Source organism: Urocampus carinirostris, chromosome 3 (assembly GCF_059441175.1).
Source record: "Urocampus carinirostris isolate Australia breed hairy pipefish chromosome 3, RoL_Ucar_1.0, whole genome shotgun sequence".
Lineage (NCBI taxonomy): Eukaryota > Metazoa > Chordata > Actinopteri > Syngnathiformes > Syngnathidae > Urocampus > Urocampus carinirostris.
This window is the reverse complement of record NC_142351.1, coordinates 61,653,644-61,724,752: the sequence shown is the minus strand read 5'-3', so window position 1 is coordinate 61,724,752 and position 71,109 is coordinate 61,653,644. Positions and strand designations below refer to the sequence as shown.

Genomic DNA, 71,109 nt, shown 5'->3' with positions numbered 1-71,109 from the left:
CGCGGGGGGGGGCTTGAGCCCATCCCAGCCATCTCCGGGCAGTGGGCAGGGGACACCCTGAACTGGTTGCCAGCCAATCGCAGGGCACACAGGGACAGACAACTCATTCGCTCATTCACACCTAGGGACAATTTGGACCGGCCAATTCACCTGAAACGCAGGTTTTTGGAACGTGGGAGGAAACCGGAGTGCCCGGAGGAAACCCACGCAAGCACGGGGAGAACATACAAACTCCGCACAGGAAGTCTGGAGCTGGATTTGAACCCACGACAGGTTCCCATGACATGGACTGTGCCGCACAAGCGCTAACCACTGTGCTGCTATATATATATATATATATATATATATATATATACACACGACTGGCTGGCAACCAGCTCAGGGTGTCCCAGCCCACTGCCCTAAGATGGCTAGGATGGGCTCCCCCACCCCCATACCCCACTGAGGATAGGTGGTGCAGATAATGGATGGATGTGTATTTCATGCAAAAAACAATGTACTATTTTCTCACATTTTGCGTGTTGTAGAAATTACTATATATCTTTCTGGTCGGGACCTCACAATATCAGCCTGTGGGCCACAAATGGCCCCTGTGCCATGGGATTTAGACCACTAATGTAGAATTAATAACTGATACCTTATTACCAAACATGCCTATACAACATAAACAATTATTTCAGCCATTTTTAAGCAATTTCCCCTAATTGCAGCAAAACCGGTGTTGCTTTGTATATGTAGCAGTGTATATTACAATTGATCCACCAAAAAATTTTAAATACAAGAAATCGTATAATTTGAGGCATGCTATTTTTACTTGCTGCGCAGAGGAGACTGCGCAGTGACTCCCTATCTTCATCCCCTGCGCGTGACGTCACCCGCGGGGTTTAATGAAGATGGCGACGACAGGGACGCTTCGGTTTGCACGCATCTTGGCCGTTTTCATCATCCTTCTTCTCGGCCCGTTTAGCAGCTGCGAGGAGAATCTTCCGCTTGTCTTGTGGACTCATCAATGGTGAGAAATATTTGTCAATTTTTGTCCAGCCGGCTTTTCTCCGACGGCGGGTGCGAGACGACGGCCGTGTAAGCCACCTGACACCTTTCAGCATCTTCATTTTCAAAATATAAAAAAAATAATATCAAAAAAGCTCTCAGAAGGATCTGGTCGGTTAACGGGTCTTCCTGTCAATTACTCTTTGAAAGCAGATTCTTAATTTAATTGTTTGGAATTGAATGACACCTTGAAGCTCAAGTGCACTTTTCTGCTGTAACCGTTGAGGGGCAGTGTTTTCTCACACGTTGGCTACAAAAAGGCATTGAACATTCAAATTAGGGCAATGAGCGCAAATAATATGGAAATGAGCAGTGTTGGGCGAGTTACTGAAACAAGAATTAGTCATTAGTTACTTCATTTACAGTATTCTGTTACAGTTACAAAAAAAACTTCGTAATGAAATTACATGTGTATTCTATAAAAATACAGATTACTTTGCAGATTAGAATTTTAATCAAAAGTATGTTTATGTTGCACACCTCAGGAGGCAATGATGTCTAATGTAAGTTGGTTTTCAATCTTTTTAAAATATATATTTTTAATTATTTTCCACGTTCGCATTACAGTAGTTTCTTTTATTACAATCGCCCATGTCTGTTCCCGCCTCTTTCTCTTTGCCATCTCATTCATTACACACACACACACACACACACACACACCTGTATGCTCACTCTCAGGTCCCACCAGGTACAAAACATGACTATGTGACCAAAAACTTTGCAAAACAATCAGAAAGGTTCAGTATAATTAACGTACAACTAACGAGACAACACAAACAAAAAAGTATGAACACACAAATGAAATGATCAATGCAATTTAATGCTTGGGAGCATGTGTCATCTTCCACACCATCATTACAAGCATCCATTCATTCACTTCATGCACTTTTTCCCATCTGTCTTACATTTACATATTCACAATGCGCCGATAGTCAAATTGTGTCAATCAATAACAATCGAGAGACGGAGAGATGACAAGGTATCTTAGAATATTTTGGAAATTTAGAAAGTGAACTCTTGGTGTGTTTTAAAACAATAGTGGGTACCTATTGTGTTTTTGCTGTGAACTTAACAGAGTATATCTGTTCAGCAATGTAAAAGTTTTATTTTTGCTCAGTACACTATACTATAATTTTTTGTTGAACTTTAAGCAACTACTTGAATCTTGGTTTTCCGTTTTCTCTTTTAAGGTTACATTGTTCATTTATCTTAAACAAAATGCAGTAATTTTATTTCTATTTAGTTTTTTTGTACATTTATCACCACATTTGGTTTTTGAGTTATCCAAAGTAATCTAAAGTAATCCAGTTGGATTAAATCGGTATAATGATATTCAGATTACGTTACTTATTTCATTTGTCTAACTTGTGACTGGTAACTGTATCGGATTACATTTTAAAACTGTCAGACTGCTACAAAGCAAAGACATGTCTGTATGATGTCGCCAGTCACTGAAACATTTCATGCCACATATCATTGGGAAGCTTAACCTCTTGATTGATATTCAAGATATGCTGACTATTTCAAAATTTCCTCATCACAGATGCGTCATGATCAGTCTGAAACGAGATACCCAAAAACTAATGCGGTACTGCTCACCAAGAAAGTGCTCTCGTAGTCAGCTGATTAAATTGCGATTCTTGTTGTCTGTTTCGCCTCATAATTGCCTCCTACAAGTAAACTCCTAAGATGATTTCCAATATGGCCGTTAGCCTCTGATCATTTCAATTTACTCTACCCTTGACCAATTGCAAACTTTTTTTCGCGGTCACCAGTCTACAATAGCCTATGAGGGCCTGTATTAAAAAAAAAAAAAAAGCGCGGACATGCTTCACTTTGGGTCCAAATTTATTCAGCCAGTAGTGACTGATTCAAATGATGATTGAAACAATGGCAAGAAAAGGAAATTCCCCCAATAAATATATGCATACGTATGACATGTATTCAAATCAGCCGAAAATAATTGTGCGTAATGCCACTCGGGGTCCTTTTTCGCTTGCGATTATCATGGGCATTTCTGCACAATCAGAAACGTGGAAAGCGAACTTAAACATTTACAACTCTTAAAATTTCACCCATAATGTCTTAAATATTAGCTGAAGACAAATGCACAGTTGAAGAGGTTTTAGAGATGTACTTCTAGAGCAGGGGTCAGGAACCTTTTTAACCCAAAGAGCCATTTAGGGAACTGTTTTAATTTTCATTTTTTTTTGTGAGAGAACCACACCATGTTTTAAAACAAAATTCAACCAAACCTTATTGTTCAGCACAGTTAATTTCACTGTGTAAAGTTTGGCTTGATAAAATCCACAAAATGATAATGAGGCACGTGATTGCAGGCGGGAATAAAAACTTTCTATTTCTTTGTGTTCCAACTTGGATTACTCAATGTAGTAGCACTTGTAGTAATTATTTCAGTTGGGGATAAAAAAATCACTGTTATCTTTCTAAAGCAGGGGTCGGCAACTGCTGGCACGCGAGGGGTTAACCAGTGGCACGCGAGTGCACGGCAAAATGATAACGTTTTTTTTTTCCGTGCGCATTTTTAGGTGAAATTCAGACATTTTCAGTTGTGCGCTGTGTTATTTAGAGGCTTTACGGTAGCGCCCTTCCTCTTCTGCTCCGTGTGTGAGCAGGGGAGGAAAGATCTGTGTTTTAATCTACCCACAGAAACACCGGCGCGCGATAAATGAACGAATCACAACAGGTCCTCCAGCAAAAAAATCGCGTTCTTTTTGGCCAGCGTGGACAGATGTCTAAGGCTTTGTGCAAAAAATGACCGTGCTGTTTGTGCATTATGCCTGGTTGGTTGGAAAACATTTAAAAAAGTGTGTTTGAGTAAAAGAGAACAATTTTGTATCTCCAACTTCATGAGAAAATCTTCTTTACTTCCTGGATAGCTTCGCTCAACTTCAGTAGTGTTTTGATTCATATGTGTAAATCAACATTTTCTAGGGGCTCAATGTAACATGCATCCAAACCCCCCAAAAAAACAACAGTATTTTGTGTAATTAAAAATATCACGGATTTAACAGCAAACATTTTTGTCTGCCTGTGGTTTTTCCTCAGGAACCCGCAAGCGAACCAGCCCTCCCCTGCAGCGGGTCATATCGTGGAGCAGGAGCAGTTGTCCTCTTACTTGGACAAGACCCTCAATGTCGGCCCCCGGAACGTGCTGCTGTTTCTTCAGGATAAGGTATGTGCAACAATATATTTTTGAAGAGATTTACTTTTCTTGGCATAAGTCTGTGTACTTCTTGCAGATGAGCATGGAGGATTTCACGATGTATGGCGGAGCTTTTGGAAATAAACAAGACAGCGTTTTCCCCAACCTGGAGGTAGGTGCACATAAAAGTCTCTGATTTTCTTCAAATTGGTTGGTGCGCCCTATTGTGTGATGCGCCCTGTGTGTGATGTAAAGCGGCGGACCAGCTCGGTGGCCTTAGGGTTGGGCACCTGTCCTGAGACTGGGCGGTCACAGGTTTGAGCCTATGCAGAGTCATACCTAAGGCCTACAACATTTTTGTAGGTTAGGGTGAAGTTTTTGTTAGGTTGTTAACATTAAATGGGAATTGTATGCGATCTCCTCTGAATGCGAGTGTCTTGCTTGTGCAGAAGAGGACACGCGACGTCACACGCAATGCATCCAATGTTTACGTAAGTACTCATGGATGCTAACGCCATAGTGTATTGCGCTACCGGAGGCTGAACAGAGTTGCCCCTCTAAATATTAATTAAATCCAAAACATCACGTTTTCGTACACCATTGTGTGTTGCTGTCTACACTACGCGGAAGAACATGGAAACCGAGCCCCCGCAATAAACTGAAGATTAATGAATCAATAGTGCTAAAGTGGAGGAATCTGAAAAACTAACTCCGACAAGTTTTATCAATGTGTTTCACTTTGTAATTAATACTTTCATAAACCCCCACCAAACTCAGTTTTTCTCCCGCTATATTTCTAAATTTGCACACATGTATGCTTTTCTATGTTGTCATAAGGTGGCCGCAGCAATGGGCACCCGAATCCTATTGTGCGGTGTGCCCTGTGTATGTGTTAATACAGAAATAGAACCAGCTACAGAGACTGCGGCTTTTAACATGATGCGCCCTATGTCCATGAGATTCCGGTACTTCAGAGTCTGATGAAAAAAACAAAAACAAAAAAAACGAGCTGCGTCGTGCTATTCAAACTATGCCTACAACATGTGCCAAACAAGACGGGCAGCATGACGATTAGTTCCATTGCAAAACATCTTCCTCTGCCTTTTGTGCTATTATGGGTCCCAGAGCCTTTTGTTGACCAATGGCTTTTAGAAAAACTTTTGCACTTACGTAATCTAGGTTCATCTAACTGTTTTAGTCAAGTCACATTTATTTGTATAGCCCTTAATCACAAAATGTCTTAAAGGACTGCAACGGCCACAATTACACCATCCCCTGATTTGAAACCAATATGCGGGCAATTAAAAACTCAAAAACGTCAGCATGAGGGAAATAAAAAAACCTTGAAAAGGGGCCACACAAGAGGTAATCCCCCTTCCAGGATGACCAGGGTGCAATAAATGTTGCACTGGGCAACAGTACACAAAATAAGGTCGACATCACCAAATTAAACCGCAATGTTATTGACGCACAGGCAGAAAAAGGGGCGGGCCGACTGTTAGCCAATCAGAATGCAGAACACAATGCACAATGAACATTTAGCATCTGGCCAAATTTGCGAAAGGTAAACCGCAACAATGCGAGGTATCACTACATTTAGAATTTTTTTAGGAAACTGAAAAAAAATGAGGGCGTGGTCATATAAGTGTCCGATCGCTTTCTGTTGAAGGGCGCTCTGAGGTCTTCATCCTCTTCGGTGGTGCTGCCGGCCGTGTCCTGGCCTGCGTCCAACGCAGTGATCGCTCATCTGCAGGAGCAGCTGCAAACATCTCCGCTCTACATGGACCCAGACACGCTGAGCCAGCTCACACTCAATGCCTCCTCGCCGGCCCTGCTCGTCTTCAGGCTACCTTACTACATCGGGTCGGTAAATTGTTAAAAACTGGGGTGTCAAAACAATTTTAGCTCGGGAGCCACATGGCAGAAAAAAACATTCTAACAGGGGCCCAACTATTTAAATGATTGCATAAAAAGTGTGCCTTAGCCATAGAGTTGGAGATCTTTTGGAGGCTCTCAGCAAAAATCGACCGCAGCTACATCCATGCATTTCGTTTTGGGTAGGCCAGGACAGCACGACAAAAAAAGTGACTTCACAACTGGCAAATTACTGAAAAGAAAAGTAATGAAAGTTGTCGTTGTAAATGAAGGAAAATGTCTGGACACTTCTGAGTAAATCAATTCCGCCGGGACCCTATTGAGGATAAGCGGTGCAGATAATGGATGGATGGATAATTCTGATATTGACTGTCTCCCACGCCTAGGAATCATAATAAGCAGTTATATATATAAAGTGTATATATATGTATCTCATCTCATCTCATTAGCTGCACCGCTTATCCTCAGTAGGGTCGCAGGGGTGCTGACGCCCATCCCAGCAATCATCGGGCAGTGGGCAGGGGACACCCTGAACTGGTTGCCAGCCAATCTATATATATAAAATTAAGACAACAAATATTGGTTGTTTTTACAATACTAGGAGAGATGAAATTGTATAAAATTCAAAAATATTTGATAATAAATGAATATACAGTATTTGTCCAAACATAGATAGTATTACCTAATTCACATCATTTGCATGTTTTTAAAAGAGAGTTCGAGTCATGCATTAAGGTGCAATCCTATTAGTCCCCTTCCCCTCTATTCTGCTTCTGATTCCAGCAATTCACGTTATGAGGAGACAAAGACTTAGGGCGAGGGGGAAGAGTAAGACAAAGCCTCCTTTCTAAAAATGTTCTTTTTTTTCTCTAGGTCCGATTTATTGTCTGCCAAAGAAGTACTCAGTGGGAACGGTGAGTCACTGATGCAGTTGAAGAACTCTTTTTTTCCTCATGCCAAATCAAGTCATGTCACATTTATTTATATAGCCCTTAATCACAAAAATGTCTCAAATGACTGCACAGGGTTACAATTACACAATTGCACAATTACCTGATCTTAAACCAGCATGCGGGCAAGGAACAACTCAAAAACCTCAGTGTGAGGAAAAAAGAGAAACCTTGAGAAAGGACCTCACATGTAGTAATCTCCCTTCCAGGATTGACCAGGGTGAATCACAATTAGTATTACTGTACACAGAATAGTAAACACTAGGTAAGATGTCTAAAATGTCCGGAAAGTGCATGACAGCAACGACGCCCCCAGCCTGTAAACTAGTCCAGAAAGTCTATGACGGCCACGACGCAGCTTCCCATCTCTGCCAGCTGGTAAATGCAGGGGTTGACATGCTTCAGGTCAGACGCTGGTCCGCTGACTCATCTCAAATCGTCCTTCTCCTTCGTATCACCACCAGGCAGGCAGTCGGAAAAAGACAGGACAATACAGAATATGAGGTGGGCATCAATCATAAGCTTTGGAATAGAAGTGTGTCTTAAGCCTCGATTTAAAAAATTCCATTAAGGTTGCAGATCTTATCTCCGGAGAGGTCAAATGACTTTTTCAAAGGTTTAAGGATTTATTATTATCATTGTCGACGTTCTCCGTACTCAAGGGTCAAAATAATGGTAATCAATAAAACACTTTGATATGTAACAACATTAACATTTTTATACAGTACGCAACACGTTTACTATCTCGCGGGTGTGTGTGAATACGTAGACGGTAAGTAACCTCTTTTTTCAGACGAGGTGATAGGCCAAGTTGTGAGCATCATGAAGAGCCAGATTGTTCCCTACACGGCCATCTACACCGCCCTGCGGCCCTCAAGGGTGAGTATGCAAACTCTGAAACGGGGGGACAATTTGCCTTTTTATTTAGAATTAGAAATAAGGTAAAATGAAAAACAAAAAAGAACCCAAGCTGAGTCGAAACCTGAAACACTGGCTCTTTTTTTTCTTTTTTTAGCCAGGCCAATTAATAATATGGTTAGAACTTTCTGTTATGTGTTTACAGGGGGCTCCATCGCACTCCATGGAGGTAGCGCTAGCGGGCGGTCGCTCGCTGTTGCAGGCTCGAGGCGGATACAGAGATCGGGAGCGAGAGCGCGAACGACAACGCAAAATGAGAGAAAAGGCCGGCGTTTATGCTCCAGTGGAGTTTAAGTTAAGGTTTCTAAATACAATGGTCCCTACATACAAGATTAATTCCTTCCTGGATTAAGTATATTTAGAAATTCTTGTATATTGGATGAATTTCCCCCCCCATATACCATTTAAAATGTAGCCACGTTAATTTCAAATAGCTATAAAACACATCTTCCTGACCACTCAAAACACATTCAAATAGTAAGGGAACATAAAAATATAGCAATTAGATGTATAAAGATAATATTAACGAAATAATGAGCATTTATAAAGGAGGAAGTCGGCGGTTGTTAACAGAAGTGTTGTGCAGGGGTGGAAGAGTGAGGGGCAGGGAGTTGGAGGAGCAATCAGGGAGAGAGGCTAACTGGGATGAGCTGATGCTGGCGGTAAGCGGTCTCGAGCACTCTGCCCTTTAGTTGTAGCTTTTATCAAATTTCGTATCTTTGGATTTTCTCATATATGTCGGCCAAGATTTTTGAATAGACATCTCTAATTTCTCGTAACTAGAGTAGCTCGTATATAGATGGGCTTTACACTATTGTGAGGGTTGCCAACCTTTTTGAGGCTCAGAGCTACTTTTTCGTTACTGATAAGCATTAGGAGCTACCAGTTGATCTGTATTTCGAAAATAGCAACTTATTACTATGTCGTTACTATGTTATTGATGTGGTATTAACCAGGGATCGACCAATTTTGGTTTTTCAAGGACGATACCAACTATTAGTATTAATTTGCTGAAGCGTAAGAAATATAGAAAAAATGCAAAAAAAAATAATAATAATAATGTTTGTCATTAATTCAAAGAAAACATTAATACCTGTCTAAAACCTTTCACAGTTAATAAATTCGAATGTAAACATACTGACATGACTAATTTTTTACTTAATAATGCAGGAATTAAAATTAGGCATAGCAGTCCCTCATATAAAGGTACATAGTCACTTAAGTACCTCACTGAAATGCTTTACAATATTTTTTATAAATAAAATACCATACAACACACATGACTTAAATTAACTTAAAAGTGCAACAGAATTTCAACGGGCTTCGCAAATTGAAAAGTGTGGACACCCATGTTTTAGAGCCAGATTGACAAACTAATATTGTGGTAAGACCTTATTACTTCTACAGTAGCATGCTTTTTAATGCTCTCTGCCAATAACAAACAGGCATGCTTGATTGATAAACTATTGTTATGATAAGAGCTAATTTATTAGTCCCCACCTAAAAGTGCCTCTCTTATACAAGTTAAGGTAAGTTTTACGCTATCTCTTAATCATACTCACAGTTTTCTATCATGGGCACAGGCAAGACCTAGCTGAGCTGCCGCTCTTTACACCTTCAGTGGCTCCGCCCCAGGGCGCTTATCTAATCAGAAGGTTTGGGGTGTGTAATAGCATGAGACTTAATAAAAGACTTGTTGAATGAAAAATGACAATACCAATATCCTTCTAATTCCCAAATATCAGTTTCTATAATCAGCCCAACCAATAATCGGTTGACCTCTATTATTACCAGGCTCAAATCAACAGAAATAGGGTTAATATAGTCATGAGAAGGAATGTTTTTTTTTTCTCTTCTGCGTGTTCGTTTAAATCCGGGTTTTGAGACAGATAAAAAAACACGCAGTAGCTGACCAGGTCCATCAAGGTGTTTATTACCGGATATCCTGGCCGCGGATGGGGTACAGAACAAGGATGTTGTCACGGACTAGGGCAGAAAACAGGAAAAAGAGCCCAATAGCGTAACGTACTCACAATTTATTGGGGAGAGGAGGAATGCGCACACACTCGATCCGGGGATCGATGGCCGCGGAAGTGGATTCAAATCCAAAAAAGAAAAGTTGTCAAAAAACAAACGGATCAGGCCGAAAACAAAAAAGGATCAAACGCAGGCAAATTTACGGACTAGGCATTTCTCAGAGTTAAACAGAACTTGCAGAAGTCTCACAGAAGTGTCACAGAAGTTTAACAAACGCTCAGACAAACCAACGGCTCAAAGGAGCGCGTTTAAGTACTGCCAAGAAGCAATCAGTCAACGCGTCTCATGGTCGGGGTCAATTGGGCGCTGTGGCAACTGCGCCAGAATCCGGCGCCACCCGGCTGGGACTGACTGGTCGCCATGGTAACCGTGACCGATTCAGTGCGCAGTCAAAATTCCTGACGATTACTTTTATACTAGGAAGGGGGTTCCAAAGGCCGAAACCTTAGAAAACAAAGCTAAGACAGTAAGATGACACTCGAATAATATGCAAGATTTTCTGTTTATTCTTTTATTCCTGTACTTCAAACATTTTGAAACTGGGAGCTACTTACTGATTTGCTTAAAGGCTACCAGCTTGATATGCTTTTAAAAAATAACAACTATTATGTTGTTATTAGTATTTAATTATGCGTACAGGAAGGTGAAAGCAGCTGCATCCTGATGTGGGCCAAAGGCCTGTCAGTCAGCATCCTCCGCAGTGGTCGCTGGGAGTCGCATGACCTCACGCCGTCCACCTTTGGGGAGGGCGTGGCCCCGCGGCTGCATGGTTCCACCTGTGACAAAACCAAAGCGAGGTAGCAAGGTTTTGGAGACTAATTTTTATAGGGTCGTTTTTCAATCATTCAGCAATTGGATTTGATTTCCACTACTTGTTACTTTTTCACATCTCAATTTTGTTTTGTTCTTTGCAGACTGAGTCTGAACTACGAGAATGTTCTTGGACATCGCAACTTTAAACTAATGTGAGTCTGTTTCACACACTCATTCTCACTAAACAGAGAGCCCATGCTACTTTGCACTTCAGTTATCGCTGGATCACTCCTTAGCGGGAAAAAAGTAAAATAAAAATAAAACATCCAATAAAACGACAAAAAACAACGGATTCTTCCCGCACCATTGAGGAACGTTTCGTGCAGCCAAGATTCAATCCGATTGGCCATTCAATTTAAAAAAGAAAAATAGAAACGACAAAAACAACAAATGCTTTCTGCACCAACGGGACCGCTCTCGAGAAATCACTCAGTACACTTACTGGCTCGACTGTGCACGAGTGTGTAGTAAGGGCCGGGGCCAGCCAAGATTCAAGCAGATTGGCCAGCACCTCTTTACTTGAGCTCTATGATGCCAATTGGCCAAATTATAAAGTATCATAGCGTCTTTCGCACTGTATTGTGACCGAACACCTGCTCCACATTCCCCTGCATCTTGCTAAGTTTGTGTCCCACGGATTCGAAGAGATGCATCTGCCAAACCCTTTGTTCTGTTTTTGCTCACTGTCTCACTCTCTCACACAATCGACCAGCAAGGCTTTGATCAAGGGGCCTTCTATCCCCCCAAATAAATATCAACTAATTTTAATATATACTGGGTTTCAGTTTGTTCTGTCGCTCGATTGCTCACCCAGACACCCCCGAAAAAACAGCAACTACTTTAAATCAAGTACCGGGTCGAGAGATCTCCGTATAATCGGCAAGAGCAATGATTTGACTTTATTTTTCTTATGTTGCGATTATTGCATTTCACTTCATATTTACTCACAAATATGGCACCCCTGATAGTTTTCAAGATTTTTTTTTTTTACAAATCGTTGGTTGTTTGGATCAACAATTTCAGGGAAATATATCAAAAAGCAGACCACAATGTGCCACTCTGGGTTTTAACTAGAATTCTGCCTCTGGACGTCATTTTCCTCTTTGAACACCTCTTTAGCTTCAATCGATGACACGTGCGACATCTAAAAGTTAAAATCCTTCTACAGCTTTTTGAGTGTTAGGCGAATGTGCTTACCACTGCACCATGTAGTCCTTCATAAATGAGTCCTGGCACCGGCTTTTTCCATTTGAAAGAAGCGTTTTGCATTGAATGAGTTGAATGGCTCGTGCTAATCATTGCAGCCTCTTCAAGCGCGTTTATGATGCGAGTGCAAGTATGTGTATGTTGACAGACTCGAGACCGCTCGGGGCATAAGCAGGATTGATACCAAGTTAAAAGGCTAGTTGGAATTAAGCACAGGCCTTTATGGATATCTACTCCTGAAAAAACAAGGTGCTTACTATTTTTGTCATTAAGTTATTTTTTTTCCCGTCATTTATGCTCAAAAAGTAATAATGCACGTTATAATGTACTTGAAGCGGGCCGCTTCCTGCTTTCAACATTTTTCAGGATTGTTGAAACTAGGTCATATTTCTCAAGGCAGTATAGTATGCAACATTGGCAAATAAAAACTTAAGTTAATACCTAATGGAGAAAATATTCAAGTTTCAACTTTTCAAGGACATCTCCAATGATGCACATCCACCTTGTATTGTTTTTTTAGTGTGCCAGGTTTGCAGTATCACACGGCTCACGTTCACTGATTCCTTGTGTCTAATTCTTAAGAGGAAAAAACTTCGGTTCTCTTTTTCATTTATTTTTAAATTCCGCCGTCTGTATCAATTGTGAGGTACCCTTACTACAGTAAATCCCCAGGATACGACATAAATCCGTTCTGGGGTGGGCATCGCAAAGTGAAATTACTTTATAGCGTGCGATAGAAACCCAAGGTAATATAGTGGGACCTCGCTACTTCGCGGTTCGACGTTCGCTGCTTCAGAGCTTCGCGGTCTGTAAAGGTTAAAAAATAAATTAAAAAAAAAATATATATATATAATTTGACGAAAATCGCATTGAAATTACAATACAGGTCTGACAATTCACAATTAGGTTTTTTTTCCCCAAATCTAGCAGCTCTAGCGGGAACGCCATATCCTGGGTGTCCACTGTACAGTCAAAGAAATATTTTTGGCCGTCATATAAGTGAAAATCCTCCCCAAAATTGATGTGTGTGTGTGTGTGTGTGTGTGTGTGTGCAGCTTTGCGTTGAGCCAGCGCCACTACAAAGTGTCGGCCCGTCGTTGGTTCACGCTGGACGCGGTGGAACTAGAGTACGATGGCACCAAGGCAACTTTCAACGGTAGCAGGACCGTTTATGCGCCCGCCGAGTACTCGTACCGATGCCAGTCCCTCAGCAGCTACGGATGGCCGCAGCTCGTCCCACGTTCGCCCAAAGACCCGGCCAATCAGTGGAGGGTCACCTTTGAAGACTTCCAAGTAAGAACATTTCATGACAAAGTCTAAACCGTGAAGGAACAGTTTGTAATATTTACAGGGATCAGAATGGAGATTTTCATTTTCAGCTGAAATAGCCAGCGTCCAGGAATAAACCAGGGCGGAGCCCCCCCCAACGCAACCCCCCCCCCCCACAAAAAAAAAAAAAAACCTGGGTTTTAGGCAATTTACTTGTCCAAAACCATGCTTATATTTATCATTTAAGTAACATTTTTAGAAGATTAAAATGATTTGCCCACATAACTGATTTTTTGGTAAATACTGCAAGATAAGTTCAAATGCAGTGCAGTCCCTGCAGCTTGTGCGACAATGCGGCCAATTTTTCTAACGGCCGCCAGGGTGCGCCAGAGCAATAAAGGAAAGAGTGAGACAGTCGGATTTTGAATTTGTTTGCTACGCAAGAAAAAAAGTGAAAAAGTCGGAATGCCTTTGGGGTTCAAAAACAGCGGAAATCCGCGGATCCGCGGAAAATTCTGATCCCTGTATTTAGCGTCTCCTTGAGGTAGAATAAAAATAATCATTCATTAAAAATCAATATTGATATGCAGTGGTACCTCTATTTAAGAATTTAATTCAATCTAGGCATAGCTTCGTAACCTGAAAACTTCGTAAATAGAAACGCATTATGAATGTAATGCGCAAATCTGTTCCAAAAATACAGTATAATGTTTTTTAATGAATCATAAAAGAGCATACATGGCAAAGATAGATTACAGCGCAATAAACATAAACAGAGGCACAATGCAAAAAAACAAAGAATAAAGGAAATTATAATAAAAATATTCATTCACTTTTTGGCCTCGCTTTTCTTGAAAAACTGATCCAATGACGTCTGCTTTTGACAATCCGTGGGAAATGCGCGATGCAGATATAGCAATAGCCTGATTTGTCAACACTTTCTCCGGGTGGATTCATTTGAACAGTTTATGAGACTTAATGAAATTTTTCCAAAATGTCTTTAAATCTGCCTGGGTTGCCTGGCAGATTTTGAACGATAGCCAGTTCTTTTACGTTCAAGAACACCTGGGAGCAACTTATAGCCGTGTGTACTGTATATTTGACTTCGTATCGTGAAACGTCAAGAGGCAATATTTTCCCATTTAGGTACTTTAAGACCTAAAACATTTGCATGTAGGACATTGGGAAGTAGAGGTACCACTGTACATAAAAAGCTAAAAAAAAAAAAGAACTTTCTTTCAAACGTGCATTTCTTAAAATACTTGTAGGTCAAGAAAGATTTATTAATTTTGCAGAACATAAGCCTCACCTAGAGCAGTGGTTCTAAACTTATCTGACTACAGGAATGACCATTGCACCCTAATTAAAAGCTGTGAACTGAATAAAAAAATGCCCACTTATCACATACAAGCCACCCTCTAAAACTGCTTTAAAGTAGCCAAGATATTGATAAAACGTGTACCTTAACAACGTTAATCATTTAACCATATAGATAAGAAAGATTAATATACTGGTAAAAGCCCAAAATACAACATTTTAAACTATTTACGGTACTTTCCAGCATCGCATAGATCACAGACACTCGTACAACGTTTTCGTATTTTACCATCGTTCCCTTCTTCGAGGCAATCGTTCTTGTGACTGTTTTTTTACTTTTTCTTCCCCTTCTCACTAACTTTCCTGGGATCCAATATTATGGGCAGAAAATGGAAATAAAACCAAGAAATTAACATTAAAATGAGACGTGGTCCCTCTCAAACACAATTGTGACAACATTGATTGACTGAACAGGAAGTAGAGATAGAGCAGTGCATCATTGCAAGTTACTGTTAAGTAGTGTAATTTATGTTCTTTCTTCTTTTGCATTATTTTGCCAAGTGCAAAGTGCCACAACCCACTGAAAACGGGTCCGCGACCCACTAGTTGAGAAACACTGACTTGGACGGAGCTGACATAATTGTCTGCTATCTTGTTGCATAGGGTACCCCAAAAAAGTTACTGTACATAAAGTTTAGTAACATTTATACGACATACAGTGCCCCAAGATCCTCCCCTACCACCTTCTATTTTTAGAATCTTTATAACAAAGGACTGATTAATAAACTGTAAGAGCCAATATTCAAAGTGCATCTGAATTTCAATATACACTTTAAATAATTGATTTTAATTCTTTTTGACTGACCATGAACTCACCAACAATTACTCAGGAGCACAATATTAAATGAAACTGAATTTATAGGTCTTGAAAGGGTATAATAAACCATACAAACCCAACACAGCACCTATTTTCTCACAGCAGGACAGACTATGTAGAATCGTCTAAAGAAAATAAAAAACTTTTATTTGCCATATAAACACCACAATTATTTAAACATCATTCTTAGTTCTTTCTCCACTTGCAGTAAACATAGTGTTCCTTATTATAAGTAGCAGTGCCACAATTTGTCTGACCTAAGATGCCATTTCCTAGTGTACCGCCACAATAGTGAAGGTGCAACTGCACTTTGTTTTGAAAGAAAAAAAAGTCACACACGCCCCTTCCCATCCCCCAGGGGGGTACACGCCACTATAGTGGTAACTCTACTTACGAATTTAATTTATTCCCGCTCTGACGTTGTATAATGAAACAGGTTTTCATATTGAAATGATTGGAAATGGAATTGGTCTGTTCCTATGTCAATCAAATGTGACCAAACCCCCATTAAATCAACTTGAACTGCCCTGGAGATACATTGTTTAGTCATTGTCCATAAGGATAAAGAAATGCAAAAGATAAAGTTACTGTACAGTACAAAGCTTTATTAACCAAGAAAAGTCCAAACAACAAGAACCAAATAAAAATAATGAAATGTAAAAAGTCAGCGTAAACGTAGTCTGCTTTTAACATCCGTGAGTAGCGTCACTGACTTCGGATACGGGAAAACTGATCATATGACGAGGATGATTTAAGTCAGGAGCAAACTTTGGATACGGAAACGTTCCTAAAATGGTTGGATCGTAAGTAGAGGTACCACTGTATTTGCATTACGCTAAAGTGTTTGACACCCCTGCACTACATAATACAGCAATATATATCGGTCAAATATTACACATTGCCTCTTTAAGTTGTTTGAGCATCCCTAAGTCGTGTCATCATGTTACAACAGATCCAAGGCTTCAATGTGAGCGGCAGCAAGTTTTCGTACGCTTCCGACTGCGCCGGCTTCTTCTCTCCCGGCATCTGGATGGGCTTGCTGACCAGTCTCCTCATGGTCCTCGTGCTCACCTACGGCCTGCACATGATCATGCAGCTCCATACAATGGACCGCTTCGACGACCCCAAGGGTCCCGCTATCTCCGTGCCACAGAACGAGTGAAGACTCTCCAACAGACCACCCCATCCTGTGATCATGGTCCAAGTCTTTCCATGCACTTCTCACTAGATGGCGCTGTTCACATATTTCTATCTACCCCAAAGTTTATGTCCTACCCACCTTCTGTCCTTGCAGAGGGGATCTTTGCTCTATCATCCGGCTTGCATCCCTTCTCATTGTTTCCTAAATTTGTCTCCACCCAAAAAACAAAGATGTGTACAAAGTCACTGAAACATATGTAATGTGAAATTATTTATTGGTTAAGACGTGTGTTTGGGTTTTATTTTTATTCAGTGATGGTACAGTAGACCCCCAGGATATGACAAACTGTGGGAATTTAAAGTTAGATTGTCGTCTAGCAGGGGATAGAAACCTATGGTAATGCGTAGATCAAAGGTCTCGAACCGATTTAAAGCTGTAAACTACTTTTTATTACTAATAAGCGTCAAGGGCTACCAGGTTAATATGCATTTCTAAAACAACACATTACTATGTTATTACCAGGCTGTTGTTACTAGAGGTAAAATGTGCATGGCCAACCATTAAACATCATGCCAGTTAGAATTCACATTTCCTAGAAAATCTTCGGTACCCGTCCGCGGGCAGAAACAAGTTTGAAATTTTTAAATTTGAATGGAAAGCAAAATCATTAGGTTTTTTATGTGTAGTAGGGAAAACACCGTAAAGTAAACATGTCAAGTGGTATCGCTAGATCCCGGGGATCCACTGTATCATGTGTGGGAAAGGAGTTGATTAGTTTGTCTTGTTGGGTGAAGTGAAGGTGCTGTAATGTTAAAAAATGTGAGTGGAAAATGATGATTCGTGTTTGCCTCAGTAGAAATTCAAAGAAATCATTCCCCAAAAGGTGAAGTTGTTTTTATTCTTAGATAAATTTCTATTTGCTTTGAAATATGACATTTGAGTATATGGAAATAGATAGATAGATAGATAGATACTTTATTCATCCCCGTAGGGAAATTCACACTTCCAGCAGTCTACCCCGTTGTTTATTTACAGATGCTCCATTATGGTATAGACACTCCCACGTTGTTTCATTGATTTCAGGCTGCAGATTAATATTAGTTGGGAGCATTGTCTCGTAACTACGTTTCTCGCACAACGGGATAATTTGCAACTAATTTTAAAATTAATCTATATTAAATGATTTTAAAAGGGCCTTTTTTTGGAGACAAATGCATATCTAATAAAACTTTTTTTAAGTTATTAATTTATTTTAATCTTCTTAAAACCCAATTTCTGCCCATATCTGAATGGGTTTACTCAGTCATATGCCTGGCATCGCTTGTCGATCATTTATGACTTTTGGCTCGTGGTCATTTTCATACGCATGCCAAAATATTTCCTTTGTTTTAAATCTTGAAGATATGTTTTTTTTCTTACTATTAATGTATTTATTTAATTATATCCGTCAACCAAAATGCTCTTTTGTGGTTGAAGCTGAATATTTTTTTGCTTGAAAGCCCTGTCTTACAAGATGCTAAAACGTGGAATGCACAATGGTTGGATCTCTTATGCTGAAGGGTCGTAGGGGCACTATTACCTGTGGTTTAAATACATCATGGTGGTGTCTTACCGTCTCCAGGCCAACATACAATACATTTCTACCAGGTCTCGATCTGGAGACTTCATATGTTAAATACACGTGTTAACCACTGTACTACACTCAAATCGTCATTTCCGGTTAGAAATTATAGTCTAAATAAAATAATCTCGGTGTACTGTAGTATACGCAGTGACCAACAAATTGAACAGGTTAAATCATATCAAATATTACATTTTGTTGACAAAATAAAGGTTTGAACGCATAAATGGCCAAAAACACCTGACGGGGTTCCAAAATGTGTTGCGATTTCCTCGAATGACAGTAGGGGACGTCAACACTCAACAATAAAGTAGACCAACGACAAAGGCGCCTGTGTAAAAATTACAAAATAAAAACCCGCATTTATCACCAGTACATTAAATAATCGAAACAATATCTTTGGTTGGAATCATGCTTCCCTTTTCTTAAAAAAACAAGATTAAATACAATTCAAACGCAAAAATTCAAGTAAATGCATGACGGGGTTTACAATTGGGTTGTAATTACCCCTAATTATTATGGAGGACGCTAATACTTAAAAATAGTCGAGAACAAGCGCGAGGCACCCTTTTAAAATACAAACCGTAAAAAACGGCAAAAGTAATGAAATAAAATGATTGAGTAATCTTTTTGGAATGGAATTGGGTTTCCATTTATTAAAAATGAATCTGGGATGGTCCCCAGCACCCCCGCGACCCTACTGAGGATAAGCGGTGCAGCTAATGGTTGGATGGATGGATGAATCAATATTCAATCATTCACTTGACGTCACTTCGTTAAAACAAAAACACTTGGGTTGTAATTTCCTTTAATAAGCATAGAGGGCGTAAAAACTCAACAATAGACGGGATGAACAGAAGAGCGTCCTTGTAAAATCAAACACACACAAAAACAAACAAACAAAACGAATGACTATAAACAGTGGGAATGCCATTACTCAGCAACGAGCTCAATACATACATCTATACATCATTGTAAATTCATAATAATAATAACAATCCATCCATCCATCCATCATCTGTACCACTTATCCTCAGTAGGGTTGCAGGGGTGCTGGAGCCCATCCCAACTATCTTCAGGCAGTGGGCAGGGGACACCCTGAACTGGATGCCAGCCAGTCGCAGGGCACACCGGGACAGACATTTTGCTCGCTCATTCACATCTAGGGACAATTTGGACCGGCCAATTAACCTAACATGCATGTTTTTGGAAACTGGAGTGCCCGGAGAAAACCCGAGCAAGCACGGGGAGAACATGCAAACTCCACACAGGAGGTTCGATCTCATGACCTCAGAACTGTGCCGCACACGCGCTAACCAATGCGCCACCGTGCTGCCGGAAAAAACACTAAACACTAAATACATGTAAATAAAATGTTATTGTGTTGTTTACAGATATGACTTTTAAACTTAAACTGTTCCTTTTTTGGCCTTATTGCCTAAAACATTGTCCTGCAAAAAACATTTGAGAGACCTCCATTGCCAAACATTATACTGTATTTACCCCCTCTTTGCATTGTCATTATCACCCATAAACATATTGAGGGTGGTGATAATGTTTTTGTTTGGGATCTAAGCATATGTCTGTCTGTCTGTCTGTCAACAAATGCCCAAAAAGCTAACTCAGGACCATTAGTTATGTAGACTCAGCAATTCTTTCCCAGAAAGACATTACACACTCCTAGGTCAGAATGACATTAAATATCGACACAATGTTTTAAGGTAATCATATAGGTTTACCCGGAGGTGAAAATTGTCAAAAAAAGCTTACTGGGCATAGTTTTTGGGGGGTGTTTTCAGCAGCTTTCCCAAAAAGACATTCCACTCTCTCTGACCGGATCAAATTTGGCCCGGATCACAATATTTTATAAGCAATCAGGTAGGTCACTCTACAAGTAAATGTCCCTATGTCACTCAAAAATGGTTTCACATTTCAACTTGTGTAATGCTCCAATAGCGCTCAACTATTGTAGTTAATATCTCATCTCATCTCATCTCATCTCATCTCATCATCATCACCGCTTATCCTCAGTAGGGTCGCAGGGGTGCTGGAGCCCATCCCAGCAATCATCGGGCAGTGGGCAGGGGACACCCTGAACTGGTTGCCAGCCAATCGCAGGGCACACGGGGACAGACAACTCACTCGCTCATTCACACCTAGGGACAATTTGGACCGGCCAGTTCACCTGAAATGCGTGATTTTGGAATGTGGGAGGAAACCGGAGTGCCCGGAGGAAACCCACGCAAGCACGGGGAGAACATACAAACTCCGCACAGGAAGTCTGGAGCTGGATTTGAAACCCACGCAGGAGGTTCCCAAGACATGAACTGTGCCGCACATGCTGCCTGTAGTTAATATATTAATTTTAATTTATTATAGCTCTTAATGTCTACAGCTAAGATAACACCAATTTATAAGAAAGAGTGCTGTATCTTTCTTAGACAAGGCATGGGTGACATTAAAAATTAAAAGCAAAAATTAGACAAATAATACATGATATAAGGACACTGATCTGCCAAAAAGTGAGCTCAGGTAATGAGAGAGCAGAAATGTAAATTGTAAAGTTGATTGAGGCCTCCTTAATGAGCCACTGTCACGACACTGTTTAAGAGTACAGTACACCTCAACTGGCAGACGCCAGGGGAGTGTCTTCAATCAAGTCATTAAAGTTTTTACATTTCGCGGGCCAATTACACTGGACAGGCGGCATACCAAGCAACTAAAGAGCGCTGATGTCAGCAATGACGGGTGTGGAGCAAACAATGAGCCAAAACCAAAGCAAGTCATTAAGTTTTCGAGGGGCAAAGTTGAGTTATTTTTTTCTGGTTTATGAAGTCAGCATGTGGTTGCCAAGCCCTATCCAAAGGTGGTGCACAAATCACTTGCTGGTCTCAAGCATCCCGTCAATGTCGAGATTCACGGGCTCAGGGAAAATGCATGTTGGAATTCTCGTGATATACCACACGAGTGTCATTTTAGTGACATGTTAGAGCAGAGGTTTGCCAAATGTTTTGAAGCTGAGAGATACCGTAATTTCCAGACTATATGCTGCATCTGACTATAAGCTGTACACAACACATGTTTTAAAGGAAAACAATATTTTGTACATATTGTACTGCCTATAGGCCACATATGTACACGTCAAAACTTGAAATATTTGCTAAAAAAGACTGTACAGTAATTCCTAATTTGGTGGAGTAGCGTTCCAAAAAGAACCCACGGTAGTCAAAATCCACAAAATAGAAACCCTTATTTGTTTATTCATTTATTTATTTATTAATTTAAAAAAAACATTGAAACCAAGTATCAAACCCTATTTAAAGGTTCTTGCATTAGTTTAACAAACAAAAATACTGTACTTTATAAACTTTGTTTTTCAAGTAAAATATAAAAGCCACAAGTGATGCAATGCCTATTGTTCGATGTAAACATGAACTGAACAAAAGAGGCCTGGAGGCCTACTCTAAATTACAGAACGAAAGAATAGAAAATAATTGTCTTTGTTGTCACTTTCAGTATATCGCCGTTGTGAAACATTGCATGCAACGAGATTAGACATGGTACTCCAGGGTAAACATGTAATAAAGACTTTGAAGATAAAAACAAATCAAAGACTATCAGGACAAATAGGCAAACGAAAAAAATAATTACAATGTAGTGCTTAGAAAACTAGCTTAAGTTATTTTAATAACTAATAATAATATTAAAACGGTTTTCTCCCAGTGATTAAGGCTCTAGTATCAGCATTGTTACACGCCACTGCCCGACAATGCTGGGGTCAGGCTCCTCCATGCAGAGCGGGATGACGCTTTACACCAAAAAGTAACGGCGACCAGATGCTGAAGATGCTGTATCTGAGTCAGATCAAGGAAGCTTCTCCTACCACTGGTAACCATGGAAACCAGTATTATCTGTTTCATGTGGTAGAGCAAACCCCTACCCAAGAAAAAAAACAGCCTAAAGAGAGATGCTTTAAAAAGCTTTTTCTTACACAAAACACACCAATTGAACTGGTGCCCTTACGACCCAGGTTTCCATGAACTTGATAACCTTTTTTTTTCTTTTACAAATAACTGTACTGTCAAATTGTAATTTTGAAAGTAATCTTGTCGCTATATTGCACAATCGATTCAGGAACCTATACACTTTTTAACTTCAGATGGTATTTTGTCGCCATCATTTGGACATTATTGGAAAACAAAATAGACCTTGTCAAATAATATTTAAAAAATAATCTTGCTGCTATACTGTATTGCACTAAAGGGCGAAAATTCTTTCAAGAGACAAAATTTTTACTTCAGATGACATTTTGTCACCATCATGTGGATGCTATCATAAACTGCTTTTCCCTTACTTTACACTTTCACAATTCACTTTTCTGAAGAATTTACACAGTGTTTCTAGCTTTAGAGGCCTGAGCACAAGATTGCCTGAGCATGACGTACGGTCATCAAGCTGTTTTACATATCGGTACAACTTAGAACGTAATATTATTTACGCACAGGAAAACACAGGCAAAAAGGGGCCGGGCAACTGTTTAGCCAGTAAGAAATGACACAATGAGAAATCATCACAGATGAGAAACACTGAATTCCTTGGGGAGGATAACACAAGGAAGATGGGGCCATGGTGCTATGAGAAATCATCACAGATGAGAAACACTGAACTCCTTGGGAGGATAAAACAAGGAGGAGGGGGCTATGATGCTATTAGAAACTATCACGGATAAGAAACATGCAAACTAGAAATCTTCAACTAGTCTAACAGGCACGAGAAGCTTATTTCAAGCAATCACCTAACAGCCATTAGCACTACAATAGTGCATATAAATAAACATCAATTTTTCTTCCAAAGGGCAAAAACAGGCTAAAGGCAGCAGCTGCGCAATAGCGCAATTCATCAGTCCATTTTACCCAATTCGGTCATTAAAGTATATAAAAATAGGAAAGATATCTTTTGTTTCATTGCCAACTTTAAAAAGCAGAAGCACTAGTTTTGGTTTGTTTTTTCCTTGAGCTTGCACTCGTCTTTGTTTGAAATTCCCAAGGGACAAAGTTAGTCAAATAATTTTTACTGTTGTAATGCTTAATACATTTTTATATAATGATTTAAAGTAATCATTTTAGATTATATTCAGCCTTGCAGCATAAACTATACTATTATATTATATATTTAGTCATCAATAAAAGCAGGCTTGTTCTCTTAGGGTCAAATAAAACATTTTCACACATCTTTTTTAAAGTAAAACTCCAATGACTGTATTTGAACAAATTGGTATTTGACCCAAATTTAGGGTAACTGTTATTGCTTCTGTATCTGGGGAAAAAATCGGACTCAAACACCCTAACAAAGCCAGACTTGTGGCCGAGTGAGGTAATTAGACATATTGGCTACTTGAAGCTGGTCGTATGGCATCGTCTCGAAAAAGATTGTTGATACGACAATGTATGTTGAGAGTTCAATGTGATTTAGTGCGTTTCATTGCATTTTTTGCTTTGGTAGTCGAACGCAAACTCGAATCTCCAACCCCGAAATGAGATAATCAGCCATCTTGGCTAATTGAGCCCAGTCTATTAGCACTATTTCGAGAGAGGTCTTCAGTCCTACAACTGGAGTTGAGAATTTACTGTCATTCAGTTCTTTTCTGTACCTTTTTTGCTTCGGTGTTTGCATCAAAAATCTTCAAAAAAAGACATCACCAGTCCGCCTACACCTGTTGGAAATTTATTGTGATTTGTTGATTTATGTCCCTTTTTGCCGACAAACGGTCCCAACTAAGTTAGTGATAAGTGTTTTTATGAGTTATTTTAAGCAGCCTGTAATTTATCCTTTAAAATGTGGCCACAGAAACAGATGTTTGATGACTAATCCTCATCTTCGCCAAATTTTCGCTCGAGGTTCGGAAGCCATCAGGGTGTGACATGAAAGCGTCGCGGTCCTACTCAACAGGTGAAAACAACTAAAAATATGCGCACGAACACGCCTCATCCCATGTTACGCTACTTTCCATTTGAATCTGAGAAACATCCCTTCTCATCCTTTTTATTAAATAAAAATAAAACTTGGACCTGAATTGTGAAAAAGATATTTTTTTCGAAACATAAATGATATATGTATATGTATGCATGTATAGTACAGATAGAAATTGAGGCGGTGGTTTTGTATTAACGTACAATTGTGCACTTTATGAATAAGGGAAAAAAACTTTCGAAAGAACCTCAACGAGCTACAAAAATCCAAGTGGATGCTGAATTGGACTCGGGTCGCTTTCTTTCTCAGCTTCATTGTATCCCCTGGGCGGACCGGAACCCGTCGGGCGCGTCACGTGATGGGAGGAACTCGTTCTGCATTCCGTAGCAACGTCAAGCCAGCTTATAAAAGGAGTGCCCGTTGTTCCGCTAGCACACACTCTTTGAGCATCCAGCCTCACAACTGCAAAGGTAACACCAGCCAGCTTGACAGCTTGCGTTGCAAGCTCAAAATCTCAGATACTTCTCTCAGCATACAAGACCAAGCCAGTGAACCTAAGTGAATTAAATGCATATTATTTTTCTCCTTTATCACCTAGATGGCAAGCCGCTCATTGCTTCTCCTGTGTGGGCTCAGCGCACTGTTGACCGGAGTCGTAAGTAAACCCTTTCAAAAATAGAAATCTATCTATTGAACACACTGTTAAAAATTCGGAAATACGTTTTGCTTTATTTGTGGTATTAACAACATCATCTTCTTTCTTTGCAGTTGTCCGTTGAGACCGTGTCAGGTTGGTAAAAACAAATTAAGCCCGATGATGTTTTTGATTCTTTTTCCAAATGGATTACTTTGTTTTGTAGTTCCTTGCTGCCCAGCCGGATGGACTCGGTTGAGGAACCGCTGCTTCATATACGTATCCTCCAGCACGACAAACTTTGGAGAGGCCGAGGTATGGAAGACTTTTAAACTGTTTTACATGCTGTTTAGTTTACTTTTGGTTTCAATCTGGATCAAGTGTGTAGCTAGAGACTAAAACTTGTCACTTCTGATTTCAGTTTTTGGTGTTTTTCCTTCCCTTTAGAGTGCCTGTAACGCATTGGGCGGTAATCTGGCGTCCATCCTAGATCCAGTGGAAAATGCCCTGGCTTTCCAGCTAGTACGGAACGGTAACAGCGGCGTCGTTAGAGACACCTGGATTGGACTCCACGACGGTATTGTGGTAAGGACTTCAAACGTGCAATCGTTTTTTTGCGGTCACCAGGCAGGAGGAAGTCTGAACTAGAGAAGGACATTTGTTGTCTTAGGCTCTGACTTATTCAAACAACGGGATTTGTCTTTGCAGGAGGGATCTTTTGTTCGCATCAACGGCGAGTCTTCTAAGTTCTTGGACTTCCGAGGCCCAATTCAGCCTGATAACTTTGGTGGCAACGAGGACTGCGTTGAGATTGATTCCGAAGGTACATATTTGTCGCCATTGTTCACTTTTGAGGCTTTTTAAAAGTTTGGCTTTTTGGAATTTGCAATGGCAAACGTCACATCATTGTTTTCGTGTGAATGTTTCTTACAGGAAGATGGAATGATGAAACCTGCACAGATGACCAGGGTTATATTTGCGACATCACCCTGTGGTAAACGGCATCAGCCCTTTCGAGTGTCACTCCTCCAACTCCAGGCAATACTTATTTTCTCCATCTTGATGATTCCTCTTGATCAAGATACATTTAAGATTTTAAATGGTGAACTGGACCGACTACAGCATATTTTCTTCTTCCTCTCTTTTTCCTCAAACCATTTTGGCATCTCTAATAAATGAAGGAATCTGTACGTGCAGCAAAAGCCTTTGTGTGTTTCTTGCTCTTATGTCCTCGAACAAGTCATTTTTGTCACGCAAAGCAAACGATAAGAACAATAGAATGGGCAGCGGCTTCATTCAACAAGAAATTTAAATTGCTTTTGGAACAGCATACTTTTCATCAACATCTAGGGCTTCCAATTTTTTAATGTCAATCTAAAATGAAAACAACATTTTAAATATAATGAGTTTAGAAGGCTACGTTTCTCGAAGTAATGCCTATACATAATACTAATTCAATACGTAATATTTGATTTGTTTGTGGTTTTTTATTTAGGCACAGCACAAAAAAACATAAAATGAGTACCAAAAGAAACAACTGTACAATACAATAATACAACGATATAATACAGAAACATGTGCCCAAAAGGAGCAGGCGAAGGCTGAAGCTACCCCTATTCCATATTTTCTCTTGCAGAGAAGACATATTCAAAATACAAACCTAAAATTGTACCGCTGGGGACTTCTTTAACATATAACACCCAAATAATCTCTTGACATACAGTATTTATAATTTTTAATGTTTTTATCTTAAAAACATATAGTTTGTATTTTTCAATTTCATGTACATTATGGACATTTTTGATGCCATACTGTAAATCGTTTGATCAATGGATACCTTTTTGGGGGACACAGTTGCTTTTCAGAATTGTACAACAATATTGGACCTTGAAGTTATGGATTCCCATTGGATGATGAGGGAACATTGTAGTGATGAGTATATGCAGACATATATTTGACCAAAAAACCTTCATATCGGGTGCAGATCAATATAAGCAAAGAACATTGTAGTAATGGGTAGTTGGAGACATTTATTGACTCAAAAAACTTTCATATATGTTAAGGTTCCAAAATAGCAAAGAACATTTTAGCAATAAGTATTTGCCCCAAAACACCTTCTTATATTGTACAGTTCATCAATGTTGCTTTATCTAAGTTATTGTATGGAGATTTGGAGAAATACATATATAGAAACACTTATTCGACTACGGGAGAAAGGCATGCGTGTTTATTTGAGTATTGGATGTTATGTGAGAGTATTAGTGGTAAAATTGCAGGCTTTAGATGTCTTAAATGTAGGGTTTTGTTTTTTGAATATGTCTTGTCTGGAAGATGCATTGTAATAGAGGTTGGTTGGTTGGATCCCTCAACCACTAGGGTCGTAAGGGCACAATTTCCCGTGGCGTGTCTTGGAAAGTACAGCCTGGTGGCACCCACTCGTCCCCAGGCCAACATATGTTTCCACCCGGTGTTGAACCGAGGACCTTTCGCGTATCAGGGTAATGTGCTAACCACTGCACTACGGATATATCTCAGAGTAGGCACTTAAAAGCTTCGGCTTGAGGCTACACGCGTTGGGCTCATGCCTGTTGGAGTGTGCAGGCTGACTGTGTGCAAATATTTTGTTTTTCTTTTTGTTTTTCATTTTTTGATGATGTTTTTGTGCTATGACCCAATACACAAGGGCAAAAACACGTGTCTTTTCAGTTCACATTAATTTTGCAAAATTAATTGACGTCGGTCAAGAAAACGAAAATTGACTGTTTTACTTGAAATAAAATCATATTGTCAATAAGAATTATTTTGTTTTTGATGAAATGAAATCACAAAATGTTACCCAAAGCAATGGTTTGTACATTTATATCTATCTTAGGGCAAAATAGTTCACTACGTTGTTGTCAATGACAATAAAGTCAATTCAATATATGATTAAAAATGGAAAATAGTATAATGGGGTAAAAACAACCAAAAATAACAAAACAGTTCAATTTTGTTTTCATCTGACCAGAGCACCTTGATCCACATGTTATTTGAGTCCCCTATGTGGCTTCTTGCAAACGCCAAATGTGCCTTTTTATTGTATTCTTTCAGAATAGGCTTTCTTCTTGCCACTCATCCATCACCAGGCAAAGCAAATGAAATATGTACAGTAGAATCCTGGAATACGATATCAATCCGTTCAGAAGTGAAATTGCCATATTGCGGGTGATTGAAACCTATGGTAATACGTAGCTAATGCGTTCTAAACCTCAGAAGCCCCACAAAAAAAAACATTAAAATATCAAAGTAGTATATAGTAAGTGCCACTTATGTGTCATATACGTGTACATGCCTAACTCATTCAATGTCATAATGTATAAATATGTTTTCAGAAGCATTGACCCTGAGTGCTAAAACGTATTATTATTTTTTTTTTAATCTATTAAAAAGGGTTTACCGCTGCTTATCGGTATCAAACGTCTAGGAATGGTTTTAGCATGATAAATCACACTTAGGCTTTGCTCAGATCTTTGTCAACATGTCTAGGAAGTCCAACTTCCTAGTCTTGCTCCCTGCATCTGGCGAATGGGTGTATTTGGCCCCATATTGCGAGGAGGCATAGTGAAGCAGTTTGGTGAAAGTCGAGAGAAATGAACAAATTGTAATAGGCAGTTACCTCTTCAACAGAGCTTATTTCTTTCAAAAACATTCAACAAAGTCCTATCGTCATTGTCTGGTCAGGGAGGGAAAATGTTTCGTGCACGTACGCACTCGGTCGCCCAAAGGAACGTGACGCCGTGGGGACCAAAATCATGTGAATCTCTTGTAAATTTCATGCACTGTAATGCATAGTTCATAGATCAATTTGGTGTTCTTGCAATAGAATGTTATTTTTAAAGCAAGATGTCTTTGTGTTTATGGAAAGCATCGGCGGTATCACAAATGCAGAAAAAATGCACAGAAGTGAAAGTTCTGCTTGAAATGCATTATTTCACAAATTAAGTTTTTCTCGTAAGTTTTCTTGGAAACAACTTTTTTTCAAAATACTCAGCAATTTTCAACTGTTGTTTACTAAAAGCTAGAAAAATCCTTTTTTCCAATGGAAGATGAGATTTCAAACTTCCTTGGGATATATCCTATGCCTACTTAGCCACAGGAATACATTTTCTGTAGGCCTTAAAAATGAGTCAAAATGGCAAAAATTGCGAAACATCTGGCATCAATGGGTTTAATAACATAATGAAAAAAATATGGAAAGTGATATGTGATGGGACTTGAACTGGTCAAGTAAGGGCCCGGTCACACAGCCGTTTGCGTCTGTATCGAGGCTGAATCACGGCCAGAAATTTCTGCCTGTGAAGCAGACGCTGTTGGACGCTTTGAGATCGCCATACGGGCGAGATACAGCAGAAAATTCTCACGCGGTTGGCCGCGCGAAAAAGTTTTGCGCTGCTCAAAACTTTAGACCACGTGTAACCGCGGGCGGCACACGTGGCACACACGAGGTAATGACGCGGTACAGACACGGAACGACGTGCTACGGCCGCGGCCAGGGCGTGGTTACACGTGGGTAGGACGCGAAATTTTAGCGGGTAATCGTGGGTGGAGCACGGTCATAGCACGTTTGTTCTGCGCCTGTATCGCGGTGTTATCACGTGAATTAGCGTGTGTAACGCGTGTGACGGTCAAACGCCTTTCTCCGCGTATATACAGCGCGATTTGCCGAGCACACGCCAGTTGTGCTCAAGACGTCAAGGGGTGAACATGGATCCCTGTCACCGTAGTGACCTCGTCTTAATCCATTTTCATTTCTTGACATTTCTTTTCATTTCATAACAAGATAATAAAATAAAAATGAAAAACTATTACAATAATAACATATTGGCTTCTTCTTCGGTGCCATAGCTTGAAATCTTGATCTTCACGGGACTGTGTCTTGAGCGGTTATGATTTCTACAGCCCGGCTCGGCAGCTTTTATACCCGTGGTCCACACGCGGAAATGACGCGATGAGGAAGCGGAACAGTCGGCGGCGTCTGTTTTGCGGGCATACCACCGATGAACAGCGGGTTGGCCAATTTTGCATTTTCCATCGCGGGCAACCACGGGCAAAAAAAAAAATCGCAAAATTTTACCCGCGATACAGACGCAAACGGCTGTGTGACCGGGCCCTTAAGTAGCAAATGCACATGTTATGGCCATATTCCATTGCGAGTGTAGTGATTCGTGTGCCTTCTTTATATTTCTTCAATTCCATGGTTATCAAGAATTTGCTTTTCCCTTTACCACCACTGCAATTCCTGGACTCATAGCTAATGAATATAGCACAAATTTGACTCTTTTGCTTATTACTTTAGCATTACGTTTTCTAGAACTGCTTTCAGATAGATAGATAGATAGATAGATAGATAGATAGATAGATAGATACTTTGTTCATCCCTGAAGGGAAATTCACATTTCCAGCAGCATCCCTGAGCTGAGAACAATCGAGAACAATCGAAAATAACACGGGAGCTGCTGGAGTGGCTGCCATTCGTGACGGCGCCGGAAGAAAAGATTCAATTTGAATCATGTACAAACAAACAAACAATTGAATCATGTACAAACAAACAAACAAACAAAATATTCATGTTTCAATAAGTGGAGTGTTAATAAAATGGGGGGAAAATAATTTCTGATACTGATATAACCAGGTAAAACTAATTTTAAGTTACCTGTCCAAATGAATGTTGTGCCATCTCACCTTTCCCACTCTCTCTCCTCTCACCTTTCCCACTCTCTCTCCTGCAGTTGACTTGCTGCTAGGAACAACTGAAGAGTACCAGTACTCATTGAAATACATGTGAAGGTTGATCAAAACTATTTGTATATCTGTAACTGCTCGGATAAAATTTCTGACAGGACGGATACCGTGCACCACGGAGACCAACCGAGCTAGCGTCCGAATATGAGCCCACGGTGGCCGATCACTTGATTTTGGAGCCGGGTTCAAAGTGGTTACCCTGTCGAGGGAACCTAGCGGGAGATAACGCCGCTTAGCTTAACCAAGTCCGATATAGCAGACCCCTGACTTGCAGATGGAGGTATTCTAGCCGTTGCCAGAAATTGTGCTCAATTGGCGGCTAATCCTGTGTCTCACTGCAACACCACTACGGGGCCCGAGGAGACTCCTAGCCTCCTATACTAGGTCCGGCGAAACAACAACCGAAGAGTTGGAGGGCGCTCGGGTGAGGCGGTCAGCGAACGGTGCCGTAAAAGTAGCGTGGAATTCTCAAGATGCCGAGCAGGGACAAAGAACTTGAGAAATCAGTCACTCGGCTTTATGATGGACAAAATGGATATAGTTACCAAACATGAGTTTAATGGCTGAAATAAAAAACAAAAGCACAGAGAAGTCAAGAGGATTAACGGCTAGAAGGACGTGTAGCAGAACTTGAACAGTGCACCAGGATCAATGACATTATTATCACCGGTCTGGAAATCAAACTTCGGACCTATGCCAAGGCTGTGGCAAACAAAAGTAATACAACGAATGCTGATCAAAAATCCGCTGAGCGACAGCTCATTGCTTCCATGAGTCATAAGGGGATATCTATTAATACTGAGGACATAGAAGCATACCATCCATTATCAAGAGGTGAGAACCAGCTACCATAGTGAGGTTTGTCAACAGGAAGAGACATCTTGAAATTCTTAAGCACAGAAAAAAACTAAAAGGGACAAATGTTTATTTAAATGAGAGCTTAAGCAAAAAAAAAAAAAAATCCGACATTGCGAAACAAGCTCGATTTTTGAGAAGAACAAATAAAATACAAGGGACTTGGACTTCAAATTGTAGAGTATACATAAAGTTAAACTGCATTCCAGAAGAAGCAAAAATCATTTGGATACGAGAAAAGCAGGAGCTGGACAGGTTTGCCTGAAGACCTGGTAAGAGCGGTAAATACATATGACACTGGACAATCTCAGACAATGATGGATTCAAATGATACAATCGCATCCTGGACTGACAACATGGATACCTTTATTACAGATCAGGATAAAAAAAATCTATCAAAATGTATTAAGCTATGATCAACCGGAACCGAGCATTATTGATCACACAGACTACAATGACCACAAATTTCTATCAACTACCTCAGACAATTGCAAATATTATACTGGAAATAAACGTAATACTTATGTTAAATCTGAAGGGAAATTCTCAATAATTCTCCTCAACAATAGAAGCATGTACACAAATTTTGATGACATTACAGAATGCTTACAGCACTTTGAGAAACCGTTTAGTGTGATTAAACGTGGTTCAATGAGGAAAAGGGAGTTGATTTTGAATTAAATGACTATAATTAGAACTATTTAAATAGAACAAACAAAATAGGAGGAGGAGTACCTATATATGTGAACAAAAGATTTAAATCTGAGATAATACAAAACATGTAATTTGTCATCAATGATTTACTTGAATGTCTACAACAGAAATTATAAATGAAAAAAGGAGAAACATTATAGTCAGTTGTGTATATTTATCACCGGGCTCAAATCTTGAAACCTTCACAAACTGGGCTGAAAAAAAAATCAACAATAAGCAACAAAACACTATTCATCCGTGGAGATTTCAACTTACATCTAATGAATCCAAACAAACATAAAAATAGTGATAAAAAAAATAATATAATGTACAGAATGACTTTATACCCAACTATATTAAAACCTAGTAGAATTACTTCACACAGTGCAACACTCATTGAGAATATATTTACAAATAATATTGAATTTACTAACATCAGCGGATTACTGATTTGTGATATTTCTGATCACCTACCAGTATTTACAGTGTATGATGAAAACGTTACTAGACAAGAATCAACTATGTAATATATTTACAAATGAGTTAGAACTTAAGAGATATATCACTCTATTAGGACTTAGTTAAACAAAACTGGAATGCTATACATGGTACACATGATGTAGATAGTGCGTTTGACATATTTTTGGAAATATTCACCAAAGAGTATAGCAAAAACTTTCCGATGAGACAAACTATTATTAAGAATAAATCTGTAAAGGATACATGGATAACTAAGGGTTTATACAATGCTTGTAAGAAGAAAAACACCTTATATACATAGAAAATGTATTAAACTAAGAACTGAGGAAGCCGAATCCCGATATAAAACGTATAAAAACAAATTGACAGGAATAATAAGAGCTAGCAAGACATTATATGATACCAATTTAGTACATAATCACAAAAGTAACATCAAAGGTATTTGGGAAATATTAAATAGTATTATAAAAGGAAAGAATGTAAGTAATGCATATCCAAACTAATTTTTTTTTAATAAGAACAGTGAAAATTATAATTTAAATCAAATTGTGGAGAATTTCAATCGGTTTTTTTGTAAATGTTGATCCAGAGCTAGCTAGCTGCAAATATCCCAGAGCTCAGTCGTAAGCAATTTGAGTCACTGATAAGAATTAACTCAAGTACCATGTTTTTGTCTCGGGTTCAGAGTTCAGAATCAGAGATCTTAGACGTGGTAAACAACTGTAAAAACAAAACGTCTATGGATTGTTTTGATATCGATATGGTACTAGTTAAGCAAATTCTACATAGCGTTGTGAAACCATTAACTTGCATATGTAATCTATCATTTCTAACAGTGACATTTCCAAATCAAATGAAAATAGTAAAAGTTATACCAATATACAAAAATCTTTACAAACTAGGGACCGGGATCTCTCTTAAGTCTCTAAAAGAAGTTTCTTAAGTCTCTAAAATATGAGAGAAACTTTACAATAATAGACTAAAAAAATGTATAGATAAACATAAATTGATTAATGAAAGTCAATATGGTTTTAGAGCAAACAGATCAGCAGCAATGGCTGTTATTGACGCAGTAGACACAAAAGAGGAGCTATTTGTGAAATGTAATTAATAAGGAAGATGAATGGGTGGGGAAAATAAGCGTCTGCTTCTTACTACCCCTTTTCGTACATGTTATGTTAACATTGTTTTTGTCGTTGAGTCATTGTTTTTGTCCTGTTTTTTTTTTTTAATGTTCAAAATAAAGTTTCATTCATTCATTTTGTATTGCACTAACTTGTGTGATTGAAAGCTCTGGACGCTGAGGCGAGACAGTGCTGAATTTTGCTTTTTGTCGATTGGCCAAGGTCATGGAATTTAGTGTGCCTTTTTTTGCATTTCTTGATAATCAAAAGCTTTGTTTCCATTATTTCCATTTTTTGCTTGTTACTTTAGCATTACTGCAATATATACAGTAAAAAAAACACAGTATTGTATCACCAACTCGCAAGTCTTTTCGAAGGATACAAGATTTTGAACTAAATGAAAAGAAGGAATTGTTGCAGGTAGTTCAGCCAATTGTATATCAGCATTTTCCCAATGCTGTGACACAAACCAATAACTGACCAGCATTTTATATGATTCCTGAGATTTAACTGTATAACATTATTCAATAAATTTATCCAGATTTATTTATTAAAAAATATAATTTAAAAAAGTCAATTGAACCATTGTATTTAAAGACAGAGATTATAAAAAAAAATCTGAAATGTTTGGCAAATATATTATTGAGTTATTCAATTGAGTTTACCTGACAACCTTGCCACTTAACTCAAAAAAATGGCTACATCCCTCGCAGCTAAATTTTGATGCATTGTGTTCAGTACAGGAACGTCGGAAATACTATTTTGCATATACATATGGCTAAGTAGCTAAGAAGGTAGATCGGTCTTCTTGAGACCAAAGTAGTCACAGGCTCGAGTACCAGCTCCCCGGGGTTAAATGTCAAAGTGCCCTTTGGCATGACACCGAACCCCTAATTTCTCCGATATGCATGGCTCGCATGGCTGACTGATATTAGTGGGTGTGAATAGGTAAGGTGTGAATTGTATTGAAAATCGCTTTGGAGATCCTCAGAGACTGGTAAAGCGCGATATAAATGCAGTCTATTCACTATTCATCATTGTGCTCAAAGAGAGTGATGACTCAAAACCTTTTCACAAATGGTGGTTAAGCAAAAATTTCTGAGCAAACCGGCCTTCTACCAAACAACCTGGATTTAACAAAAGCACTATAAATGTATTATTACATGATAAATAAAAACTTGTTAATATTAAAAGAATACCACGTTATGTTTATCAAAACTACAATTTTGAGTGTATTTGATAATCAACCATGGTTTGTTCTCCACCCAACGCTATTGTACTCCTGGATGAATAGTGCTAAGAATAAAAATGATTATGCATTCATTAAAGGGAAGTACATAGTGACAAAGGAGTTCTTTGATGCACGCTAAAATCATATTTATGAATCAAAGAACGACGATATAAACGCGGATGTATGCGGAGCAAAGCGAACCATCTCCCTGATAAAACTAACCATGAATTATTTTTGATCAGCTACGCCAATATTTAGAGCTAGTCAGAGAAGGTTTAACTTAAGACTGGCGATCTGTCAGGAATTAATCAATCGACTCACGCTCGTCATGCTCACATCAAGCACTGCCAAATTGGCACAAAATCAGGAAATGCCAGAAAATCTGCTCGAGCCCTTTATGAGAACGGAGTTTTTGTTTACGTAACTTACGAGATTTACTATTTCTGTATGTGCCAGGCAACATTTCAGTTTTTCGCTGGCTCAGGCCAAAATCTTCAAACCTCATCACTGACATTGAAGACCACAAAAAATATCACGTTTGTTCACCTTACCATAAATAAAACATGCACTGACGGCTAGTACAGTTTTTCCTACAATATTGTGATGTTTACTAATTCTTAAAAAGAGCCTCTGTGGTAACCTCAGTACTATTTCAAAATATTTCACTATTTTCTGTTAATTTGAACGTTGCAGAATTGCTATTCTCGCTGGGATTTTCAGAGAATTTACGATGTTTTTGGGGTGTCGGAATATCATACCTGTCAACCTCCACGGCTCCATGCCCTTACAAAATGTTGTATTTTCCCCTACAAAATACAAAATAATCTTACAGCATATTTTTTTTTCAAACGTGTTTATTTATGTAGTTTAAAATGTTATATTGTACATGTGTTATATCATATATATTGTTAATTAACATTTTGTTTTGAGATCCTGAGTTGCTCGACATGAATGAGGTTTAGTATAAAAAAGGTTCAAAAGTTAAGTAGCTTGGACGGTCACCGTAAAAGGAAAAAATACATGCAAATATAATTAAGTAGAATAATACATTTTCTTATTCAAATAATTAATTCATTTTCTGCATTAAATTATTGTTGGTAATATACTGATTAATGGGATAATCACAAACCTGTCTTTTTTCATTTTCTCTTTTTATACTTGCTTTGTTCTCAACTTCTTTATACAACATAATAATTCGTAGTATAATGCATCAAAGCAAGTATAATAAGTTGAGCCGAAAAAGCCGGTTCTCTAAAAAGAGACGGACTTCCTTTCACTACATAACTTCCACCTGAAATCCGGGACGGCAGATGCATGCGCACAGTAGCATCAAACCGCTCGCTTTGTTTGCAACGAAAAAAAAACAATACAGAGATAGAAGCTTCCGCGGCGAACTCGTTTGACTTGATTGATTTGCCGTTTCGTCACAGTCGGTGTATACCGGATGGTACACATCATTGACAAATTTGCGATTTTCCGTACAGATTTTCTTGTACATCGTACACGTCTTAAAATGCATAATAAACGTACTTTGTACGGCAAAAACGTACAGGTTGACAGGTATGGAATACTAGAAGAGAATTGTCTTTATTGCCATTGACATCAGCGTTGTAAAAACATTGTATGCAATGAGATTAGACATGGCACTCCAGGGTAAACATGTAATAAAGACTTTAAAGAGAAAAAAAACGACTATTAGGATAAAAAACAGAAAAAATATTTTCAAGGTAGTGCTTACAGACTGGCCTAAGTTAGAATAATAATGCAGTGTTTGTGGATATAAAGAATAGTGCATCATAACAATGGTGCAACAAAAATAAATACAATCACATTTAACAGCAACAACAAGAGAAAAATCCAAAATAAATTATAAGATGTTTTCACAGTTTTAAGAGCTCCTATAGGGTGGTGATGGCCCTGGGGAAGAAGCAGTGTCTGAGCCTGTTTGTCCTTGTTTTGATGGACCTGTAACGCCTACCAGAGGTGGTTGCCAGGGTGGGGAAAGTCTTTTATTATGTAGATGGCTCTGCGACGGTAACGCAACCCGGCAATGTCTTCTGGGCTGTGTTAAGAGGTCAGTCTCCAAGCACTGTCTTGTAAATATGTTTGCCCATTTATCCTGATCTTTTTATCTATTTTTTCACATTAAAGTATATTATGATGTGTTTATTCTGGAGTGATATGTGTTAAAACTGTTTTTTTTTTCCCAAATTTGTTCTTTTATGTTGCCACAATGGGTACAAACAACACGCTAACACCGTTAAAGAAACTCTTTGTAACCATCATGAAGTATCTGAACAAATTAGAAATTGTAGGGATACTGTAAACAAAATGTTTGAAAAACCCATTAATGGGCCGTGCATTTCACACCTACGCCTTCAATGATGGCCTTCAGTTGTGTGTCGTTCACAAAAGAACCAGCTGTATGAGCTAGCTCTTGGAAGTAAACAACAGGAACCAGCTCCCTACAAATCAAGGCCTGGTTTTCTTCGAGACGCTTTTTTTTCTTGCGATTGGTCAATATGCATTTTCTTTGTTAGGGATTCTATATTGTTGGCTTCATATTTGTCTAGTATGAAAAGGTTACATTTTTATTTGTATTTTATCTTTTTTTATACAAAAAACAATAAAGATATCTATAAATATTTAAAGTTATGTTTCAGGGATAATGTGTTTTACATAACAAATATAACATTTATTTTTGTATTTCATAGTTAAATTGTTGTTGCACTGAAAAGTCCATCAATCCCATTTTTGCACAGCTTATCCTTGGTAGGTTTGCATGGGCACTGGAGCCCATCACAGGAACCTTTTGACAGTTGGCAAGGGAAACCCTGAACTGGTTGCCAGCCAGTCGCAGGGCACACAGAGACAGACAACTCACTCACTCATTCACATCTAGGGACAATTTTGTCCGGCCAATTAATATGACATGCAGTGGGAGTAAATCAGAGTGCTCGAATAAAACCAATGCGAGCACAGGGAGAACATGCAAAACCTGCACAGGAAGGCTGGTAGCTGAATTTAAAACCATGACCTCAGAAATGTGCTGTGAATACGCTAACCACTCAGGTCAGTCAATATTTTAAATTGACATTTTGATGTGTGTATTTCAGAGATTCTGAGTTGCTTCACATTAAAGTTGCTTAGTATAAAATAGTGTTTTTAAACCTTTTTTGAGCCAGGGCATGTTTCTTACATTGGAAAAATTTGTGGCACACCACTAACAATTTTTTTTATAACATGACACTGAACAGTAAGTTTATGTCACCAACTCGAAATCTAATTGGCCATATCCACAGCCTTATCAAATAACTGATACTTTTGCTCATGGCCTTCAGAATTATTTGTGAAGGCCTCCCGGAAGATTTACACTGGCAACAAGTAATGGCTGAAATGTGATCGGTTAAAGTCTTAAATAATAAGGAAAACATCTAAAAGCAGTAAAACCAGGGGAGAATAGCGATGAAAGGAAGCTGACAAACCATTTGGAATTATTTAATATTCAGTATTCATGGACAAAATACACAGTAATCAATATTAGGCATATTACCTTAAAAAAGTAATTAGTTATAATTACTCACAACTTCCTCCAAAAACTAACTGAGTTAGTAATTTTAATTACTCCATAGTAAAAGTAACTAGTTACCGGGAAAAGTAACTATTTTTGTTACGTTAAAAAAAGTTACTATATGTCAAAGAATTTGAAAACATTCTGAGCAGTATTTGAATCAGTTGAGTAGAGAAGGATAGAAAAGTTGTTGTGTTATAGATCCTTGTAATATTTATTGCACTTCACAAGCAACAGATTTATCCTACACTTGAAGTGCAAAGAATATTAACAGTAAACGCATGTAAAACGCCTGGAAACATACATAAACACAATCAAAAACGTACGTAAACACGCACGAAAATGTAAGTAAAAACGTATGTAACGCAAACTTCTGACCGCCAGTAACAGTGGATTAGTCATATTAGACAGACAGACAGACAGACAGATAGACAGATAGATAGATAGATAGATAGATAGATAGATAGATAGATAGATAGATAGATAGATAGATAGATAGATAGATACTTTATTCATCCCTGTTGGGAAATTCACAGTTCCAGCAGTCTCCTTTGTTGTTTATTAACAGATGAGCAGGATGCCCTAGGGGTGCTTTGTTGTAGTTTAGCCACAGCGGTGTGGATGACGTCACACGCTAGTCCAAAAGTTTGACGTCCCTGCAGCAGATGGAAATCTTTGTGCCCAGGGATACACCACTTCCTCTCCGCTTCCCGCAGGCTTTCGTGTCTCTGTCTAACAGTGCTGAAGCCGGATAGCTCAGGGTAACTCCGGGTAGCGCCACGTTAGCGTCCGGGATGCTAGACGTGAGCCACGTTTCCGTAAAATACAGCAAACTGCACTCCCTGTGCACTTTGATTTTTTTCACCAGCACAGGCAGTTCGTCGGTCTTATTTGGTAGAGAGTTCACATTTACCATGATTACGGACAGTACCAAAGACTTATAACGCCGCTAGCCGCTTAGCTAGCTCCGGCTCTGTATCCCCGATAGGGCCCCCTCATCACACCGGCACGAGAATTCTTCAGGGCAAGGAGTTCCTCGAATAAACGCATTTTTTGTGCATTAAAACCCATAACAATAGGACCCTAACCCTATTACCCCGTTACTGAAAAAAATGACGCCATTATGTGGCGCTATTTATAATGGCTTTATTCCCAACACTGACAGTAATTAAATCACTTGATACAGATATTTCTTTGGCCGGCAGAGAAGGCTTTGCAGGTCCTGACGGCCCACCAATGGAAAAACCAAAGATGCCGTTCAGTCTGCTTCTCGCTTTTCACCCACGCACGCCTCGGGAGAGCTTCAACAGGTTCTATGAGGAGCGCAAATTGGTTGGCGTAGTTGAACAGGACAAGTAACATACCAAGCCACCGAGCATCATTGACGTTTCAGGTTCAGGTTGAAGCGCTGAGCTTTCGCAGATGTTCTTTGGAATTCATTTATGTTGGGTGTGCCTTCAATTACGAAGATTTAACGTAATTTGCTAGCTAGCTTCATCCAACTCGTTGGGCGAGTTGTCGTTTTTTCGTCAGGCCCTGGCTGCTCTTGGCAATGATTCATTAGGGCAGAACTTAATTGGACTTCACCTGACTCACCTCAAGACCAAGCCCATCCTTTGAAGGTGCAACACATCCGCTGAACCCCAAATGATTTTCTGAAAGCCTTCATTGTTCATGTTCTCAAACCACTCCAATCTTTATACACCCGTGCCAACGCCATTAACTTGTAATATTTTCCCCAAAAAATGGAACCTTCTGTCTTTTTTTCTAGGCTTTCAGGTTGATCATGTAGTTTATGTAGAACTATGGAATTGAATTGAATAACAACGTAGTAAACACTGTGCGACAAGATTAGACATGGCACTCCAGGGTAAACATGTAATATCGACTTGAAAGCAGAGGTCTCCAAGCCTTTCCAAGCTAAGAACTACTTTTTTATACTAGTTAGCACAAAAGGCACCCAGTTTGATATCCTAAAATAACAACTTGTCATGTTTTTACAATGTTATTACTGTGTTATTACTAGAAAGTAGGGTTATATAGACTCAGTCAACCACTAAATAACCTTTTTCCAAGAAAATTACAAAAAAGGAATAGTGCTTTGTGCCAATGGTGCAAAGAAAATAGTGCAATAACATTTGCAAATGACAAAATCCCCCCCGAAAATTTAGTTATTTATTTTCACAGTTTGGTGCACTCGCTTAGGCTAGCGATGGCCCTAGGGAAGAAGCTGTCCTGAAGCCAATTTGTCCTTGTATGAGGACCCGCAGCACTTACCAGAGGGTAACAGGTCAAAGAGGTGGTGGCCTGGGTGGAATGAGTCTTTATTAATGTTGATGGCAAGCCGGGAGAGTCTAATCTGGGCATTGGGCATCCAATGATCGTCGGGGCTGCGTTGATTAGTCTCTGTATGTTTTCAATCAACTCCTTGATTTTTATTTTATGCTTTTTATCGTATACTCTTCTCCACAGCTTCTTAAATTAAAGCCAGTGTCACGTTTTGGTCAAATTATATGAAGCACATCTTGGGTCAAACACGTTTGTACCCCTGAAATAAAAATCTCAATATAGTAATCGATATAGTTCGTTGTGATTCCAGGGGAAAGACATAGCTAAAATTCAATAGGCCATTTCATAAATTAGCTGTGATTTAATAATTTCAATAACAGAACTGGCATTAGCAAAAAGAGCGTTTTTATGATGTACTCCGAAAAATAGATTAAGAATATTCATTCAATTTGTACTCCTTAGAATGTTATTGCTAAGCACTTTCTAAGTCAAGTCAAGTCATGTTTATTTGTATAGCCCTTAATCACAATAAGTCTCGAAGGGCTGTAAACAATAGAAAAAAAAGAAAGAAAATGAACAAAAGAAGAAAAAGCTAAAGAAATAGAGAAATAAAAAATAAAGAGAAAGACTGAAAGGGATAAAGAAATTGACAGATAGAGAAAAAGAATTACAGAAGAGCAAAAGATAAAAAGACCAAGGGAGAGTAAGAACCAGAGAGAGGAAGCAAAAGAAAAAAGAAAGAAAAAAGTAAGAAAAGGTCAAGAAAAAGAAAAAGAAAGAAATAAAGAAAGATAGAAAGAAGGAAAGAAAGAAAGAAAAAAAGAGAAAGACAGAACGAGAGGGAAAGTAGGAAAGAACAAGCAAAATAAAGAGATACTGTTACATCTCTTATTGGCAGAGGGAGTTGCTAATTTTGAGAATTATTTTAGCTAATTTTACCCTTTTATTTCTAAGAATTATTTTTATTAACGAAGAAAACATTTTCTTAACCTTGGTATTTTTCTAAATATTTTTTTTCGGTAAAAGCAGTACAATAATACAAAAAATGAGCAATAAAATTATCTTCCAATAGTTTTCTTAACCGCCTCATCAGATAATTTTAAGCAATATTTTTCTTACTTGAAAAAAAGTCAAAAGTATCTTGGATAACTAGAAATAAAACAAAAAGTGAAACAGAAAAAAATAAAAATGATCTATATTCAAGAAAATAAAGACATTTGGTGTTTACTCCTTTAAACTTTGTCTTGAGACACCCACATTTTAATCAATGAACAACAAAAGTGAATTAACCGTTGATTTCACTTTTTCTTACCACTCATTTTGACAATAATTTTAGTAAACTACTAAAAATTGGGCAAAATAATACCAAAATGAACATTTTGTGTATCTTATTTTCCTAAAACTACATTGTAAAAATACAGAAAAAAATAAGAAAATCATAGGAAATAATTTGCTTATTTTAAGGAGTATTTTTCTTAGTTGAAAACAAGTAAAATGTTGTAGGTATTGAAAATAGAGACTGTAAAAGAGTGAAATGAAGCTGAGATCAATTGTTTCCATTTTGTTTTTATTCCTTTAGTAAACCAATAATGTTTTTTCTTGATATGGGAATTAACTTATGATTTAATAATACAAAACATGAACAATAAAAGGATTTTCAAATATTAAATCTAAATCTATTTTCCTATAAGTTATGAAAATAATTAAAAGATGATCAAATCTTACCAGATAATTTGCTGATTTTAAGCATTACTTTTCTCATTTAAAGATAAGTTAAAGATTGCAGAACATGAAATAAGATGTTAATAATGAGTAAAATGATCTGCTTTTAGGAAAATACATTACATTTATTCATTTGGTGTTTATTCCTTTGGTGAACTAAACATTGATTTACTTGATATAGATATGGATTGATGGAAATATAAGTAAAATAACACCAAAAATGAGCAATAAAGTGATCCAATGATTCCAATATTTTATCTATTTTCCTAGAACTAATTGTTAAAAAAAATATCCTTAAAAATAATCAATTCATTTGAGGATTTTAAGTTTTATTCTTTTCAGCGAATATGAAAAAAAAAGTGAAAAGGAATAGAATGATCTGCTTTTAAGAAACACATTGGGGAGATGTGGAAAGCCGCTGACCGGTAATCTTTTAACAATAAAAATCTGATTCCAGGTTGCCAATGGGAGAGAGAACAGTAGCCGAGATTCCAAATTGGAAGTTAATAATGTGGCAGTAGTCTCAAGCACAGTTTTTCTTGTTGGGAATTTGTCCTTCCATAGGGATTAACCAATAACTATTTTCCATGGCACTACAAAATATGCACTGTCCTTGAGAAATAGATGTTTTCCCATCACGTCTAAGTCACACTGCTGTCACTTATCATTCTCCTGATTCCAAAGGAGTCATTTAACTAATTAAGCAAGTGCTTGAGTGTATTGAAGCCGAACATTTCCTCTTATGTTGCGCTCATACCTCACCCTTGTGACCGTAGCCCATTAAATCTGAAGGAAGCTAACCGTTTCATCCGAAAACAAACAAACAAGGATACATAATTTTCATTGAGTTTCCATAAATGCAAACACTCGATAACCTCTCAAGATCAAGACAGACTTAAACAAAACATTCAGCGCAACAAAACACCTGAAAAAATGGCACCAAAACCTAAAACGTTGAGCGGAATCCGCCACATTAATTGGAGAACGGCCTTGTACTTTAAGAGTTGACGTTCTAAATATGGGTGGAGCGCAGACTTGCCCGACGCCTCACCTGACATTGTTGAGATTGACACGTCCAGCATTCCGAAGTTGCGTCAAAGCACGCTATAAAAGCTTCAGAGCTCTTCGCTGACAGCACATCGGCTCAGCATCAAGCATCAGAACTGCAGAGGTAAACAGCACACAGCTTGACACCAAATTACACCAAAAAAAAAAAAGTTCAAAGCTACGTCTGCAAATTCAAGTGGGACTATAAAATTTAGAGTGTGTTCTTTCTTTCTGTGGCTGGACAGATGGCAATCGCTCTTCGCACCGCGTTTCTCCTCTGCGGAGTCTTGGCTGGCGTCGTAAGTCCGAATCTTGTGCTCGCTTTCTCCACGTCTTAGCTCCATATCCAGTTTTAACTTGTTTTATTTTCTTCCTTTCCAACAGTGGGCCATCCCCGAAGGTTTGTCTTACTCCTGACTAGGATTTGACACCAGATTGTGTTGTTTTCTAAAAAGAACTTTTGTCTTGCAGTGACTTATTGTCCTAAGGGATGGACTCAGTTGGATGAGTACTGCTTTGTTTTCGTCCCACAGAGGAGAACCTTTGTCGATGCTGAGGTATGGGAGTTGGGATCCGAAATTTGATCACTTTTAAATCGCTTGGTTATAAATGTTAAACCTTGGCCGTTTCCTTCCATTAGCATGTGTGCATACTCAAAGGCGGGAATCTGGCCTCTGTCCTCGACGCAAAGGAAAATGCTTTGGTTACTGAGCTGATCCGGGCAGAGTTTGATGAAATCAGGGACACCTGGATTGGACTCCATGATGCCATCCAGGTGACACATTCACCATTTTAGTATGCCACTACAAATGCCCCCCCCCAAGATGCGTGATGATCACACTGTAACATGCAACACCATTCCAGGAGGGCAAATTCTTGTGGACTGACGGCTCAGCATTCGAGTTCAACGATTGGCTACCCACACAGCCGGACAACTTTGAAAACGAAGATTGCGTTGAGATCGACGACTCACGTAAGTCATTTTTATTTATCTTATTTTTAACCGGCAAGTGAATCCCACGCGCTGGCACAGCTGAAGTGTGCTTTTCTAATACGGTCTCTTCCTCTCTACAGCCCAAGGCTGGAACGACGACCAATGCACGGATTTGAATTACTCTGTTTGTGTCAAAGATGCCCACCGTCACTGATCTACCTAAGTGCCACCACATGAGTCCAGAAGAATGTTTTTTCTAACGTCTTGAGAATCTACTTACAACAATAGCAGATTCCCAATTGTCTCTTTATCTCTTTTATCTTTTTACGCGGTTCAGTTTCTCTTGATGGCAATCAAATTTGGAAGGTGGAAGGGTTATCTGCAATAAATGAAGGACTTGATCAATGCATTTGTTTGTTTGTTTGTTTGTGTGTGTGTGTTTTTTTTTTCTAGATGGCCAACCTAGTATATGTTCTTTAAATGAAAAGCACATATACGAATACTTCAAATGAAGCACACGAATCTTAAAGACAATTTAACTTATTCTAAAGCTGCAAGGCACTTTCTACAGATGTCATTCTGATAAAAAAATATTAAGAAAGAATTATTCAGAATATCGTTTTTTTCCCAAACCAAAACCAGTTTTTCAAAGCTGCAAAGGCAAAATTGCAATAAATATGTTTGAACCATGAAGCACATCTACTAAAAAAATATTTTTCTTAAACCTATAAAAAAAAAAATACAAATAAATACAGAAATAAAAACCCAGAGATTTAACAGATCTTACTCTTCCTACTATGTATGTATGGATGGATGAATGTAACATCCTACATGCCCACATTTCTTGTGTAAATATTGTGTAAATTATAACCCTTATCTTCTTTGTTCCTTTATATTGTGTAAATTACAACCTTATCTTCTTTGTTCCTTTACCTACTTTGTTTTCTTTTATCCTCACTGTTAAATGTGATACTGGAGTGTCACGTCCAATTTCGTTGTCACAATATGTTCAACCCATTTTGTAACAATGACAACTAAGGTATATTCTATTCTATTCTATTCTATTCTATTCTATTCTACATATGCCCCAACTCGGATATGGAAACAAATCCAGAAATGTTGCATAATAACATGCATTAAAAATCTCTTAAATATCGGCGTGTGCTTCGGAAAATGAGTAAATCTTGACTTGATTCGGAAAATACTTTGCGACATGCGGAAGGTTTTCTGAAATTGGGTAGGATTTATTTATTTGTTTTGTTTGCGTCTTTTATTACAGTTCAATGTTTCGTGATTTTTTTTTTTTGCTGGAATTTTAGAGGTGTTTGATATTTAAGAATGATGTCCCCCCCACGTCTCCTATTAATAAGGCAACTACATTTTTACACTGAAAAAATAAAAATAAAACATTTACGGATTTATTTATTTTTTGCTTTTTGAGTGTTATTACATTTTCAATTGTTTATATTTGTAACCCATTTCCCTCATAAAATGGGAAAAATACATGTTTATTGATTAGGCGGATAATGAAAGATAAAGATTTACTGTTCACTTAATAAGTAAAATTCTCCTTAAAATGGGCAAAATTGACTACAAACATCACCATAAAGACAATTAGGTTACTTCGGTAGTAGATCTATAAACCCAGCGTTGCAATTATGAGGATTTGTGATGGCGTTTCTCTTGACCTGGTAACGGATTGTGATTTGTATTTCGTATGAGTTTTCATTTTAAAATACTCTGCTTTCTTTGATACAATAGCCTAGCTCTCCATTAAATGTTTGTAAGTCAGTTTAATGTGAGTTAGAATTGTAGAATTGCTGGTCTACTAGTATTCCCAAGAGCCAAGAAGAGATCTGCTGGTTCGATAGCGTTCTCCATTCGGGCTCCGGTGCTGTGGAATGCTCTGTCACCTGAGATTCGATCTGCAACCTCAGTAGAACTGTTTAAATCTAGGCTTAAAACACACTTATATGATTTAGATTATGAATGACCTATATTTCATGTTGACAATATATGTGTATTGTTTGTTGTTGCAACATCGGTTGCAGCCTGGCCATCCTGGAAGGGGGATTACCTCATGTGCGGTCCCTTCTCAAGGTTTCTTCATTTTCCTTAAATTGAGGTTTTTGAATTTTTCCTTGCTCTCATGTTTTTTTTAGATCTGGGAATGGTGTGACAATAGTCTGTAGTTTGCAAGAATCTGTGGTCTGTGCAGCCCTTGTGATTAAGGGCTATACAAATGAACATGACATGACTTGATTAGACTTGTCTCTATTGACATTGATAGCAACGTAGTGATTTGTTTACATAGTTCGTTTTAAATGTTTGAATGTAAAAGCTATATTTAATATATATGCATATACATACATACACGGAGAGTACACCAAAATTTGTTTGTTTTAATATAATTAGCTTTAATAGTTCAAATAGTATTGTCTTCCATATCCAAGTCTAGTTCATATAGCCTTGTTAACATCTTTTGTCCTTTTTTGGGCTTGGGAAATCTGTCAGAATCTTAGTAAATAATGAAAACAAAACTAATATAAATATCAGATTTGACCTACCAAATCTCTTTCAGTTGGGTATATAACTCAAGTCATCATTTCAATCTCACCAAAACAACTCAGGGCCTTCTTTCCCTATCCTGGACCCCCTCACCGTCTGTATTTGCATTTTCTTTCAATTCCCTTCCATTTATCTCCTATGTTATCTATTCCATAAGCTCTTTACTGGTCACGACCTTGCTGAATGTAGACATGTACATCAGATTTGGCCTTGTGATTGTTTTACTCTTGGATCAAAGTAAAGTTAATTCCCAATTCTTTTTTTTAAAAATCACAAATTTCTATTTCTAGACTTTTGAAGTAATATCCACATTTTTGCATCCATCTCAGGTGGCGGCCATTTCGAAAGATTGATGATGGCCAATGGTGCTCTGCTTCAAGAAAGAGTTGAACTGTGATCGGTGTTAGCTGAACATCAATTTCATTATCCTTGAGGGATGACGATCAGCTCTAAAAATTGCCACCACAGAGAAGGACAAAAATGAGTATTTTGGGCCATTTTTGACATCTAAAAAGGATGTTTTTACACTTGTTCTGGCCTCTTCAATTTACAATTGGTAGAAACCATTTTGAGTTGCCTTTCATTTAATTTGGTTTTGCACCTATAGAAACGTGAGTTACTCATCACAGGATTAGTTCGTTTGAGCACCTCAAGAAGCAGCAACTATCAAAATAATAAGGATAAGGAATTTTGTCTCAGCGTATAAACAATGGAAATATAGGGGTTGGCTGATGTAAATATCCTTTAACCTGTTAATTTTTCAAAGCCTTGCCGGCGGGCCGTCTGACTCTATGAGGTCACCAGTCACTGGTCCTTTTGGAGTCTCCAAATGGCCCCTTCTGGAAAAACCTATACCCTTAGAAAAACGTGTGAAATACGAATGCTTAGTTTTTCATATGGTGATCAACTTTGACCTGGGAATAGGTAAGCCTTTATTCTATTGTCCCAACTGTTTTCCAGCTGAGATGTCAATGCTACACTTTTCCGCAGGAATGAGATTGGAAAAAAAAAAACAGGTGAGAATACAAACCTTCTATTTCTGTGTGTTCCAACTTAGATTATTCAATGCTAGTAGCACTTGCAGTGCTTTTATTTCAGTTGGGGACAAAACTTCAGAGAGACCAAAACTGTCCAAATTCGCTAAACGGTTCAAGAACAGTATTCGATTTACTTTGGGTACATCTTGGATCTGGATTTTAGGTGAATTTTACAGGATTATTAACAGGTTGAACACTTTCAAGACCAGCACTTCCCGTCTTTTGTTGAGCCAGGTCATGCAGACGAATCAGAATTGAAACGCAAAGTCATAGAATTGGCTGGTCTGGAACACTTGAAGTAAAGTAACAATAAGAAATATAAATTGTGGAGCCTAATTGGGCCCTTAATGAGCTTCACTCACAACAAGGAAGAGACTACGCCCCAACAGACACACCTGCTATGGGAGCATGATCAGTCGGTACATTTTCAGCTGAGGTTGAGTCAATTAGACAGGACAAGTGGCATACCTAGCAAATGAAGGTCTTTGACGTCACCGGAGATGCATCTTGGGTGTGACTCCAAAATGAAGCTCGTTACATTTCAAGGTGTGATGTTAGAGTATTTTAATAGCGCCCACCTACGATTGTCACTCCCTTGCGGGAATGTTTTAGGCGGCTCGCGACCTCAAACAGCACTTATGTGGTCAAAGTTGGCAGAAACTAGTCAGGAACATGCTCACTGGTCCCAGGAGCCTTTTTAGGGCGTGTCGGTTCTCCAACGCGATAATCAGCCCGAGCACGGCCAATTAATGCTATTACAGTAAAATGGCGTCAAATTTTAGCTCATGTTTGGGACTTAATTCAATTACTTAAATGTCACTGGTCACAGACATGCTGACCGGTCCTAGGGACCTCTTTTGGGCATGTCATTTCTCCAAGAATATAATTATTTTGAACCCATCCAATTAATTTCACCACAGCGTTAAATTTTAACTCATGGTTTGAACTCAACTTATTTACCAAAACGTTATGGGTCACGAACATGCTGATGGTTCCCAGAAATCACTTTTGGGCCCATCTTTTTTCCAAAACGATGCTCAGCCTTAGTCCAAAAAATGAATGATAACATAGCGACATGGCATCAAATTGCAGCGCATGGTTTGGACTCAACCTAATTGCCAAAACGTCATCGGTCAGGAACATGCTGATATGTCTCAGAAACCTCTGTCTGGCACGTTGTTATACAAAACAATATTACACCTGAGCCCGTCCAATTAACATTAACACAGCAACGCCGTGTCAGATTTTGGTGCGTGGTTTTGACTCAAATTATTTCCTCTAATGTCACTGGTCAAGAACATGCTGATGGTTTCAGTAACGCATTTTTGTTGTATTGGCTTGCCTTAAGGATAACAAGCCCGAGGCCGCCATGTAAATGTTTACAGAGCGGTGTGGCGTCAAACTTTAGACTCAACTCATCCATCAAAACAAAAAAGAACCTTTTCTCGTTCTCAACAACGCCGCCGTTCCTTTGTCTAAAGTTCCTGACTTTTGGGAGTGAGGAACTTTGGACAAGGGAATCTGCTAAGCCACCTACTCTGTCTCATACTTTTAAAAGACAACAGAGCCCACAATGTTGGGAATAAAATTTGATTATATAATGCATGGATAAATGTTTTTTCCAACAATATTCTGTGCATCCCTCCAAAGAGAACCATTCACAACAAAACAAACTATTCTGTTCTAAGTCAGTTTTTGAAGTCTCGAGGGCCGAGAACCCGTTGAACGCGTCACGTGAGTGGAGTGACACGCTCAACATTCTGAGTGTCGTCTCAACCCAGCGTATAAAAGGAGCGCCCCGTTCGCCACACTCGGAGTAGCTGTTCAACAAGCCTCACGACTACAAAGGTAACTCCAGGAAATTTAACAATTCCCTCGCAAGACTTAGCTGTCAATGTACAAAAACAAATTATCATAGTTAAGTACAATCAGAGCATATTTTTTGTCTTTCTCTGCGCAGATGGCACTTCGTACGTTGCTTCTCCTGTGTGGGCTCAGCGCACTGTTGGCTGGAGTCGTAAGTGAATACAATATTTGAGATTTAGAAAGGGAAAATTTTAGATTGTGTTAAGGTTGTCAGTTTGCTTGTGTCGTTCGTGATTGCCCTCTAACAGTGAGCTTGCTTTTCTTTCAACAGTTATCGGATGGGAAATTTGTCAGAGGTAACTTTGACTTTTGAATAATTCATGCCAGGAAAAGACTCTGTAACTTGATTTTCAAAAAAATTCCTTTGTAGTTCCTTCTTGTCCAAAGGGCTGGACTCGATTGAATAGCCGTTGCTTCAGAGTTGTGGGCTTCAACAGAACGTTTCAGGCCGCAGAAGTAAGAATCCAAATAACTGCGTGGATGATCTCAACCAATCTTCATGCTGAATTGCTTCATGCTCTATCCATATAGAATATTTGCATAGCTCTCGGTGGAAATCTAGCCTCCCTCCAGAACCAAATCGAGCATGTGGTGGTTCTGGCTTTGGTTGACTACGAGGCCGGACTCTCCCAAAGAGCCTGGATTGGTTACAACGACAGAACTACTGTAAGGCTTGAGTTTATGTAAAAATCCAAGCAAATATTGTTGAGACCTAACATAATCAAATGTGACTTCCAGGAGGGAACTTTCGTGTGGACCGATAGTTCAACTACTGGGTTTGATGCCTTCGAAGGAGCTGACCCAGTCACTCCCACTGATGACTGCGTCGTAACAAACGCCGGAACCAACAGTATGTTTTTACTTTATTGTTTTCTTTTACGTAAGGATGTGTTAACCGAGTGTGTTTTTTCAGCCAACTTCTGGGATGACGTGAACTGTTCCACACTTGTTCCATTTGTGTGTGAAACCGGCGTGATGTAAGACGTACAAACCAACACCACGTATTTCCCGACATCTTTTTCCATGGTCTTGATGTCTCATCGAACACTACACGACATCAGCGGTGTCTTTCTTTTTCTGGATTAATGTCTTCTACTTTTACACTTTTCGTTTGCGGTTGATTGCCAAAAGAGGAACCTGAATTTGAAACGCTGAACTTTTCTCAAATAAATGAAACAATCTATCCCTGCATCGACGTTTGTGTAATCTTTTTGTGTGTCATGACCAGTGTTGGGCACGTTGCTTCAAAAAGGAATTTGTAATAGTTACTCACTACTTCTTCCAAAAAGCAACTGAATTAGTAAGGGACCTATTTTGGTTACATTAAAAAGAAGCTGTATGCCAAAAAATTTGCAATTTTCTGAGAAGTGTTTCGAGTCAGTTGAATAGAGAAGAACAGGAGGTAGTTCTAACCTCACCAGCAACACGTTTATCCTTCACTTGAAGTGCAACAAAAATAAACAATAAATGATAGTATAAAATAACAATCACCAGCAAACAATATAAAGTAAGTTTAATACATTTAATCCAACCTAAATGGTCAGTTGTAGAGATGGGAATTTCGATTCTTTTTAGAGAACCAGCTTTTTCGGCATGGCTCATTATAAAGAGTCTGCTCTTTCGGCTCCCAAATGGCTTTTCAGGTTGTTTTTGACAATTAATCCATAATATTCATTCATTATCTGCACCGCTTATCCTCAGCAGGGTCGCGGGGTCCATATATTAGCATGTATTATTCATTATTGTGAATGACTTGAAAAGGGGAAAACTAAAGAAATATTAACACTCAAACTTTAACACTGAAAATCACAGGAAACATTAACATATTTATAAATCATCTGACAAAAAAATCAAATCCAAAACAATTTTAACCTTTTTCAAACTCAACAAAGTCAACAGCACAGAATCCCTGAAAAAAATGCATTTTGCAATTTATTATAAAAACAAAACAAAACATGGATTTATAGCACATTTTACACAACATACATCAATATGCAAAAACTCTTTGAATCGAAAAAGGGGACTTTTTTTACCTGGTTTTAATGTCAATTTGTTTTTGCTATTCACCCCTTCCTGTGGTGTGTCCCGAGCAAGTACAGCCTGTCGGCGCCCATCTCTCTTTAGGCAGCAAACTCTGATTATTCCAATTACAAAATATTTAATTTATTCTTCTTGAAAAATGGTATACCTAAAATAGGTATTCACCACATCTAGCAGACGTTAAATCGTTTCGCTCATCTTGGTAGTGTCATGATTACCTAAGTGGAGCCACCTGGGGTAATCATCTGGCGCGCTGGAGTGCGCCTTCTGATTGGGTTATGTTCGCTATTTAAGCATTCTACACCGAGACATGGGTGTCTGAGGATTACTCCTGTATTCGTAAGACACTCCCGATTACCTGCATTGTTGTTTACTTGATTCTGCCCGTCTGCCTTCGATCCGACTTGCTTCCGTCCACGCTACGATCTTCTCTTCAGTCCTGGTAAACTCGACCTGCCTTCGTCCCACGCTACGATTGATCACGTCTCCCGCTAACCCTTACGCTTCCCCAAATAAAGAATTGTACGAACGCTCTGGGGTCTCCTGCTCTGTTCTGGTCTTCCCTGACAGAATCCTCAGACCAGAATGGACCCCGCGTTCGTACAAGTGCCCCCTGACGACCATGAAAGTCAGAACCAGCAGCCCAATCCCCCTTTAGAAGGTGCAGTTCGGCAAGTAATTTCCGACGTGGCGGAATTGGCTAAGCAAGTGAGTCAGTTACGGCTCGAGTGGGATCTGTTAGGTCAGGACTGGTCCTATCTCTCCAAAGTAATAACCCATCAAGCCACTTCATCGGCGCCCAACACTGACCGGCCACCTTCGGCCTTTCCCAGTTCATTCAGCGCGGGATTCGCTGAGCCGCGAGTGGGCTCGCCAGAAAAGTTTGGGGGAGATCCCGCTCAGATCCGCCCATTCATAGTAAATTGTAGATTAATATTTGATCTCCAGCCCCGCAATTTTGCTACGGAAGCAGCTAAGGTAGCGTTTGCCATTAATCACCTCACGGGAAGAGCGCGTCTTTGGGGAACGGCCGCCTACGAGAGAGGTGCTACGGCGTGCAAGTCATTCAACCTCTTGGCTCAAGAGCTGATTAAGGTCTTTGACTCTGGTTCCTCATCGGTCGACGCGGCCCGCTCGATCATGAACATCCGCCAGGGGAGACGTTCCATTGCCGACTTTGCTGTCGACTTTCGTACGCTAGCAGCACAAAGTGAGTGGAATGAAGAGGCGCTGGTCGACGCCTACCTCCACAGTCTGTCCGGTTATCTCAAGGATGAATTAGTCTCCCACGCTCCTCCGGCAACACTTGACGAAGCTATTGACTTGACCGTCCGGATCGACCGTAGGGTTCAGGCGAGACGCCGAGAGAGGGAGGGTCCCAGCCAATCCGTCACCAGGCAAGTTCAAGAAGCTAATAATGTACCAAACCCCCGGGTTCTGTTCAGCCCCATCGTAGAAAGGATGGAGGTGGACCAGGTCCCGGTCATCCCCAACGAAGAAAGGATGGAGGTGGACCGGGTCTCTCTTTCCCCCGAGGAACGCTGGCGAAGATTTGTCAATCAATTATGTTTATACTGCGGTGGTAAGGGACATCGCGTGGCCACCTGTCCGGTAAAAGGCCAACGCTCGTCGGACGTAAGGGGCGTCCGATTGAACTCAGTCCTTGTATCTGCTCCCAAAGACGCTAGACCCGTTATCCAGGCTTCTCTCTTCCTCCCCGATTCTACGCAGACATTCCCAGCCCTGATTGACTCTGGCGCTGAGGTAAATATCCTTGATCTGTCCCTCGCACGCAAAATGGGAATACCTGTTAAACCCCTTCCTAATCCGATATCTGCTCGGGCTTTAGATGGTCACCTGTTAGGCACCGTGTCTCAAATAACTGAACCCATAGAATTACAGCTGTCTGGAAATCACCAAGAGAAGATCCGATTCCATTTACTCCACTCCCCGAGCCAACCCCTCATTTTGGGTCATCCATGGTTAGTCCAACACAACCCCCATTTCGACTGGCGCACTGGGTCAATACTGGAATGGGGCAGGGACTGTCACCAAACCTGTCTGCGAGCCGCTCCTTACCCAGGTCACTCCACTTCCATAAGAGCTTCACCCAATCTGTCCAAGGTCCCAGTTCGTTACAACCACCTACGGGAAGTCTTCAGTAAAGCTAAGGCCCCTTCCCTGTCACCCAATCGGCCTTATGACTGCGCAATGAGTCTCAGGCCTGCCTGTTCGACTCCCATGCCTGCCTGTTCGACTCCCATGCCTGCCTGTTCGACTCCCAAGCCTGCCTGCGACACTCCCATGCCTGCCTGCGACACTCCCAAGCCTGCCCGTCTGACTCCGACTCTCCGGCCTGCCACTCCGACTCCGCTGCCGGCCCTGATTCTGCCTGTTCTGATTCTGTCTTTTCTGCCTGTTTTGTTTGCCGGTTCGTATTCTGCTTGCCCTGTTTTTGCTGGTTCTGATTCTGCCTGTTCTGTCTCCGCCTCTCCTGTCTTGCCTGATCTGATTCTGCCTGTCCTGTCTGAATTGCCGGTCCTGATTCTTCCTGTTTGCCCTCCGGACCCACCCTCTGCCGCCCCTTCGGATGCTGAGGAGGGGGCTTCCTCCATTCGGAAGGATTCTGAGAGGTACTGTGCTGTTACATAGTTCCCCGATTACCTGTGTTTCCCTGTGACGTGTCTTGGGTTAAATTTATTATTTTTTTTTTCCTGGGGGCTTTCTGGAGCCATCCCTTGAGGGGGGGGGTTCTGTCATGATTACCTAAGTGGAGCCACCTGGGGTAATCATCTGGCGCGCTGGAGTGCGCCTTCTGATTGGGTTATGTTCGCTATTTAAGCATTCTACACCGACACATGGGTGTCTGAGGATTACTCCTGTATTCGTAAGACACTCCCGATTACCTGCATTGTTGTTTACTTGATTCTGCCCGTCTGCCTTCGATCCGACCTGCTTCCGTCCACGCTACGTTCTTCTCTTCAGTCCTGGTAAACTCGACCTGCCTTCGTCCCACGCTACGATTGATCAAGTCTCCCGCTAACCCTTACGCTTCCCCAAATAAAGAATTGTACGAACGCTCTGGGGTCTCCTGCTCTGTTCTGGTCTTCCCTGACAGGTAGTAAATATTTCTTAAAAAAAAGAAAAAAAAAAGTTTCCCCTTGCTAAATAGATGAATGTTCTTTTTATTGAGGAATATTTATCTTATTCTGTTAGAGAAAAATCAAAATACGGAAAAGAAAAAAACTTGTTGGGTTTTAACTACTGCAAATATTTATGCAAGTTTTGTTAGCCTTTTTAATGGTGTCTCACCTTGTGACAGCAATTAACTTTGAAACTTTTGTAACATGGAAAAGTCCATTACGTTTGAATTACTACACGTTTTTGCTACAAGTGACTAATTGATGGGGGGACATCTTTAGCTTGATTAGAAACTCCACACGTTTCCATAAGGTCCAGATTCTAGACAAAAAATACTGTCTTTCTAAATACGACCTGTCTCCAGCTACCAGTATGCTGATATAATGCCCCAGCAAAATATGCAAGATTTGGGAATTTTAATTTGAGTGAGCCAGGCATTAGAATAATAAGCACTGGAGATAAATTGTGGTGTTGCGACTTCGAACAAGGACATGATCCTTGCATTCTTTGTTAGCTTAGCGGGAGCACTAGTTTAGCGCACCTGCACTGGCTTTCGACCTGTTGCTTAGAACTTATTTCAGGTGTTTATCTTTGGAGTCTAATTCTGTGTTTCTCAACCTTCTTTGTCAAGGAACGTATCTGAGATTTACACCAAGATCATTGAGTGGCTCAATTTTCTTTACTGACATATTTAGGGTGAAAAGTGGGACTGTTCATCCTAACACAACGTTATGGAATTTGAGGAATTGAAGTATTACAGGCAACAGGGCCTTAAATGACAGAAATGAACTGTTTCCTTCAAAGTTGAGAATTTGTATGTGTGAACTTCTTTGTTTTCTGAGAAGCTATACACACATTTTCTCAAGACGCTGACGTCTAAATGTGAAGTAAAAGCCAATCATGCTGTAAGTGAGCGTCATTCATTGTCTTTATCCATCAGATAAGATCCAAAAGTAGCCTAATTATTTAGTAAATGACACGCCTTGGAACTTATGTAAGTTGGGTTGAAACTTTAGCGTAATGATTGCCAAACTAATTGAACGATTGCTGTTAAATAAAGGCCGAGACAAAAGATGGGAAAACTTTTCTGCATAATTTTCTGCTAGTCCTGTCTAATTATCCAATTAACTGTTAAGCATGCCTTTTTATAAAAATAAGATAAAGTCATTAAACAACAATTATTAATTCTTAGGATAATCTAAAAAGTGCCAGAGATTTTGTTTAAGTCTGTCACAAATTGCCCTCACCTATTGCTTCATTTGTTGAGGCAGTTAGTTTCTGTTCATTCAGAATCCTTCTCTTTTTTGACACACTAAGCTAAACCATGAGTGTCTAGAACAGGGGTCGGGAACCTTTCTGACCCACAAAGACGTGAAAGCAAAATATTTTGATTTCTTTTTTTGGGGGGAGAGAGCCACTCTATATGTCTTAAGACAAAATTCAATAAAACCGCACTCTCCAGACAAAAGCTTATTTTACCTGCGCATTTTATTTCACGTAACGTGTGATGACTTGATAGATATACAGTAATGCCAGAGCCTCCGTCCCACATTAAACTGCAGTCACCTAATATCGTTAAGGCTCAATTTGACCGTCATTGTTTTTCTCAAATAAAGAATTCTAAACATGGTGGAAACAGAGTTCATTTTAAAAATGATACACAATACTGCAAATGGAAGGGATAGCAACGTATTACCCTTTAGCACAGTGGGTAGGTTCGAGAGAGCTGAGCGTGCACCGACTGCATACCACTGCCCAGCCCCACTTCTCATCAATGACTTGTTGGCGTTTGGGGTATTTGCAGTTTGTTCTGTGGGTTTTCAAAACAAGTATCGCCACAGGGAACATAGGTTGTTTAATGAGCAACAATTTAAAATATTTATAGCGACGCACAGCTGAAACAATGTCTGTTGGTGTGACACCTTGACTGCAAACTGTCGTTGTGACTGTGCCCTTTATAAACTGGACAGAACCACTGATCATTGTTGCAACACCTCGGTATTGCACGTCCAGAACCAGCTTCACAAGTACCTAAGCCAAGCAATTTGGTAATATTGACTGGAGTAAAATTGTAGCTAGAAAAACTCATGAAAAGAGCCATATGTTCCTGACCCCTGATCTAGAAATGACGTTAGATAGATGTGCTCTTCATAGGTTCAAAGGGAGACTTTTTCCAAAACAGATTGGCTAGGTGGAGTTGTCATTTAATTTTATGACACGGACGAAGGTAGGAATGAACTGAGGAAAAAGAAGAACTGAAGAAGTAAGGTAGATTGGGACTGAAGAATGAAGGAAAGAAACATTGAAGGAAGGAAGGAAGGTGGGAAGGAAGGAAAGAAGGAGGGAAGGAAGGAAGGAAGGAAGGAAGGAAGGAAGGAAGAAGCAAAGGAAGGAAAATAAAGTAAAAAGGGAAGAAAGGAAACAATTACACTGCTGATCACTGTAAGACATCACAGATACTTGACAACGTTTTTTCGTGAATAATTAATCAAACAAGAAAACAAATAGAATGATTTTGAAACATTTCCTGATTGAAAAATGTTGTTTTAGAGTAAAGACAAAAGTGAAGAGGGAGAAATGCAATATTGCCGTAAACTTTGACTTCAATTGCACATCACTTAGACTAAAGGTTACCCAAAAAAAAACCTTGCAATTACCCTGTCAGCAACTGGTATGCACCTAGTCAAGTTTTCAATTACATACATCTTGCATGCTCCATTACATCTATGATCTAGCACTACTTTGGTGTGGGTGTCATGTGAACCAGTCTCACTTCTTCATTACTAACTCATTCCGGGCTATAACGTATAGATACGTTCTCAGAAGTTTTGGCCCCTAGTGCCAAAACGTAAAAATATGTTTTGTTTTGTTTTATCTAATATGAAAAATATCATAAAGGATTTGGCGCAGCCTATCATTAAAAATCAAGCCTCTTGGAATTATTTTAGCATAATAAATCACCATTAGATTGCAGGAGTGGCTTTGATCAGATCTTTAGCCACACTAAAGATCGAGGGAGCACCAATTACCTAGTCTTTCTTGCTTCCTGTATCCAGCGTACCTCTTGCCATGATCTTTGATTTTTGCATTTCGGAGATGGAATAAGAGCTTGCTCTGTCCACTCCACGCATCGGCCCGGTATTGCAGTACCTCCGGGAACGGTGCATTCACAATGATCGCAGCAAGGCTTTAGGGCTAGGACCTTAGCTTGGCCTTTTGGCTGAGAGTAAGTGTCCCGGCTCCTAGGCTTTGTAGCGTATTATGAACTGACCGATAACGGATAATGGATAATGAATAACGAAGATAGAACAATAACCCTTAAAACCCCCCCCATCCAGCGATTGAAATGTGTAGGCGGCCCTTTGTAGCGAGTAGGTAGTAAAGCAGTGTGTGAGAGAAGCAAATATATGGATAACGTTTCATGCAATGTTCAACTATTGTTTACCAAAGCAATGGTAAAATTAAGAAACATATTTTTTTAAATGAAAGATAATAGTTCAAGCTGTTTTTTGTAAATGTCCTATGACAATATAGCTATGGAACGTTTTTTTCTGTCGGCCTTTAAAAATGAGTCAAAATGGCTTAATGGCTCCTCCCATTTCAGAGAAACGTCTGGCATTGAATGAGTTAAGCCCCAATGGCCAATGGCTGCAGAACACCAATGACAAAAAAATGCAACTGCAGTTCTGTCTTTTGTGTTTTTATTTGTAGAACTCATCTCTCATCAGCTGCACCGCTTATCCTCAGTAGGGTCGCGGGGGTGCTGGAGCCCATCCCAGCAATCATCGGGCAGTGGGCAGGGGACACCCTGAACTGGTAGCCAGCCAATTGCAGGGCACACGGGGACAGACAACTCACTCGCTCATTTACACCTAGGGCCAATTTGGACCGGCCAATTTGTGTTACTATAGAAACACAAAAATACTACTGAAAGTGGGAGGAAATCGGAGTGCCCGGAGGAAACCCACACAAGCACGGGGAGAACATACAAACTCCGCACAGGAAGTCAGGAGCTGGATTTGAACCCACGCAGGAGGTTTCCATGACATGAACTGTGCCGCACATGCGCTAACCACTGCGCCGCTGCGCTGCCCCTATTTGTAGAACTATAGTTGTTATTTTGTTACGGTTGTATATTCACAGTCTGTAAGGAGGATTTTAATGTTTCCCCACAGGTTCTGATCTCCATTAACCGCGATAACTAAGAAATCTCTGTACTGTATTTCTTTTCTACTTCGCGACTCCGTGCATCGCCGCTCGAAAAATATGTCGCGATCCATTACCCCCAATCCCCATATCCCTATACATTTGTTATATTGCATGTATGGCCAGTTGTCACCAAATTTAATTCCTAAATGTTTAAATTATTGATCTTTTTGTATATCACTGAAAGAAATCTATGTTTTATACTCGCTCTACTACCAATAACAACCATTTAGAGTACCAGGAAGCCTGAATGCACAGGTGAAGGCGCCCGACTGCCACCTAGTGTTTTCTTGCCCTTGGCATTTTGCTTTCCTGCATTAACCTCGTGTGCAGACTTCAAACAAGGAATGCAGCACGTTGAAAATGTTTGCATTCTTGGCACTGTGACAGTTCTTCAGGATTGTTACTATCATTTAAAAGTTAGGCTACCAAATAAAAATGCAGAATCTTATGAAGAAGTTTTGCATGATCATTGTTTTTATTATGTATATTGCTATATTTCTCATTATTATTATTATTATTATTATTTTGTGTATCTTTTTTATCGTGAATTTTTTTTGGGACATGTTTTGTAAATATGATATCATCATTACATTTATTGCTATTTCTCCTATTGTTTCTACTAATCACTACGATTGTTATTTTACTAAATTGTGACATTTATATTTATTCTTAATTGTATTGTTTTGGTCAAAAATCATAGTATTTTTTAATTGTGATTACTCTAACATATTTTTTTTTAATTATTATTACTATTATTATGTTTTCAGTGTCATTCATTCATTCAGTCATTCATTATCTGCACCGCTTATCCTCAGTAGGGTCACAGGGGTGCTGGAGCCCATCCCAGCCATCCTCGGCCAGTGGGCAGGGGACACCCTGAACTGGTTGCCAGCCAGTCGCAGGGCACACAGGGACAGACAACGATTCACTCGTTCATTCACACCTAGGGACAATTTAGATGCGTCAATTACCCTGACATGCACGTTTTTGGAATGTGGGAGAAAACCGGAGTGCCCATTCAGGCCAAAGGGACGACGTGGTTCCCCCTCCCCATGGGCTCACCACCTAAGGGAGGAGTTCGTTGAGAGCCAGGGGTCAGACAAAGGAAGGGTCCTTGGCGCACCGATCCCCTGAAACAGAATCTGGCTTTTGGTACACGGTTTATCTAATCTTGTTGAATACAATGTTTACTGCATTGTTATCAATGATCATAGAGACAATTCAATTCAATATGGTATTTTCTAGCTCTGACTAAAATTTGAACTAAATTGTTGATCATGCACTCGTTCAGGAATTGATCGGCACGGGGCCATAGGCGTGCTTTCGAAAAAAATGCAGATGACTAAAATGTTATTTTTGCTGGCGAAAAGAAATAGAACCTCAATCAACTGGTTATAAAACCAGTCATGAAAGATCTGATCCCATTGATGTACGTGCATTCTGTCAAAGCTTTTGCGGTCAGCAATGGGTGCGCAACTGGTGACACCAGACCTTTTCTTCCATTGACTTTAAAAGATGACAAAGCCACAATTCCTGTTTGCTGTTGCCATTCCAAAAAAAAAATGTGAGAACGCCATGGTTAAATTATATTGCTTCCACTGAACTTAACCAATGACTCTTGAGAACATGAGAAAAGTGAACGTGCGTCATTCTAACATGGCGCTGCTGGGTGCGCCCTAATTGTTGACCTTCATCTAAGCGAATTATCTTAGGTGTGTTTTTAGCGTTGTGACGTTTAGTTGGTTAAAAGAAATAGATTCATCTTATTTAAATTTTAATCTATTTTGTGGCATGTTCTTATTTTAATTCAATCATCATCAGTGGAAGACATGGAGAATAGTGGGAGGGCAAACTAAGGCCCTAGGGCCACATGTGGCCCGTCAGGCTTTTTCATCCGGCCCGTCAAACAAAAATGGTCAAAATGTAATGACAGTGGTTAATGACATATTATCAATAAAACAAGTTATTGGTTCCAGCTTTGTCCCAATTGTCCATTTATATGCTTTGGACAAAAATACTATCAGAAAAAGTATTACAAATTGAGCACATTAAAATTGGGACTTAAAATATGATTTTGCTTTCATTCTGAAAAGAAAATGTTTCTATAGAAACACAAAAATACTACTACAGTAATACTATAATACAAAAATACAACTGATTTAATATTACAAAAATACTACAGAAATACAAAAAAAATCCTACTATGGAAATATTTCATAGATGCTTCTATAGAAACATTTCAAAATAACTCTACAGTAATACTATAATACATTGATACTACCAGAGAAATATTATGACCGGAATACTACAAAAATACAACTACAGGAATATTAAACAATACTACAGAAATGCTACTAAAATTTTAGAAATTTAGTGCACACGACCAGGACCAAATACATTATTTTGCTTTCATTCTTAAAAAAAAAAAACTATAGAAAAAAATACTACGGTAATACTTTAATAAGAAAATACTACTACAGAAAAATGAAGACAGAAATACTACAAGAATACTACTATAGAAATACTTCAAAAATGTTTCTACACAAATACTAAAAGAGTAACACTACAGTAATACTATAACACAATAATACTGCAAAAGAAATACTACAAAATACTGCTGCATATATATTACGACAGAAATACAAAAGAAATACAACTGCGAAATATAACTTGGGTCACAGCTTGTCATTTGGATGGAATGGTATGTCCTCCAGTCAGACCAGATGAGAACCCCTGGTTTAGATATTGGAGGTATCTCAAATGCAAAAAAAGTGAAAGTTCTGCTTGAAAAGCATTCTTTCACAAAAAGGCGTTTTCTTGAAAATCTTAAGAAACTTAGCTATGATTAACTCTTTGTTTACTAAACAATGGTAATAGCTAGAAACATATTTTTTGTTTCTAATGAAAGACGAAGCTTTCAAAAATGATTCAAAATGGCAAAAATTATATGGCACCATTTGAAAGAAATGTTTGGCATTGATGGAGTAAATGAGTTATGCAACTTGAAAAAGGCATTTGCCGATTTGGGGGCCAGAATCGTAATGAAGCGATGCATTCCAAGAAACCTCCTTCTCGGACGCTTTTTGGACTGCCAATCATTTTTGCTGCAGTCTCCGAACGTGTTACACAAGTGAACAAAAGAGCATACTTCCAAAATGATGATGGCTTCATCAAACTGGGACGGCGACATACCAAACTGCATGGACGGGTGTGGCCCTTAATTAAGGAAGTTTAGGCTTCGTCCTCAGGTAAGTGGCAAGGTGTGTGAAGGTGTGTTTTGTACTCCTTTTAATAATTAATGCTGACGTGAATTTGCTCAAATGATGAATGAAGGCCAAAGAATATTTGGCTGCTAGTACACTGCCCTGCCTCCCATGTTTTTTGTTACACTAAGCTCTTCGACTCGGAATTTACCATTTTATTGTGAAAAATAGGAGAGTTGAGTAAATAAAAGCCAGAAATATACATCTATATTTTCTTCAAGACAAAATGAAAATGCAAATTTGTTTACACCTTTTTTTTTAAATTATGTATTGTTTAAAATAGGTAAGTTAGGCATATAAGAACAATAGTATTATTTATATTTTGATATAATTATTTTTTCTCGTTTCAATAATGAAAAAATATAGTAAACTATTCTCATAAAATATTAATTTTGAGTTTATTTTCTTCTCCTTAAAATATAGTTTTCATTAATAATTGGGGAAAAACTATATATAGCAAAATAAAAACAGTAAAATAAATATATGCTTTAATTATGTTGTATTTATTGTAAGTATTTTTAACTGAGTGCGATTGGCTGGCAACCAGTTCAGGGTGTCCCCTGCCCACTGCCCGATGATTTCTGGGATGGGCTCCAGCACCCCCGCGATCCTACTGAGGATAAGCGGTGCAGCTAATGAGATGAGATGAGATGAGATTTTTAACTGACAAAAACTGCCTTTTAACAACATATTGCAAATAAGAAAAACAATACTAATCAATATACATTTTTAAATGTTACTAGAAAAATTTAATTATAGTTTTGCTTTTTTAATATAAATGGTAAATATCTGTTTTCAAATGTGGTAATATTTGATGAATTTGATGAACAAGAATTTTAAAATTCAAAACCAATGTGTTTATTTTTATTGTTATTTTTGTAGACTTTTATACAATAAACAAGCAAACACGCAGTACATATTTTAGTTATTGTTTTGGTGATTTTACCAGGATAAAATTGTTAGAAACATTAGGAATGAAATACAATTAAGCTCTTTTTAAGTATATTTATTTGTCTCTTTTTGATAATAACAAAACAAAAGAAAATCTTCATTTTACTTCATTACAAACACATGTGTTCAAATTAAAATATTGGAATCAAACAAATTAAATAAAAATGAGTCGAGTAAATTAATAAAAAATAAAATAAAAATTATGCTATTAATGCGCTTATTTCAAATATTTTTCTTTTATTTTCTTACTAGAAAAAAAAGTTTCAAGTAAACTTATTTCATTCAAAAATAAGTTAAACCAACAAATGAAATGAAATGAAATGATCTGCATTTATGTAGCGCTTTTCAAGTCAAGACTTCCCAAAGCGCTTTACAGTGTGCTTCACATTTCCCAATAGCGGCCGTGCTGCCATGTAAGGCGCTAACCTGCATATTGGGGGTATTGGGGGTTCAGTGTCTTACCCAAGGACACTTCGACATGTAATACGGAGGAGCCAGGATTTGAACTGCGATCTCTTGATCCCAAAACGAGCGCTCTACCTCCTGAGCCACTGCTGCCCTCATTTTAGGTATTATTTTGGAAATTTCACGAGTGGGAAAAACATGATGAAGAACATTAAAATCAGAAAAACAAATTGAAAAAAAGATGAAATTATTTCCGTATAATTTTGGTGTGTGCACATATACCAAGATACTGTATCTATGTGGGTATATCTAAAGAGCTGCGTACTTTCCATGTCACCCACCTCCAACACAGCTGCAGTTCATTCCCAAGCCGTGTAATCAAATAAGGAAGACATGGAAAACATTTTCTTCCACTGACTTTGACCAAGACGACTTGAGTCAAGTCTTTCTCTTTTTTGTGCCATTGAGGGCCAAATCCTTTGATTTTGTTTATCATCTACAAAACTGAACACCTCCCAAAGGTTGTCGGCAAACCCGTCCGATGCGTCACGTGACAAGGCGGCATTTGTGGTGTTCCACATTCCAGCTTCAGCATATAAAAGGAGCGCTCCCCCTCCGTCTATTCATCAAGCATCACCACTGCAAAGGTAAACTCGTCTCAACTCAATCAGACAAGCTGACAAAATCGAACGCACCAAGCGAAACAAACTTTTTCTTGTGTCACCATGCAGATGGCACCGTCTCTTCGTTTCTTGCTCCTCCTTTGCGGGATCTGCGCTCTGTGGACCGGAGTCGTAAGTCCAGATTGTCTTTACTCGCTCTCCGCGGTTTTGATCCTCTATATTGATCCGCATTGTCTCTTTTCCTTCTCTGCAGTCCTGTCAAACCAAAAAAGGTAGGTTGATTTTTTTGAGTGGTAGACTTCCCGTTCTGATCACGCCATCATTACTATTTTGCTATCCCAAATTTATTTTCAGGTTACTGCCCAAAAGGCTGGACCCGGTTGAACAACCGCTGTTTCATCTACCAACACGGCCATAGAACCTTCGCTGATGCCGAGGTTTTTAAAGCTCTGCTTCTGTAACGTACCTCAACTGAGCGCGCTCATTTGCTTACTTTAAATTTGACTCTTTCCACATGCCAGAGCGTCTGCAAAATTCTGGGTGGAAACCTGGCCTCCATCTCTAGCAACCTGGAAAACCGAGTGGTGATCGAGTTGATCCGACATGTGGCTGGTACTTTGGAGGACACCTGGATTGGACTGCACGACACAGTCCTGGTAAAGAGAATTATTTTGCTTCATAGAAATCGATGATGTTCTCAGATTTTAGAATCAACATTGGAAATGGAATGAACGCTGAAATGTGATTTCTAGGAGGGCGACTTCATCTGGACCGACGGCTCCTTCGAGGGTTTCCGTGCCTTTGCGGATGGTCAACCAGACGAGGCAGTCCCACCTGAGGACTGTGTGGACATTGAGGCATCTGGTAAGAAAAAAAAGCTTTACTTCAAAGAAATGGGTGGAAACAATGACTATTAGACGATTAACTTGAACTATGTTTTGTTTTTAGATGAACTGTGGCACGATGACAACTGCGCTGACCTCAGTCCATATGTTTGCTCCAAAGACGTGATTGTCAAGCAGTAATCGGCCCGTCCTATCGTCAGTTTCACCTTCTGAATAGAAAAAAATACTTCAGGGATAAATGTCTGATTTCCTGGTCTACTCACCTACTCCCTTTCAGCTTTTTTTCGTTTGCTTCTTCTGCACCATTTAATTGTCGTTGGTGTTGGTCAGCTAAGAAAAAGACTTATCACCAATAAATGGAGGAATCTGTTTCTGCATAAGAAATGTCTGTGTGTGTGCTTTGTGATTATTATTATTATTATATATATCTTTTTTTCAAAATCTTTAAACTTACATTGCAGGACAGCGTGCACAATTGTGTGCTTTCTTTAATTCTTAGTAATTAACATTAAAGACCATAATGAGGAAAAACCCACAAAATATGATTTCATAAGAACCAAGGTTTGGAAACACCAAAGAAATACAATACAATCAATCGGCATTTCTAAACATTAAATGTCAGCACTCTTGTACTTTTGCATACGTATGTCTATATTGGGTTCATACAAGTGCTTGAAATACTTGAAAATGCTTGAATTTGAAAGTTTTCAAGGATCAAAATGGGCTTGATATTTGTGTGAAGTGCTTGTAAATGCTTGAAATTGTTTCCACGTTTTGCAAAAAGTCTGCTTAATAACACTTTGCCATTACATTTCTTGCCTTGTTGTTAACGGGAGCTGACCTTAGTTTGTATAGGATTGTCCTATGAAGCGTCATCGCCACCTAAAGTTCGCGCCAAAGAGGACAGGTGCAGGCTACACCTAAACAGAGCACGATGAATTATGTATTAGTGCCAGGATTCAATATCAATTATGGACATTTATTATGGGCCATAGAAAAAAAATAAGGTATTGTTACCCAGTCGCCGACCGGAATGAGAAGAATTTCCTGCGATTGGAAATCTACGCTACATAATCCCGTCATTTTACCAATCACCTATAAGGGGAGAGATTTGTCTCAAAAATATTTAAATACATATTGTTCAGATCCCAAAATACATTTGCAATTTACTCGAAAAAAATAAGTAAAATAACGCTGGCCTGGATAGGATTGGCCGTCACCAGACTGTACTTGCCTAAAACACACCACATGAAACGATGCCGCTACGACTCTAGTAATTTTATGAAATGAGCAAATTGATCTGATGTGGGGATTACTTTGCTCATTTGACTTAATTTACCAGATGTTTCAAACGTTTTTCAAATAAGCCTTTGTTGCAACACATAATTAGATATCATCTGAGTGACAAAATGTACTGGATTATTGTCTGCGATTGGTTTTACAGATTCACAACAAATTGTCCGTTAAATACCTTAAATTGACGTTTTAGTTTTGCTTTTATTTTATTTTTTCAGTTTGTGATATTTTGCTTTGTCGGCAAGCGCTCCGAAATGACGTCATTTTAGGGCTTCACCTGGCCTATATTGTTACAAGAGCGCCCCTAAGTGGTCAGACTGAGACACACCCAATATTTAAGAACAATAATTACTGTATTCCAAATTTTTAGAAAAAGCTTTTTTATTTCTATTTTTACAGATTATTTGATCATAATATTTTTATAAAACTTTTATAAACCGAATATTAGTAGTATTTTGTGGCATAATTATTGTTATATTTGTAGAACATTTACAAGCAATACTAATTTAAACAAATGAGAAAAGTAGTGTTTATAATTACAGAAAAATAAAAAGCCAGTACTGCAAGATAATTTCCACGCGGGAAAAATAGTTGTTGTAATTATATTCCGTGTATTTTCAATTAGTAACGAATATATGATTTTCTGTTGAGATATTGTTTCTTACATTTTATTTTAAAAAACGTCTTTATTCTTTTACAAAGACTTATTTTTTCAAAACTATTTTCAGAATAGTTTCACTTGTTTAAAAAAAATATGGTTTACATTTATTAAAAAATAAGAAAAGTCAAGCTCTACAATGTACTCGTTACGTCCACCACTTTACAACACACACAGGGCACACAGCTCAATCGGACACGTTGCACAATTTGAAGAAAAATGTGAGGCTTTTGGTTGTGAAAATACAGCAATCAAGTTAGTGTAACGGGACCAAGGTGGATGGTCTAGCTCCAGCTGATGTTACACATTTGTTTTATATATTTTTGTTTTGTTGTTGTTGTTGTTTTACTTCATCTGCAAAATAGATGATAAATGCCACTCTCACACGACAACATTTACTTGTTGACATTAAGGATGATTTATTGAGCAAGTCTCATTAAATCACGTGAGGTCCCGTGAGATTTTGCCCAAGCACCCTTCTCTGACCTGTGAGACTATGCCATCTAGTGGTGATATTTTGGTACTTCACTTACTTTCTCTGCTTTACAAAATTTAATACCCATAAAAATACTAATACACTTCCCCTAACAGTCAAATGCGGATTAAACCACATAAAAATCCCATAATGTAACATTTTAACTAGTCAGCAACCCTTGTTGAGCTACATTAGCATTAACATATACACATACGACAAAAATCTTTACACAAAAACAATTGGAATCTTCATAACTAGTTTCAGTTGATTAAATATTTTAGTGTGGCAGCAGCTGACTTATTATCCGGGTATATTTTTCCTAATATGACGTCACAGTTTTCGGCTCAACAGCAAAATAAATTAATAAAAACAAGTGAAAAAAGTACAGTAGTTATTATGCAGCAGATATTCGTGTAAGAATTGTTCCGTTTTTATTACCAAAAATAAATTAAAATTGTGGATTACACTAAACTACCTTAATATGGAAGTTAAAATAGACAGTTCGAGAGCGTTCTCCATTCGGGCCCCGGTGCTGTGGAATGCTCTTCCCCCTGAGATTCGATCTGCGACCTCTGTGGATATTTTAAAAACACACGTCTATTCTATAGCATTAGAATAACCTGTATTTTATGTTGACAATATCTGTGTATTATTTGCCCTCATGTAGGTTTTAGATCAAGTGATGGTGTCATAATAGTCCGTGATTTGTGAGTATCTGTGGTCTGTGCAGCCCTTTGAGACTCTTTGTGATAAAGGCCTATACGGATAAACATGGCTTGACTTGAAATTAGTTCGTTAGTTAGCCTGTTTTAAAAGAAAAAATATCTAGAAAATTATCATTCTTCTATTAAAAAAGGATATTTCTTAAAATAAATTGCACGAAAAGTAGTATTAATAGTTAGCTAAATCATTTGCCAGGACTAAGATATATATTTTTTTCATGGGGAAAATAGTTATTGTAATTATATTACTTTCATTTTTTAAGTAGTAAAAATTAGATATCGTCACTTGTCAGATTATTTTGTTAAATTTCATCTTTAAAACGTGTTTTCACTTTTGCACTTTTTGAAAACTATTTGTGGTATCGCTGAACTGGTTTGAAAAATTTTTGAGTAAAAAAAATAGTCCTTAGAATAAATCTTAAAAAAGATAATATTTGAAATTAGGTGTATTGTTTGCAAATGAAAAAAAAAGATTTAGAAAATATTACCGATATGAAAAATATTTCTCAAAATGAACCCAAAGAAAAATATTAATTATAATTAGCTAAATTATTTGTCAGTACTATAAGATTTTTTCTGAAGTGGAAAAATAGTTATTGTAATTATATTAATTGTACTTTTTAACTATAAACGAATATTCTTTTTGTTAAATTTCAATATCAAACGTGTTTTTGCTTTCAATTTTTTTAAAAACTACAGTTTTTTGGGGGCATAGCTTCTCTTGTTAGAAAAAAATTGTTCATATTTTAGTCAAATTCATTATTAAAATAAATAGAGAAATAAGAAAAGTGGTACTGTATTTGAAATTAGCTTCATTATAAAAGAAACAATCTTTGGAAATTTAGTTTGTTTCAAAAAATATTGTTTCTATTTTAGTAAACCGTATTCTTAAAATCAAACAGGAAAAGCAGTATCTATAATGATATAAATTGTTTGCCCTCATCAGGTATGTAGCAGAGGTGGAAAACATTTGGCCTGCGGGCAAAATCAGGCCTGCTAAGGGTTTGAATCCTGCCCAGGGGGCAACACTGAGAGAAGCACAAGAGAAAATGAGCAGCAGTCTGAAATATGTCCACCTGATGGCGCCAAAACCAGGCACCACTCCCGAAGCAAATATTGCTCTATTTTTTGCTCTCTTTCTTTCTCTCTGTATTACTTTATTTTTTTCTCTTTCTCACTCTCTTTCTTGCTCTCTCCTTTTCTCTATGTCTCTTTTTTCTCTCTTCCTCCATCCCATTCTCTCTCATTCTGTCAGGTCCAGTCAATTAATGTTTAATTGTACAGCCCTTAATCACAAGGTGTCTCAAAGTTCTGCTCTAAACACGGGCTATTGTAAACTGCAGACTGTTATCACCATCCCCTGATCTAAATCCTACATGAGGGCAAAGAAAAACTCAAAAACCTGAACATGAGGAAAATGAAGAAACTTCTCTCTTTCTCTTTCCTTTTCCGCCCCTCTCTCTTTCTTTATTTGTTTTTAATCTTTTAGTCTGGCTCAGTGAGAGTATATATATTCTACCATGTGGCCCCTGATATAGCCTACAGTATACAAATACATTTTAATATGATCTCTCAATAAATATAGATAATCCAGCCTTGAAGTGCAATATTTGACCATTAGATGGCACTGTGTTGTCTGTTACGAGCAAGGGCCTGTGATACTCGGAAATGGCAGCAGGATGCTGGACAAACACGGCGCCGACTTAAGTTGGGATTTCACGTTGTAAGGAAATACAAACCTATCAGTTTTCATCAAGTTTAACATTGTTGTGATAGTTCATGTATTTTTGCCCGATATTCAAATCAATGTGGGTTTTTTACTGCATGAAAGTTTTTGAACCACAATGGGGCACTGAATATTACACATTGACTCTTTAAGATCTACATTATAAAACCAGATTACTTCTGTTGCTACACAAGAATTTGAAATCATGTTAAGTGCACAGTACGGTGAATTTAAAGCGCACTTCTGTAGTGTTGTCTGATTAACTCTCAAAAGCGATAGTTTGCTGCTATCGTGCTGCAAAATGAAGAATTACATTTGAAATGAACGCAACCCTTCAACGGAAGGGAAACGGAACAATGAAACCAAATTCGAGATGGGAAAAGTTGTTGCTTCCACCAGAAGAAGTGGCAAAAATATTCTTGATGGGTTTTTTTTTACCAGTGCCTAGCCAAATTATTGCCCTGTGATGAGCTCCGAGGCCTGTGAAGGGAGACAATGCAGAACAGAGAGTATTAGGAAGATGAAAGAACATACCAGGTGTGTCTAGGATGAATTTGTGGAAAGGTTTGAAGCAATAATGTGATTCAAGAAGATTTTGCAACATTTACACTGCTCTGGGAGCACTGTGCGAGGAATAATATAAAAATAATGAGATTATAGAACTACCGCAAACCTACCTACCTGGCCACCCCTCTAAAACTTTCAGGCAAAAC

General features: G+C 38.7%; 5 protein-coding genes and 1 pseudogene across 6 annotated transcripts; all 6 read left to right on the top strand.

The window, feature by feature from the left end:
- The first annotated feature begins 845 nt into the window (after positions 1-845).
- On the top strand, positions 846-17,501 carry atp6ap1a (ATPase H+ transporting accessory protein 1a). The gene is made up of 11 exons (XM_088332850.1): positions 846-1,012; positions 4,120-4,246; positions 4,314-4,388; positions 5,886-6,079; positions 6,965-7,005; positions 7,835-7,920; positions 8,105-8,254; positions 10,636-10,793; positions 10,911-10,961; positions 13,071-13,308; positions 16,431-17,501. Exons 1-11 carry the CDS (start codon positions 888-890, stop codon positions 16,638-16,640), a joined length of 1,455 nt encoding a protein of 484 aa, XP_088188976.1. The 5' UTR covers positions 846-887; the 3' UTR covers positions 16,641-17,501.
- Positions 17,502-24,567: 7,066 nt separating this feature from the next.
- On the top strand, positions 24,568-26,046 carry LOC148370353 (alpha-N-acetylgalactosamine-specific lectin-like). The gene is made up of 7 exons (XM_088330118.1): positions 24,568-24,680; positions 24,809-24,865; positions 24,979-25,000; positions 25,071-25,159; positions 25,292-25,429; positions 25,553-25,667; positions 25,778-26,046. The coding sequence occupies exons 2-7, from the start codon at positions 24,809-24,811 to the stop codon at positions 25,840-25,842; spliced, it is 486 nt and encodes a 161-aa protein (XP_088186244.1). The 5' UTR covers positions 24,568-24,680; the 3' UTR covers positions 25,843-26,046.
- Positions 26,047-43,631: 17,585 nt separating this feature from the next.
- Positions 43,632-44,980, top strand: LOC148370352 (galactose-specific lectin nattectin-like). Its single transcript, XM_088330116.1, has 7 exons — positions 43,632-43,761; positions 43,883-43,936; positions 44,022-44,037; positions 44,109-44,194; positions 44,278-44,412; positions 44,502-44,610; positions 44,712-44,980. Exons 2-7 carry the CDS (start codon positions 43,883-43,885, stop codon positions 44,783-44,785), a joined length of 474 nt encoding a protein of 157 aa, XP_088186242.1. The 5' UTR covers positions 43,632-43,761; the 3' UTR covers positions 44,786-44,980.
- A 3,606-nt stretch (positions 44,981-48,586) lies between these two features.
- Positions 48,587-51,231, top strand: LOC148370351 (galactose-specific lectin nattectin-like). The gene is made up of 8 exons (XM_088330115.1): positions 48,587-48,722; positions 49,865-50,024; positions 50,137-50,193; positions 50,314-50,338; positions 50,413-50,498; positions 50,574-50,708; positions 50,781-50,892; positions 50,956-51,231. The coding sequence occupies exons 3-8, from the start codon at positions 50,137-50,139 to the stop codon at positions 51,021-51,023; spliced, it is 483 nt and encodes a 160-aa protein (XP_088186241.1). The 5' UTR covers positions 48,587-48,722; positions 49,865-50,024; the 3' UTR covers positions 51,024-51,231.
- A 7,026-nt stretch (positions 51,232-58,257) lies between these two features.
- LOC148370350 (U2 spliceosomal RNA) lies at positions 58,258-58,395 on the top strand (annotated as a pseudogene).
- Positions 58,396-64,586: 6,191 nt separating this feature from the next.
- On the top strand, positions 64,587-65,903 carry LOC148370349 (galactose-specific lectin nattectin-like). 2 transcript variants are annotated; one of them, XM_088330114.1, is made up of 7 exons: positions 64,587-64,698; positions 64,783-64,845; positions 64,928-64,946; positions 65,029-65,111; positions 65,196-65,330; positions 65,427-65,538; positions 65,623-65,903. In XM_088330114.1, the coding sequence occupies exons 2-7, from the start codon at positions 64,783-64,785 to the stop codon at positions 65,697-65,699; spliced, it is 489 nt and encodes a 162-aa protein (XP_088186240.1). In that variant the 5' UTR covers positions 64,587-64,698; the 3' UTR covers positions 65,700-65,903. The 2 variants fall into 2 exon arrangements, with proteins under 2 accessions (XP_088186240.1, XP_088186239.1); XM_088330113.1 differs by having other exon boundaries at positions 64,698-64,845.
- Positions 65,904-71,109: the final 5,206 nt, after the last annotated feature.

Excerpts from the sequence above, each read along its gene's own strand:
- atp6ap1a (XM_088332850.1), top strand. The coding sequence starts at position 888 with ATGAAGATGGCGACGACAGGGACGCTTCGGTTTGCACGCATCTTGGCC. Across the intron at positions 6,080-6,964 it reads AGGCTACCTTACTACATCGG|GTCCGATTTATTGTCTGCCA; the intron begins GTCGGTAAATTG and ends TTTTTTCTCTAG. Across the intron at positions 10,794-10,910 it reads TGTGACAAAACCAAAGCGAG|ACTGAGTCTGAACTACGAGA; the intron begins GTAGCAAGGTTT and ends TGTTCTTTGCAG.
- LOC148370353 (XM_088330118.1), top strand. The coding sequence starts at position 24,809 with ATGGCAAGCCGCTCATTGCTTCTCCTGTGTGGGCTCAGCGCACTGTTG. Across the intron at positions 24,866-24,978 it reads GCGCACTGTTGACCGGAGTC|TTGTCCGTTGAGACCGTGTC; the intron begins GTAAGTAAACCC and ends CTTTCTTTGCAG. Across the intron at positions 25,430-25,552 it reads GACTCCACGACGGTATTGTG|GAGGGATCTTTTGTTCGCAT; the intron begins GTAAGGACTTCA and ends TTGTCTTTGCAG.
- LOC148370352 (XM_088330116.1), top strand. The coding sequence starts at position 43,883 with ATGGCAATCGCTCTTCGCACCGCGTTTCTCCTCTGCGGAGTCTTGGCT. Across the intron at positions 44,195-44,277 it reads GAACCTTTGTCGATGCTGAG|CATGTGTGCATACTCAAAGG; the intron begins GTATGGGAGTTG and ends TCCTTCCATTAG. Across the intron at positions 44,413-44,501 it reads GACTCCATGATGCCATCCAG|GAGGGCAAATTCTTGTGGAC; the intron begins GTGACACATTCA and ends ACACCATTCCAG.
- LOC148370351 (XM_088330115.1), top strand. The coding sequence starts at position 50,137 with ATGGCACTTCGTACGTTGCTTCTCCTGTGTGGGCTCAGCGCACTGTTG. Across the intron at positions 50,194-50,313 it reads GCGCACTGTTGGCTGGAGTC|TTATCGGATGGGAAATTTGT; the intron begins GTAAGTGAATAC and ends TTCTTTCAACAG. Across the intron at positions 50,339-50,412 it reads GGATGGGAAATTTGTCAGAG|TTCCTTCTTGTCCAAAGGGC; the intron begins GTAACTTTGACT and ends ATTCCTTTGTAG.
- LOC148370349 (XM_088330113.1), top strand. The coding sequence starts at position 64,777 with ATGCAGATGGCACCGTCTCTTCGTTTCTTGCTCCTCCTTTGCGGGATC. Across the intron at positions 65,331-65,426 it reads GACTGCACGACACAGTCCTG|GAGGGCGACTTCATCTGGAC; the intron begins GTAAAGAGAATT and ends TGTGATTTCTAG. Across the intron at positions 65,539-65,622 it reads TGTGGACATTGAGGCATCTG|ATGAACTGTGGCACGATGAC; the intron begins GTAAGAAAAAAA and ends TTTTGTTTTTAG.